The following is a 72,089-nucleotide window of genomic DNA, read 5'->3' as shown; positions in this document are numbered from 1 at the left end:
CCCTTAGGAGCATTTTCCAGTCCAGTCTGTTGGGGCACCACGCCCTGGCCCCAAAGTCCACTTTCAGCATTCCCTGGGGACCTTGCCACTCCATTCCCTTGCTGTTCTGCTGCACTCCCCCAGTGATTTGCCTCGGTGTGGTGAGATCAGTTCGGGCGCAATTCCCACACTGTGTCTCCAGTGCTGTCCCCTGTATCGCCCTTAGCCACTGAGGGGCATCATTTCTCATCGTGGGGCCAGCCATGCTGTTCTCTCTGTGGACTGGCTGCTCTACTCAGGAACATCATCCTCACGGCCTGGTGGGCCAGGCTTATTCATCATTTTTCATGGAGATAATTTAATCTCCCTTCTTAGGTTTTTCTACAAAAATATCAATTATTGTAAATAAATTAATGTTTTATCTGCCTTGTGCCCTTTTAAAGAGCTCTATCTGTGTGGAATGAAACTGACAACAGCCACTAGATAAATAAGCTAAGAGACAGGCCTCATTCAGAAAAGGAGAGTGAAAATGGTGACACATCTTGAAGACTGCCATCAGTGGCTCTGAAGCACACATGCACAAATTGTTCAGTTGTTGTATATTTTCAACCACAATTTAAAATTTTAATGTTTGAGGAGTTCTATTCCAAAGTAGTATTTTGAAATCTATTAATAAAAGTTCAAGATTCTGAATGGATGAATGTATGGGTTGTGATGAGTTGTATGAGCCCCCAATAAAATGATTTTTTTTTTAAGTTCAAGATTGTATACATTATTTTATATATCTGTATTGGTCATCTTACATGGGCTCATGTTCTTTGATGGCTGATACCTGATCCCTTCCACACCTCGTGATCCCACATGCTGGTGTGCTTCTTCATGTGGGCTTTGTTGCTTCTGAGTTAGATGGCCACTTGCTTACCCTGAAGCCTTTAAGACCCCAGATGCTATATCTTTTGATAGCCGGGCACCATCAGCTTTCTTCATCACATTTGCTTATGCACTCATTTGTCTTCAATGATCTTGTGGGGAAGGTGAGCATCATGGAATGATCTGGCTGTTTTTTTAAGGGGCCAACTTTGAGAATTATATGGGAAGCACTTTTAATTAATCATTATTTATTAAAATCTATTTATATTGTTGAATAATTAATTTAAGTAACTAAATATTACTTATATGAAATTATATCAATTTAATTAATATCCCGAGAGTTAAGTAATAAAACAGGAACTATAATCACTGAACCCTTTAAGACTTTAAGAAGAATATTTACACCTTTATTCAATTCACAATTTAAAATGTTTTAAAACTGTGCTGCATCATGATAGTTACTGCCCAACTTGGGTCCCAGACAAACTTTTGAAGACTGAAAATGGAGCAATTATTTCCTGCATTTTAGAAAAAGGTCTAATATTGGTGAAGAGGATACATGTAATGTATGAGAACTGTTTGGAAGATATGTTACCTTCTTCATTTGAAGCAAGAAGTGAAATTCAGAATATTTCACACTTAAATTCTACTCAGTGGTTAACATTTAAATGTTTTCTAATTAGTTGTTTACATTTTTATATGCACTGATAGATAAGATGCTAAATAATTTCTTGGTTATAAAAGTTTTAAAGCTATTAAGTAAATACTTTGCAGAATTACAGTAAAAGTAATATTCACTCACTCAACAAATAATTATAAAGCAATTATTCCCACTTTTTCCCTAGATGACCATTTAATATGGCTTTCTATTTTATTATTCTTTCAGTTTATTGTCTGCCAATTATCATTTACTTCTGGTAAACAGTGCCTGGAAATGCATGACACCTCATTTCTATGTTCAATGAATGAATAACTCAAAGATATATAAACACAATACACATATGCATCTTTAAGTCTGGAAATGAACAGAACCTGCTATGTGTGTGCAGCTTCACATTTCTGCTAACTATCACACTGTCTGGTCTGATCAGATTACCCTCTAAAAAAAGAAAAACTAACTAAAACACCTCATACACTGAAATCAAGAAATAGTTAACAATATAAGCTAAGGTTAGAGGGAGGGGAAAATGACCCTCATCTCCATCGTTCTGTAGGATGCATGTTGTTTTTATTTCTTACATTTGGTCAGAGAAAGGGAGGATTAGACCCATTTCAAATTGCTTGCTTTTCCCCGCTGGGCTAGCTCTTACTCCACACGTCCAGAAATGAATGTAGGAAGTTGGGTACTCTCACTGTGCCCACTCTGATTGTGCATTCAGGGACTGGGATTTACCAGTGGGTAAACCCAAAGGAACTACTGTGAACAGAGTCCATATTAGGAATCACTCTTTACTTGTCCTCCCCCCCCCCCCCCCACCACGATGTATCTCCAGGGCACGAGGAAAGAATTATTGTTTCATGCCATCGAATCCCCAGCTAACCAGGACCGCTCAGATCCTGTGTCCAGCAGTCCTTGAATTGCTTGGGCACCTGTCTTTCCTCAGGGCACAGCTATGCAATACACAGTCCTAGGCACTTCTGCAGAAGAGCCAGGCAAACAATCTTTCTCATAGGCCTTCCTCGTGGACTCAAAGGCCCACACAGCTTCTCCTTGAGGCTTGGAATTACAGATATGATAACCAGTTTAGGAAACTGGAAAAGAGGCCATGACATTTTCCTGGGGGCATCTGTCCTCTGCATTTTCACCACCCATCCTAATTTGATTGAGCAACACCTTTGCTGTTTGCCTATCTAGCTTGCCTGTGTGGGTGTTGTGTTCTGCTAGCCAGCTCCATACCTGAGGGCAGATCTAGTGACTGCAGACCTTGCTGCTCATTAGAGCGTGGCACCCACCTTGCTAACGGTGAGGGCCCCGGGGGTGTAGTGATCACGCCTTGGGCTGTGATCTGCAAGGCCAGCAGTTCTATACCGCAGGAGGAAGACGGGGCCTTCTACTCCTGTAAAGAGTTCCAGTCTCAGAAATCCACAGGTGCAGTTCTACCCTGTCCTACAAATTGCTATGTGTCGACATCAACTTGATAGCAATGAGTTTCGAGTTTGCCATGGCAACTGAGCGCTGCCTATCATCTCAATTCTGGGCTGCTAACCAAGAAGTGAGCGGTTCGAAACCACCATCTGCTCCACAGGAGAAAGACGATGGATGCTTTCTACTGCCAGAGTTACAGTCACAGACACCCACAGGGGAGGTTCTACCCTGCCCCATAGGGTCACTGTGAGTCAGAGTTGACTAGATGGCGGTGAGTTTGTTTGTCCGTTTATTATCTCAGGACCCACTGATATCAGTAAGTCCAGTTTTGTAGCAGCTGCCTTTTACATAAACGTTGGTCTTCACAGGACAGGAACCGAAGAGCTTCTTAATGAAAAAGAAAGAGAGGGGGAGTCAAGGAGGGAGGAAAGGAACACATATACACACACACACACACACACACACACACACACTAATCCACTGTCACCCAGTAGATTCTGACTCATAGTAACCCTATATGGGGTTCTAAGGTTTACAAATGTTTGTTGGGACAGATAGCCTCATCTTTCTCCCATGGAGCAACTGGTTGGTTTTGAACCACTGACCTTGTGGTTCGTGGCCTAACATTAACTGGACAGTGCCACCTTCCCAGCCCATCCCTTCTCACTTGGGTCTATGGAATTTCCCCTGGACTCTCCCACTGAAACAGTGCTGTCTGTTGGGTAGTCATGTTTGCACACTAGACCCAGACTAGCACACCCACCACTCTGGACCATTTGATTCCTTCCTTCCTTCCTTCCTTATTGGCCAGGACAGTGCTGACAGCTCCACCTCTGCATTGGAGCCATGCTTTGCAAGCTTCTAAGATAGTAGTTCCCCACCTTCCTCATGCCGCGAGCCTTTCATGCAGCTCCTCATGTGGTGGTGAACCCCCCCAACCATAAAACTGTTTTTGTTGCTACTTCATAACTGTAATTTTGCTACTGTTATGAATCATCATGTAAATATCTGATATGCAGGGTACATTTTCATTGTTACAAATTGAACATATTTAAAGCATAGTGATTAATTACAAAAACAATATGTAATCATATATTGTGAAATATTTATTTCTAATGACAAATAAATGAAATTTTATCTTGTAGCATGGGTAACAGTCTTCACAGTGGGTACTCATATGTGGGTGCATCTGCATGTGGGTGGACCCCCCTGGAGATGGATAGAGGAGTGGTGTCTTGGTTCTTAAGACCATTTGAAATATGTGTTTTCCAGTGGTCTTAGGCGACCCCTGTGAAAAGGTCGTTTGATCCCCAAAGGGGTCGAGAACCACAAGTTGAGAACTGCTGTTCTCGAAGACAACCACCCTTGCAGTGGATTAGCATCAAGGATGAGACAATTGCGCACCATTAAGTCAATTCAAGCTCATAGTGACCCTTAGAGACAGAACTGTCCCCTTGGACTTCCTCGGCTGTGATCCGTACGCATCAGATCACCAGAATCCTTCTCACTGATAATCTCAAGCAGTAGACATCTAAATCCAATATTACTGCTACCATTTCCCCTGCTGCTCTCAAACACCTGAAATGCCACAGCTGCCGATACCCTTCCATGCCCCAGCGCCCCAGCCCAGTTTACAAGCCGAGAGCGTACATACAACTGCACCGCAGCCATAAGATCGGGGTTATAATTTCGCCACTTGGTTAAAGGGTGCTCTGTACAGCCAGTCAAGTTCAGCAACAAAGTCCCATTTTCAGACAGCTCCTCCCCAGGCCCTCATCCAGGGCTAACTGCTGTAGGTAAGGCTCCCTGGGGACCCAATTCTGAGGTTCCTGGGCCCAGGTGAGTGGGGGCACTATGAGAAGGAGCCCCTGGGTGAGAAGATGTGGGGGGCTGGGCAGGGAGAACGCTGAACTGCATGCAGGCGCAGCGAGCCCTGGGGAGCTCTGGGGCTGTGGTGGAGTCTTCAGGGCCATCCCAAGCGGAGGCAGGACAGACACGTCTCTGTACCCCACACGAATCAGACACTGCGCATGCACTGTCTCCAGGGAGGGAGCCTAACCTCGGCAAAGTAGCTGTTCCTTGGCTGAGGACAGTGCCAGGAGAGCCCACAGGTGAGAGGCATGAGCTGATACCATCCTCCCCAACAAGAAGGAGCGCCTGAATACTGGGGGACAGGACACAGCACCCACAATGCTCCGAAGCAATGGACCCATCCCTGAAGTTTCTGAGATTATGAATTACTGACCCGTAAAATAAGGAAGAAGCGCTCGCTCACGGGATAGTCAAGTGAGCAAACGAAACCGCCAAGGCAAGCAACCTGTGGGAATGAAGCAGCGTTTTCTTTTCAGCCAGAATTCTGGAACCATCTTATCTAGTGTGGGTGGCAGACTCCCACTTGTCATCTCAAGAACAGTCGGTTCTTTTACTTTTCTGCCATGCCTCCCTAATCTTTCAAGTCAACATTATTGCTTCTTCAAAACGTTGCCATTACGGTGCTGAGACATTGCGAACTTACTGTCTCCCTCGGTTCGTTTTCATCATGCCGGGCTTTCCAAACACGTCAATAACCAACATCGCTGTTGAGTCGACTGCAACTTCCAGCCACCTCACGAGTCACAGCTGACCGGGCTACCTAGGGTTTTATTGCCTGTCCTAGTTATAAGCAGATGGCTAGACCTTTCTTCCACGGCCACAGAGGCAGTTCTCACGATCAGCTTTTAGGCTGGCATTCAAGGTTAACCCACTGGCACCACCCAGGGACCTCATTGCTAAAACAGCTCCTAGGCTAGAAACGCCAAACCCGTGCCCACGACTCCATCGAGAATGAAAGTCAAGGATCTCTGGTACTTAAAAGTGGACATCCATTGCCACCAGGTTCATTGTAGCTCACAGCGACGCTTGGCAGTCTCTGAGACTGTACATTCTTATGGGGAGGAAAATCTTGCTCCCAAAGAGCACCTAGCAGGTTTGAACTGCCCGTCCTTTGGTTAGTAGTCCAATGCCCTCACCCACAATGTCACAGTGTCTCCTTAAAAACGGAGAACTGGAGGGAAGGTGGGGTGGAAAGAGGGAACAGATTACATATAATCCCCTCCCTGGGGGATGGACAACAGAAAAGTGGGTGAGGGGAGGCGGTGGACACTGGAAGATATGACAAAATAATAATAATTTATAAATTATCAAGGGTTCATGAAAGAGAGAGGAGCAGGGAGGGAGGGGGAAAATGAGGCGCTGATACCAAGGGTTCAGGTAGAAAGTAAATGTTTTGAGAATGATGATGGCAACAAATGTACAAATGTGCTTGACACAATGGATGGATGGATGGATGGATGGATGGATGGATTGTGATGAGTTGTATGAGCCCCCAATAAAATGATTTAAAATTTTTTAATTAAAAAAAAACCAGAAAACTGTCTAGTCAATAAAAATTTATTTCTCAGTTCAAAGATTCGTATATAAATCCTGCAATTCTGAGCAATACTCACTAGAGGGAGTGAGTTGCAAATAAAAATGTTTTCCATGGAGCCTCAGGATAAGCAGCAAGTGGGTTTGGGGTTTGTAAGAATCAACAAGTGCAGGGAAGGGATGGGGGCGGGGGGATGAGGAGGTGATATTAAGGGCTTAAGTAGAAAGCGAATGCTTTGAAAATGACGATGGCGGCATATGCACAAATGTGCTTGACACAATGGATGGATGTATGGATGTGATAAGAGCTGGAAGAGCTCCCAATAAAAGTATTTAATAAAAAAGAATCAACAAGTGCATATTTATTCATCTGTACTTTAGCCCAAGAAAAGACTCCAAGCCTTTTCAATGCCGTAAAAGCTGCACGTGCAGTGCGTAAAGGGGATTGTGATGGAGAACTTGTTTTGAATAGGGGTTGGTGCGAGCCTTTCAAAGAGAGGGAAAAAGTACCTAACAGTAAAAGGCAAGAACAATTTGTTTGCAAGTGGGTCTGAGGATGGCAGGAGCAGAGGGCTTACCGTACTTTCAACGGAAGATATCAAATTAGACTTTTAAATTCTAGAACGAGCTAGAGGCTCTCCCTGCCTTCCCCCAAACATTCTGGAACATTCGAAAATGTTGTGCTAGGATTCTTCTTCTGCATTTACAGACACGATGTCACTGTTTCCTTAGAAAGAGTGAACCAAACTCAATGATTTATACGTTTCCCGCTAACCCTAAGGTTCCAGGGCCTACAAAATGGTCAGTTTGGGCATAGGGAATATGAAAGCATAATTAATATGAACTTTTATATCAACTAGAGATTTTTTAATTTCACGGGATTCCAGATTTCCTGGGGCCATGTGACTGGGTTAACACCTGACACTGCTTTGCTCTGGCAGACAGAATGGGGCCCGGGAGCTGGAACTGACCCAATGACAACTGGTCACAACATCTCTGCATGGTATAAATGGGTAGTACACTCAGTTATTAACTGGAAGGTTAGGGGTTCAAGTCCACCCTGAGGTGCCTCAGAATAAAGGTTTGCTCTTCTACTTCTGAAAAATGAACCACCAGAAATCCTGCAGTAGTGTTTCTACTCTGACACCCACTGGGTCAGAATCGACAAGATAGCGACTAGTTATAGCATTGTTAGCTATAGAAAGCCGTATTCTGTGTGTGCCTCCCCTTCCCCCAAATGGAACCATAGACAAGAGACACTATCATCTACTGCTTCATTTTCAATTTAAAAAATTGTTCCAGTCATAATTTTAAAACCTGTTCTTTCTCACTTTAATTTCTTGACTTGTGAAAGATGGGACAAAAGAGCCCTAGTGGTGTAGTGGGTTATACATTGAACTGTAGTGGGTATACATTGAACTGCTAACCGAAAAGTCAGCTGTTCGAATCTACCAGCCACTCTTGAGGAGAAAGATGAAGTTGCTTGTTCCCATAAGGATGTAGAGTCTCAGAACCTGAAAGGGCCATTCTATGCTGTCCCTTTAGGTGGATATGGGTCACTATGACTCAGAATCCACTTAGTGGTCAAATAAGAAATAGCAAGTGGGAAATAAGAACCAATTGCACTATAGGGTAAATTGGGAGTTTCTGCCTCTGAAAGCAGGTCAACCCGAATCTGAATCTCAGTTACACTAGTGATCAGCTATGCAATCTGAATAAATCCCATAACCAAAAGGCTTCAAAGGCTGGGAGGTGGGGGGGGGGGACAGCTGATAGCATTGACGACTGTATTACCCCACTCAATGGGATCAAACACAGAACTGGTGTGTGAATCGGTCAAGGTGGCGTCCAGAGAGAATCTCCCACCCGGCGCTCCTGCTGTTTGGCCAGAAAATTAAGAGGTCAGGAGGCCAATACTGGGAAGCTGGGTGCTAAAAATAGACTCAGAGTACTAGGGTCTTGTTCAGACCTCCCCCTTTGATTTTTACCCACAAAGTGATTCGCGAACTCTCTGAAATGCCCTAGGTTCACTGTGTCTGCCTGCGGGCTCCCCTAACCCCCCTCCAGATCCCGCAGGGCCGCGTCTGCCACCCCTTCCCGCACCACAGACCCACAGCAAGCAGTAATTTCCCCAGGCTGCTGTCTAAAAGAATTGTAAGTGAGTTGATAGGATTGTGGAAGATATGGCAAAAAAGGACTATTATGGGGGAACAAAAGAAGAGGGGTTCCTGGGGTGTATGGTGGGGAAGTAGGGGACAAAGAGGAGCTGGTATCAAGTTCAAGAAGAAAGAAAATGTCTAGAAACTGATTGTGGTAGCAATTGTAAGATACTGCTTATGTGACTGAATGGTAGAATGTTATGGTATCTGTAAGAGCTCCCAATAAAACAATTAAAAAGAAGCTTCAATGTTCTCTTCTGCAAAATAGAAACCGACACAGCGCCCACGACGTAAGGCCCCATAAGGCTTTGCTGCATGTAAGTGTGCAAGTGCTCGACCTCGTGCCTCACACGCAGAAAGCCGTCAATATATGTTGGCCATTATGCTAGTGAGCACAAGCGCCTGGTTGGTCCTTGACCACCAGCCTAAAGGCTGGAAACTAGAATCTACCCCACACAGGGGCACAAAGAAAGGGGGCCTGGTAATATACTTCCATGAAAGATTACAGCCAAGAAAATTCTCTGCGGCTCCACTCGGCTCTAACATGATGCTGCCATGAATGGAATCCACTCAGCAGAAGCAGGTCTTGTTCTTCTCTTTGTTGTGGTCGTTTGGCCTGCTGGTGCGTGAGATGGGAACACCAGAGCAGTAGGAATGGCGGCTCCCGGGCTGTGTGACTGGGCCCACCCAAACACCAGGCTCACAGCCATCAGGTCAATGCTGACTCACATCCACCCCAGGGGGTTTCCAACTCTGTAACTGTTTAACGGGAGAAGAAAGCCCGATGTTTCTCCCTCAGAGCTGCTGCTGGTTTTGAACCGCTGACCATGTGGATCGCAGCCCAATGCGTAACCACACCCATGAAAATAAAGCAAAGGAATCCTGATCAGGAAGGGCCCGCAGAGATTAGCACACCGGATTATTTATTTATTTTTGATGGTGGTACTGCAAGCAGAACTACGTAAACTTTCCAAAGTCCACGCCGTCTATTTCTCCTTGTCTAGTGCTAGGAGTTGAAGGCCTACAAACAGTTGCCCTGCAGCCAGCCCTCTCTGCCTCACGGTCATCTCCTGTGTGTCGCAGTAGAACTATCTTTTTTTTCCTTTCTTTTTTTAGTAGAACTATCTTTCACAAGGTGTTCAATGGCCAGGTTTCCCCCCAGAAAATAGATCAGCCTGTTGGGCCTCTCTCTCTCTCTGCATGGACTCAAACCTCCAACTTTTTGGTTCGTAGCCAAGCACCATCAAGGAGCTCCTCCAGTGCTCCACAAAACAGTACGATTGGAAGGTGGTCCTGTGAAGAAATCAGAAGTTCTCTTTAAGCAGAAAAGAGCAAAAAGAGATGCACTACTGAAATGCAAACGAAGAGTAAACTAGAGGTTGGCTTACTCAGGCCGCCTTCTTTTTTTTTTTTAATGAAATATTGAAACAGGCAGGGAAACAGAAATATATTATCAGGCTAAGAAATAATGAAAATGATTGCAAGACATAGAAAATTTAGTGGAGGGTATGCCGTATAGCCAAAGAATAACCAAAGCAAGCCCACTGCCATGAAGTTGGTTCTGACGCAGAACAGCCATATTGGACAGAGCGAAACTGTTCCCTGGGATTCCAGGGCTGTAATCTCTATGGGAGCAGAAGGTCTCGTCTTGATCCCATAATGGTAAATTCATAACCTGGAATGTTTTCCTTTAAAAATAACTAAGTAAGAATTTTTAAAAGACCCAAATATTCAGCTTATGAAACTAGAATAGATCAAACAAACCTAAGAAAAGAGAAAACATATATAAACTGAAAGAAAACAAAAATAGTTAACCTGGTAAAATCAATGGGGACAAAAAGATAAACAAAATAAATATCCTGTCAAATGCAATGCACATACAAAAAAGGAGAAAAAACATCAATAAAATAAGGAATGAGTAATAGGTTGGGAAATTTCATTCTAAAATAACAAACATCAGTACCTGAAAATAAAACAGAATTCTCTCCAATCAAATTAAAAAGTCAACATAAAGATTATAATGGCCAAAACTGACTGAAAATAAGTTCAAATCCTTAAACTTATGCCCAAGGAAGAAATTGTTAAAGTCATCAAATCAGTACCTACATATGGTTCTACAATTGAATTACTTTAAACTTTCCATAGCTTGACAAGAATATGAAACTATTCTGTTGGCCAAACATTAAGCAGCAGAACTCATTTATAGGCCTGAATTGGAATTGCACCATTACCTCTTTCTTCCATCTACTCACAGAAGTATGCAGCTCCTGCGCTTGACTGGGCTTTACATTGCTTTGGCTCTTAGAATGTGAAAATGTTTGTTCTGGCCAGCTATAGAGACCCACGATTCTTGATGAAATTTTGCTTTCTTTCATATTCCTACGTGAAAGGCCACCCAACTCTCAAGGCGTATTAAAATGGCATCAGATTGCATTCTGGAACCTTCTTGTGACTCTGGAAGACCATGAGGGCACACTTCTGAATGTCATTCTGCTAAGTAGCCATTCCAATTACTAACACAATATAAAACCAACGTATTTAAAACAGGAAATTGAGATAAGACGAGCTTTTGGAGAAATAAAAGAGGCACAAAGACACACTAGATGTTAACCCACAAGCTAATAAAACGTTAAAAAATTTTAAATAAAATAAATAAATGCCCCCCCCCTGCAAATAAAAAAAAAAAGAATGAGGCAAACTCTTCTGCTCACTGCATAGGCTTATTAAAGAAATTGGCCAGCTATTTGATGCCACATAAAATTTCTTTAAACCCAGATGAATGAAAGACAAAAACAAAACAAAAAACTATAACGTGAATATTTTTAAATAGGAAAGGACCTTCTAAGCTTCAGCTCACCAAAGATATCACAGTCCATTTAACAGCATAAAATTTTAAAACATGTCATTAAGCATAGAACTAAAAATAGCCAGTTGAATATAGATACAATGAACATGACAAATAATAATATCCTTGATATACCAAACAGCTCATACAAGTTGCTGAGAAAAACACTAAGACGCCAATTTATACATAAGACTGGACAATTCATACATGAAGAGGTTTCCCAAATGAAGAAAGTACTAATATGTCCTAAATCAAAGAAATTAAGTCACAAGCTGCCCCCTTTTTTCTGTGGAAACATCAAAGATTACACAAACGAACACTCAGAATTGGAGGGTATAATATTCTTTCATACTTTTAATGGAAGTTTACCAGATTCATTTCCTAGAGCTGCAATAACAAAGTGCTACAAACTGGGTGATTTGCCAAATAATAGAAATGGATTGTCTCACAGTTCTGGTGGCTGGAAGTCCAAACTGAAAGTGCCCTTAGGCCATGTCTCTCATATGTTCATTGGAGTTTAGAAAATGCTTTTGCTCTGAGATTACTATGACAAATAAAATTTGTTGATATTGTAATATTAGTTATTTATAACATGCTAGGGATTAAGAGCTTTATATGTCATTTCTGTTCAAATTATTTATTCCTCATCATGATCCTACAAAGTAGGTTATTAATATGCACCGTGTGGTTCAGTGAATTAGTTGACATGGTTCTTCTAGCCAGTCTTTGTTCCTCTTGCTAAATGACTGGGTAGAAGTGCACAAATATGAGGTACTTATGGTCCACTAAGATCCTGTTAATCATGTAAATGAGGCACCTGGCAACTGTGTGGAGTGGGATCCTGTAATAGGGCATGCATGGGCTCTAATGTGGGATTGGGGAGCTTCGCCATCCTACTAGGCTTAAGATGAACCTTCTTGGGGGAGGGAGGGGAAAAAAGAGGACCTGGTGCAAAGGGCTTAAGTGGAGAGCAAATACTTTGAAAATTATGAGGGCTAAGAATGTACAGATATTCTTTATACAATGGATGTATGTATGGACTGTGATAAGAGTTGTATGAGCCCCTAATAAAATGTGGGGGGGAAAAGGACCTTCTTGGAAGTGGAAATGGGGGCTCTCATTGTCATCAAGAATGAAAAGCCAGGAGGAGAAAATGTCCTTTGACCCCTTGACTCAGGAGACAGAGCTGTGACCCTAGAGAAGTAGTGCGAGAAGCAGCAGCTGAGGCAACAGAACCAAACGCAGGTGAGGGAGCCATTGGCTTTCAGCCCCAGGAAGGAACGAGCTCAGGGCCTTCTGGCAGGAGCTCATCTGTGCAGGTAGGGGGGCTGAGACTGTGATAGCTCAGTGCCTTTGAACTGGGGCCGCCAGGGAAGTGGGGTGCTTTTTGGACGTTTATCAGGATATAAAATTGTCTGAGCAAGTCAGTGGCCAAGGGGCCACGTGACTGAGAACCTGATGACCAGAGAGCGCTGTGCCCACAGGCAGGATTGAGAAGAGGGCAGAAGAATGGTATCCTGGGCATTTTGGACTCGGAACTGTAACTTGTGAATTTCTCTTACAAGCTCCTTAATCATGAGTCTCATTTATGAATTCTACGTAGCCACTGCAAGATTATCGAACCCCGCAGAGGAGTAGAACGTTTGGGGTGGGACAGTTAGCGTTAGAACTGGTAAGGAAGGTTGGAGCGTAGAGGCATGCCAGATTCCTAACTCACAGAAATCAGTTTAGGGTGGATGTTGTTTGATTCTCCCTTGCCTTTGTGATGTCAGAGGACACAAACCATAGTTCACTAGTGTGCTGTATTGCCTCTTACATGAGGGGGCTTCAAAAATTCATGAAAAATTTGAATTAAAATTAATGAAAAATTTCCATGACACTTTTGAAGCCTCCTCATATATCATATCATGTTATCATGTAATTATTAATGAATTTATGTATGCCTTCCTAATTTATCAACTATTTCATTTATCTAATATATTTTATTTATAACAACAGTAAAAAATCTATTATCTGACTATTTTGTATATTAATGACATACAGTAACAAATGCGAAGGTGTAAGATGAGAGAAATGTTGACTATGATGGTGAAGGTTATATGTCAACTTGCCTGGGCTGTGATTCTCTGTGGTTTAGCAGTCATAATTTTACATTTAGTAATGCTGTGGTCACGCTCCATTTTATGATATGATGCAATCATCCTTCACTTTTGCAATATGGCCAGTTTTTGCATAAAGACTCGGTCTTTGGAACCTAACTATGTCAATAAGTGAGGAACAGGTGTATTTATTTCTATATGTGTATGAGATATATTGAAAAAGGATGAGAAGAAAGCATACTAAAATATAAATGATAATATTATGAGTAATTAAAACAATTTTTTGATACTTTCCTCCATTTTCAATTCTTTTTCTGAAATCAGAAACAATCTTGGCCCGGGAAGCTCAAATACCATTGGAACAAAACGCTTAGATTCTAGTGACACGAAAGCAAGAGAAAAAAAACATTAAGAACTGGTCCTGGGAGAGTATTACCAGAATTATCTGATTTTCAGGTTAACACTTTGCAAAATTATTTGGTAGAAGGTAGAATACATTAGTGTGTATGTATGTGCCGTGTCTCATGTGAACAAGTACAAAAAATGACAGCAAGATTTTTAGTGTCTTATAGGGTTTACAAAGCATGTTCACATAATTATTCACTTGATAAACCAGTTAACACAATTCCCAGCTATTTATATCACTCTTTGGAAAAGATCACTATTCATTATATTCTTTCTCTAACAAGAGAAAACTGAGCAGAGCAACTTCTCCCAGAATTACAGCTGTCCAACCTTCACTGAGGAAAACCACCGATTTTACATGTACACACCCCGGGGCAGAATTTAGGAGAATTGCAATATGCTTGAGTTGAATCTTTTTGCTCGTTGGCTAGCGGTTATCATTTTAACCAGGTTCTTTTCAAAGCTTTATTGTGTAAGTAAGCCATTCTAACACTGAGCTTAAGCCTGCTGATGGGAAGCAAGTAATCTTCTCATTCTTTGAAGGTGCATTCACTCTTTCAGGTCAATGGGGTCACGTTGCAAGATCCTCAAAGTTAGTGCACAGTTGAATTAGCACCTTTACAATAGAATCTGCCTAGCTAAGTGTTTCAGCTACTCAGATTCACTCAGCGGAACTTTGTTTAAAGGTAAATTTTCATGATTTCTTGCCAGATTTTTTTTAAGCATGTCAAGTTGTGTTGATAAAATGAGATCATTCTTCCCTGGGAACTCTACCACCACTGCATATTTGTACTTTATTTAGGAAGGCATTAAATAGCATTTCCAGGGGAGTAGAATGCCTGTGTCTATACTCGAAGTGAACATTCTTCTTCTTTAAAAAAAAATCACATTATTGGGGGCTTGTACAACTCTTATCACAATCCATCCTTCCATCCATTGTGTCGAACACATTTGTACATTTGTTGCCACCATCATTCTCAAAACATTTTCTTTCTATTTGAGCCCTTGGTATCAGCTTCTCATTTCCCCCCTCCCTCCCCGCACCTCTTTCCCTCACAAACCCTTGGAAATTTATAAATTATTATTATTTTGTCATGTCTTACACTGTCCAATGCCTCCCTTCACCCACTTTTCTGTTGTCCATCCCCCAGGGAGGAGGTTATATGTAGATCCTTATAATTGGTTCCCCCTTTCTACTCCACCTTTCCTCCACCCTCCGGTATCACCATTCTCACCACTGGTCCTGAAGGGATCATCTGTCCTGGATTCCCTGTGTTTCCAGTTCCCATCTGTACCAGTGTACATCCTCTGTTCTAGCCAGACTTGCAAGGGAAAATTCAGATCATGATAGTGGGGGGGGGGAGGAAGCATTAAAGAGCTAGAGGAAAGTTGTATGTTTCATCATTGCTACACTGCACCTTGACTGGCTCGTCTCCTCCCTGTGATCCTTCTGTAAGGGGATGTCCAGTTGCCTACAGATGGGCTTTGGGGCCCCACTCCGCATGCCCCTCATTTATAATAATATTTTTTGTTCTTTGATGCCTGATACCTGATCCCACCAACAACTTGTGATCACACAGGCTGGTGTGTTTCTTCCATGGGGCTTTGTTTCTCAGCTAGATGGCCACTTGTTTACCTTCAAGCCTTTAAGACTCCAGACGCTATACCTTTTGATAACCGGACACCAGTGAAGACATTCTTTTAAAAAGTATAAAGTCCTCAAGAAAAAGGATATTTTTCTAAAGACTACAAGGATGGCTATGAGCATGAGGATGAAGGAGAGAATTCATATTTTCAGCAGCTGTAACGCCTACAAAACAAAGGGCACTGCGGACAGGAATCTGGCTGATGTTATGGGAAAAACAAAAATGTGGGTTTCAAAAGAGATTTTTAAAAATACACTTGCATTTGTTGATCTGCCTGATTGAACTCTACCACGGTAGTTAAAAAAGTCTTGCTACAAAATCAAAGAAAACTTTCTAAGACAAAAAATATTTAAAATGAGGCTATTGTTCCACAACCTATCTTCCATCTAGGTCTATTTCTGAAGGAGATGTTTCCATCTCTCTTACCCTTCCTGAGAGAGTCTGCTGTCTTGAACTTGCACCACGGCCAACAGCAGTCTTGGCACCCCAGAGGAATTCACAACATGTCCTTTGAAATGTTCTTTCCTTTTTTTTAAATTAAAAGATCATTTTATTGGGGGCTCTTACAACTCTTACAACAATCCGTGCATGAATTGTATCAACCATGTTTGTACCTATGTTGCCAGTCTTCTTTTCTAGACATTTATTTTCTATTGAGCCCTTGGGATCAGCTCCTCTTTTTTTTCCCTCCCGCTCCCCTAAATGAGTCTTTAGAACCAAAAGAAATAGGTGGGAGTAACACCAGGGCTGGAGGCCGAAGAAGAGCCCTTGCTGACCTTAGAAGACTGAGCTGTTTTCATGGCAGAAAATAAAATTGGGGGTGCAACTTTCTTGGAACATTTCTCACCAGTGCAATTCTCAATTTTCATAAAACCTCTTCCTACAAAGCCCTGTGAGTGCCCTGTGTCCTTCAAAATCAAACCTATTAAAATTACCCCCTTGGCATCCCAAAAAAGGCACCATCATCCTATGCATCGACCCTTCTGCTTCAAATTTAACTGGTCCAACAGATCTCTTCAGAAGTCAATGTTTGTATTGGGGCCTTTTTTTTTAAGGTGCCCTTATTACTATTTTCATATCTTACACCGTCCACTGTCTCCCTTCACCTAGGTTTCTGTTGTTCCCCTTTGGGGGAGGTGTTACACGTCAATCATGGCAATCGGTTTCCCTTTTCTCCCCCTTCTCCCCCCACCTTCTCCCACCCTCATGATATCCTTACTGCCATTATATTTCCTGAGTGGAAAACTTTTATTTAAAGAAAATTTTAACACACTTCTGCATAACAACAAAGTTTAAAAGAAGAGAAAACCACCACCATTGGTGGGGTGCAGAGAGGAGGGAACCCTCAAACACCGCTGGTGGGACTATGAAATGGTACAGCCATGGGGGTGGGGGGCAGTACAGCACTTCCTTAAAACACTGGAACTAGAAATGCCATGCGGCCCAGAAATGCCTCTCCTTAGTCGATATCCCTGAGACATCAGAGCTATGACACGAACACAATCACTCCCCCACTACTCAGAATAACACAGATGAAGACAACCTGCGTCAGTGGCAGAATGGATACATAAACGTTGATACTGACACACAACGGACTACTATACAGTGTTAAAGAAGAACAAGAGATGTACCAAACACCTGATAGCATCGATGAATGTCATAGCGGGCATCATACTAAATAAAATTAGTTTATCACAAAAGGACAAATAGAGTATGAGACCACTACTATAAAAAATCAGGAAAAGGGGGTAAAACATTCTTTGGTGGTTACCAGGGTGGGAGGGGACGGAGGGTACAACATTGGCTAGATACATGTTGAGTGAAAGGGAAGGTCAGAAATGAGGGGGCAGAGCCTGGGAAGAGTCTGAGAGTGAAAGGCAACGGAAGTAAATATTATTATCGAAGCGGTCCTGCAATAACTGCCGTCACAAGTCGCTAAAGCTAATAGGTTGTATGGGGTGGGGGGAGTGGGAGCAAGCCAATGAATAGAGACAGATGTGACAAGGGTACTTACCTTTGGTGTAAATATAACCATGGGTGTGGTAAACCAAATTGGGGTCAAAGGTATGAAAACTTATCAGACATAAATTGCTAGGCCTAGGAGCTCAGGAATATTGGTCAACATTAAAGTTAACTGGCCTAACAAAGAGAATTTACCACTTAAGTGGAGAGCAAATGTATTGAGAATGATGAGGACAATGAATGTACACATGTGCTTTACACAACTGATGTAGGTATGGATTGTGATAAGAGTTGTCTGAACCCCTAACTTAAAAAAATACACACACAAAAGAAAATGATGATGGCAGTATATATGCAACTGTCCTTGACACCCTGGATGAATGTGTGGATTGTGATAAGAGATGTAAGAGCCTCCAATAAAAGTATAAAAGTATTAAAAAAACACACACAAAAAAACAACAAAGGGAATTTACTTCCATAAAGAGTTACAGTCTCGGAAGACCACAGAGGCAGTACTACCCTGTCCTACAGTGTCGCTATGAATCAAATTGACTCAATGGCAGCATGTTTTTGGTACTTTGGTGAATAGAGATTGGGGTCTTAAAGGCTGCTGAGTGACTGGCCATCTAACGTGCAGCTGTTAGTTCCCCCTGTCCAGAGGAAAGAAGAGTGAAAAAAATTGAAGACAAGTGGAAATAGTTAATCCAATGGGCTAATGGACCACAAGAACATAATCAGTCTTCACAACACTGGGACCGAAAAACTAGATGATGCCCAGCTGCCACTACTAACTGCTCTGGAAAGGATCGAATTGGAATTGCGGTTCTCAACCTTGGGAGTTAAACAACCCTTTCACAGGGGTTGCCCGATTCATAACAGTAGCAAAATGACAGTTATGAAGTAGCAATGGAAATAATTGTATGGTTTGGTGAGTCACCACAACATGAGGAACTCTATTAAAGGGTTGTGGCATTGGGAAGGTTGAGAACCACTGACTTAGAAGGTCCTGCACCAAGTGGAGATCACATATGCAATAAGACTCAATGTAGACACCAGTCCACAACCAAATGGCTCCTAAGAAGCAATTGTGCAGATGAAGGGAATAAATTAAAAAGACAGGCAAACGGTTTAGGTGCTCACCTCTTCCCTGAACGAGAGAGAAAGAATGTATTCTTCAACAGGTATATATAGGCAATCACATGCATCACAAGTTGGGCAGGGCCTTACCCTAGATATCCCTGGGCTTATTGAGCGAGAAACCTTACACCAGGGGCAGTACGAGGGGCAGACAGCGGGAAGCTGATTGTCCCGAGTGGGAAGAACAATAGAAACATGTCTGCTCCTATACGTGCAGGCCTCCAGCTGTATAGCAATCAGCCATGTGCTTGTAGGTATCACGAAGGTAGCACTATGCTGGAAGGACATTGTGGGGATGGTCTTTAGACAGGAGAATGTCACTGGGACTCCTCTTCAACTCACACATTGAAGGCCTCCCTCCACCAGAATCCTGGCTGCCCAGGATTCTTCATCATGAGCATAGAGAATTTGTCTGAATAGAGCCTCTTCCAGGTCCTGTTTCCCACAACTCAAAATCTCAGAGAAGACCAAGCTTAGTAGTAGTTGCTTAGAGACTGGTGAAACTACTGAGTCCGCAGGCAGTAGTCACCCTCCAGTTTGGGAAATAGAGTCACCTGTCTCAGCTAGGTCTGTCAGGGGAACAGTAACAGAGAGGTAGGAACCGCTTGAGATCAAAAGGACATTCACCGGAGGACAAAGTTCAAAATAGTTAGGAAAGAAGAAACAATGAAAACAGGAAACACAAGGAGGACATAGTCTAAGTGATGGAGCATTGTGGGATTGCAATCAATGGCGTGAAACAAAAGGTGTATGAAGTGCTCGGTGGAAAACTGATCCACTCTGTAAACCTTTACCTAATTCACAATCAACAGTTAAAATATTTTTAAGAAGGCATATCTACAATTTTGTACTTATATACCAGTAACATGGCTGACAAAAACAAAGCTGGAAACCAAATCAGGAGTATCTTAATGAAGATATACCTATAACCAAAAATTAAAATTCATTTCAAAAAGCAATCACATAATGCTGGTAAGAGTAACAGTTATCTAGGACTTATCACATGCCAAACACTGCCTAGCATTTTCCCATGGTTTTGTGTCAGCAGTTAGAACCGATCAGCTGCCTCCCCAGGAGAACGGTCAGGCTTTCTGTTCACACAAGCTACAGTCTCTGCAATTCCGGGAGCAGTGCCACACTGTCCTGCAAGGTCACCATGAGCCAGGATCGTCGCCATGGCAGTGAGGTTAGGGAGAGCACACTTGGCTTACACAAATCTGAGAGTGTCCACTGGGTCCTCTGGAAAGCACACTGAATGGAAGCCGTTTACTGGATGAAGGAGGTTCAATGTGCAGGTATTTCAGGATCCAAAGGTCATGCTCCACTCCTGACTCTTCTCTCTGAGTGGTAGTGAAATCCCTTTGCAGCGCTGAGTTGGCTGCTTTTATGCCAGCAGGATGGCAATCACAATCAACCCTGTTAGCAATCACTCAGGTGGAACCATGTGATCCCCCACCTTCTTGCCCAGACCCATCAAGAAAACGAAGGTGGTTTGGTGGGAGTTAACAAAGGCTATGGATAGAAAAGCCATATTAAATAGTTCACTCACTGCAGAACGTGAACATCTTTTCTTTTCTAAGTTAAACACTGCAACGCAGGGAATATCCTTGAGCTAGATCCTTATAAAACCGTTCGCATCTACTTTGGATACATTCCTAGAAGTGAGCTTATAGTACTTCTGTTGTAAGCACAGGAAGTTAGATTTCTAATTCCATCATCAAACAAACTTAAAGAGGCAAGCATTCGCTTCCACATATGCACACACACACATTACTTTTCCTGGCAAGTAAAGGATTGAATCATCAACAAGATATTATGAGGTTGCTCCCTATCCCATTTGGCATGGCTATATGTGTCTCTGACCCCTATTAACTTGATTGCTTTTGTTTGGTGCCTTTCCGTGAAGGTTCGCCATAGACCTTCCGTGCCACATCAACCAGGGCCAGGAGTCTCTTCTTTCAAAGGATTCTGGCTGGAGGACTCCGGAGTACTTAAGGCTCTGAATGAACAGGAACTGGCAGAAATCACCTCTGGCTACTGTCCATCTAAGAAAATCCATTTTCTTTTTTATTACCCAAACTTTTTTTCCCCTAGCTATCAGATACACACCATTGGACTTCCCATCTCTTCTCCCTGCAGCCTTTCATTAATGATGATAAATGTAAGAAAAAAATATCTTGAATTTTCCGCATCTACAGACCCAAAGGGGTGAGAAAGCTAAAAGCAATTGCTGTGGAGTCAATTCTCATGGTGACCCCATGGGCATCGCATGGAATTGTGCTCCACAGCGTTGTCAGTGGCTGATTTCAGCAGCGTTTCTACTCAGGGGCCACTGGGTGGACTCAAACCTCTAACCTTCTGGTTAGTACCCAGGTGAATTAACTGTTGGCACCACCCAGGGACTCATAGAAGGCTGTTTTTGTACCAATGGCACACAAATCATGGCTGGAAAAGGGCAAGACCTAGGTACAGAGTAGAAGACAAAAGACAGGCTATCACAGGGTTGAGGGTGGAATGATTAATTCACGAGTTATTTTATGTATTAAAAATTGTTCTTAAAAGATATTGTTCTTGACATGCAATGGATGTATGTGTGGATTGTGATAAGAGTTGTATGAGCCCCCAAGAAAATGATTATTTAAAAAAATTGTTACATTAGCTTTACCATGAAGATATATAGACATTGAAATACATGAGTGAGGATTTGGCAGGATGTCTTGCTTTTTTGAGTCTCACAAGTTTTCTGCCTTTGACAGTGTGTGGTCTTATTATTTTTCCATTGTATCTATTAGTGGAAAATATTTCATATTCTGCCTGTGAGGTTTCTGCTTCTCATAGGCTCTGCCTTTCATGAGCTTTACTGTGTATGTACATATAGTTACCCTGGTAGGTAAGCACTTAAAAAGGTCGGTGCCCGATCCACCAGCCCCTCAATGGGAGAAAGAAGTGGCGGCTGACTTGCATAAAGGTTTACTGCCGTGGAAACCCTATGGAGTAGTCCCGCTCTGCACTACACAGTGGCAATAAACCCAACAGCACTCTATAGGAAGGAAAGTGTTCTCACTTTATGAATCGACATATGTGTGTCTAACTTTTTAAATCAATAAAAGAAGCCTATATCTAAGCCATGACTAAGTTCTCTCTCTGTGGAGAAAATGAAACTAAAATATGGGCCTTACGCATAGGTAAAGCCTAAAGCTCGCTCCCTCTTCTACACAGGTGAGTAGAGTCAAGCAGCTTGCTTCTCTGAGTTGTTCCAGCACCTTCACCGTGTGTGCTACCATACAGCCACCGTGGCAGTTTTCCTCTGTGGAAAACTGTTTTCCAAAGAGAACACTTTGCAGCCTCACTTTATATGGCGTAAAGCCCAAGCAATGCTGCTTTTCTTTCTCGGACTGTAAAGAGACCATTTCACATGACACTATTTTCTCTCTCCTTATTAAAGGCAAATGAGCTCTGGTGGTGCTGTTCAGTAAGTATTAGACTGCTAACTGCAAGGTCAGAGGTTCAAATGCACCAGCCATTCCTTAGGAGAAAGATGAGGCTATCTGCTTTGATAAAGATGTATAGTCTTTGAGACCCTATTACAGGGTCACTGTGAGTTGGAATTGACTCAATGACAGTGGGTTTAGTTGGTCTTTATTTTTATAAAAGGCATCCCTCCTTGTCCATTACATATAACATTCATTTAATGATAACGATTAACCATAATTTTTTTAAAATGCTAAGTAGGCCTGTATTACAATTAAGAACATTTATTCAAAAGACACTAGTGAGGGAGGGGAGAAAATAAGGCAGCCCACAAAGTGGAAGAAAATGTCAGCAACACATATATATCTTTCAAAGGACTCACATCCTGAATATATAGAGAACTCCTAGACGTCAGTAAGCAAAAGTCACCTCCAGACGAGCCAGTCAGGGTTCAGGGTAGCAACGACGAAAAATACAACTTTCCTCTAGTTCCTACATTCTTCCTGCCCCCCCACCCCCACACTATCATGATCCGAATTCTCCCTTGCAAGTCTGACTAGACCAGAGGATGTACACTCGTACAGACAGAAACTGGAAACACAGGGAATCCAGGATGGATGATCCCTTCAGGACCAGTGGCAAGAGTGGCGATACTGGGAGGGTGAGGTGAAAAGGGGGAACTTATTACAGGAATCTCCATATAACCTCCTCCCTGGAGGATGGAAAACAGAAAAGTGGGTGAAGGGAGACGTTGGACAGTGTAAAATATGACAAAATGATAATTTATATATTATCAAGGGCTCATGAGGAAGGGGAGAGTGGGGAGGGAGGGGAAAAATGAGGACCTGATTCCAGGGGCTTAAGTGGAGAGCAAATGTTTTAAGAATGATGAGGGTAATGAATGCACAAATGTGCTTTACACAATTGATGTATGTATGGATTGTGATAAGAGTTGTATGAGTCCCTAATAAAATGATTTAAAAAAAAAAAGAAATACAAAGTGACGGGAAAGCAACAGAAGCTCTCAGACACTACTAGTAGAATATAATCTTAACATGGTATGAGCACTTTGGAAATATCTCCTAAAGGCTAAACATATATATATGTGTATGTATGTATGTATGTATACACACACACTATAATACAATTCTACTCCGAAATATCTCAATAGCAATTCATTCATATGGCTACTAGAATATTCACTGACGTGCTGTACAAAACTACCCACCCAAAAACCTACCAAAAAATTACGGTTCATCCACATAATGAAATACTATATATACCGTATAATGAAATACTATATGCAACAATATGAATCTCACAAACATAAGGTAGAGTAAAACCAAAAGAAAAGTTATGCCCTATCCCATTTATAAAATGTTTAAAAACAGGCTAAACTAATCTGTATGATTAGAAGCCAGGCTAGTAGTGACTGGGAAGAAAGCAAGAGAGGCTTCCGGGAACTGACGTGTTCTAGTTCTTAAACTGGTGCAGCATGTGTACCCAGTTGTTAAAATTCACTGACCTGTGCACCTATGACAGTGCCCTTTTCTGCATGTGTTAGACTTTGAAAGAAAGTTTTACAATAACATACCCAAGAGACCTTGTATTTTCAGTGGCTAAATGCTTTCTTTTAGAGACCACTTTGGTGTCTCACCATCCAGAGAAAGAGTGAAGAAAAGAAAAAATGCACAGCAGCATTAGTCCAAAGGCCCAGGAGACCACCTGAACCTTAGCCTTCGCAGCAGTAAGACCAGAAGAACTAGATGGTGCCTGGCCACCACAGCCGCCCAACTGCTCTGAAAGGGATCACATTAGGAGGTTCCAGGTGGAGTGGGAGAGAAGTATGGAGCAAAACTCCCAACATAAAAGACTAGCTATACTGGCCAGAGAGACACTGGGGAGACCCTGACCTTCTGGCTCAATTTTCAGCCCAAACAATAGACCAGTCTGTAAGAGAAACAATATAACAATAGGGCGGTGGCCTTCCTTAGAGCAATCAACTTTACGAGATCAAAAGGGCAGTATTGGCCCAACACATAGTTCTGAAGGCAGGAAGGGACCGGAGCGGAGGAGGAAAGGAAATGGGATTGTAATCCATGACATGAAACAAACTGTGTTATGAATTGTTGAATGAAAAACTGATTTACTCTGCACATTTTCAACCAATCCACAGTAAAGTTTTTTAAGTTAATTTTTTTTCCTTTTTATCTAGAGAAGGTCTTTTGTCATTATATTTCAGTTTCTCAAATTTCCACTTAGCTTGCAGAATTTGGGGTGTTTCCATCAAGTCTGACTTTGGCTATTAAGACTGCTGTATTTTCATCCATAAAGAACAGCCGCAGAATTATGAAGTCATTTTTAAAAGCACTAGCACTGCATGGGGCATTCTTTTAAAGGTACGTTCTTTTAAAACTTTTAATGTACCTGGCATCGCACCAGACACAAGAGTAGCCTGAGACCTTGCCCTCGGGGTGATGGAGTGGGGTGGTCGAAGGTTTAGGCGCCCTTCTCATACCAGTGTTGAACGTACCCTGCCTAGCGTTTCTTACTTTTCCCTAGGAGCGTAAAGCTCTTGAAAGCGGGGACATTAACATACGGTCCACCATTGCAGTCCTAGGGCCTTGAGCCTAGTGCCACACATCTGGTGTGGAAGAGACCCAAACCACATTCACTGCCATCCGACTAATGCCGAATCATAGGACAGGGCAGAACTGCCCTCCGTGAGTTTCCACGAGTGTCACTCTTCACAGGAGTAGAAAGCCCAGTCTTTCGCCCTCGGAGAGGCAGGTGGTTTCAAACTGCTGGCTGTGCATTTAGCAGTCCAACTCGTAACCACTATGCCACCAGGGCTCCTTGGTGTGGAAGAATTCAATACTTATTAGGGAGCCGGCCGAATGAAAGAACTCCTAACCTTTAGCAAGCACTCGTACACATGTTAGCATGCTCATTTTCCCGGAAACAAGTTTTCTTGGCTTCTATCTACCATCCACTCATAATTACCCCAAAGTGTTCTGACTTGATTGGATTACAAGGGAACAGAATCCAAGTGAAACCCTTTCTACTATTTCCCTAAATTCTTTTTTTTTAATATATAGTACCTGTTATGGTAAGGCTGCTTTGGAGCTTTATTTTTTCAACCGTAAATCTAAAACGAAATAACTGCTTTTTTCCCTTCCTCTCTCTACAATTCTGTAAGAAGCCTTGCAGGTAACCTTAGCTGTTGTGGCCCATTTCATGGCCCTGAGTAGATATCATAGGAAGGAGTGGAGAGACGTATTTGGGTCGATCCTGTTTTCTCCAGGTTTTCGCTGTGACTGAAAAATAATCATTTGGCCCTGACAGTTGTGGGTCCCCAATTGGATCAGAGGCAAAAACGGGACACTAGACATTCTCAAGATTAAGTCGCAGGTTTGTTTGCTTTCTGTTCCAAGAATCAGAAGGCTTGTTCCATAGCATCACTCCCGAGGGAGGTGATCCCGCTCGGAAAGCTCTCGGGGCCAGGTGAGGAAGGCAGAGGGCAGGAAACACACTCTGGGAGCGGAAACCACGGTTTGATTAGCGCGCAATCTGAACGGTGCAGGCAACTGTTTCTCTTCTTCCTCAAGTCTCACAATAGTCCATAAACCCACTTTTTCTAATAATTCAACAAAAATGACCCATAATTCTTGAGAATGAATGGTACTCCCTCACAACCTTCCTATTTTCTCGAAGAAGGACCTCCCTATCCATAACCTTGACCAGAGTAACGGAGTACTCTCTTCCCAAACCTTCTTTCATTTTTCATCAAACCTTTTTGATCACTCCAATTAGTAGAGACAAATGTCAGCAGGTTCTCCAAACATATTTCTTTTTGAAGTTACATTCTTTATACATAAATAAATGAGGAGAAATGAACAGGCGTTCTCGTGTTTGCTTGTAAATCTTGGTCAGCTTTGCAAATCACGTTTCGAAGCTACCATAGCTCTAGAGATCGGGACAGCGTGCTGCACTGGCCACCAGACAACTGGGGACTCTGTCGGGGCGGTGGCCTCTTGTGGTCTCCATCTCCACAAATATATGGAGCGACAACCACGCTACCTGGGACTGTGGTTACAATACCTGTGCAAGCCAAGAGCACATCCTCAGACTCCTTTCTTACTCTGCAACAGTGGGCTTCTAGAGCCCGTGCATTCAGAGAAGGGAAAGACAAGTATGCTTCCTTTGTGAAAAGTAGAAATTCACTGCAGAACATGTAAGGGCCGGCTTTTAGTTCTTGTTCAAGGTTCAAAGCATTTGAGGCAAAAGGAAAGATTCTCGTACCATGTTAAACATGGTTCCTAGACCTACATTTAAACCGAAGTAATCATTTAGTTGTCTGTGGATGACGCATTGGATTAGCTCCAGTCCTTTCTCTTCCACTAATTGGGAGACGATGCAGTAAGTTGCTTCAGCTGTAAAATGAGGGCAACAGACTGTGTGGCCCCAAGTCCCCTGTCCTTTGGAGATACACTAGGACATTTTGGGAGAGAAAGACAGGACTTTCTACTGCCTTACAGCGTTGTAGTCTTGGAAACCCACAGAGGCAATTCTACTCTGTCTACTATAGAGTCACTGTGGGTGGGCATCAACTCCTTGGCAGTTGAATTTGGGGGGAGTTTGTTTTTGTTTTGTGGAACATTCTTAGAGTATTATGCATGGCTAGCACCACCTTGTGGACATGGACATATTTGAATAACAAAGGAAACCATGGTCACTACAGAAAAGTTGATTAAAATACCAACAACGGGCTTAGTTCTTGGCCATATTGTATGAAAACTATGAACAATGCAAAGCTTACTGGGTATACATGAAATGGCTTTATTTCTTCTGAAGAAAATGCCAATTATGATATGTAACCATATTAGGGCAGATTTCTTCCTTTTCCTTAAAAACATTTCTTGCTTTTGAAGATTGATATTGACACCCAAGGATACCCTAGAAATAATCATAACCTTCCTGCATGCCCCCATCACTAGCTTTCTTGTAAAAAGAAAGGAAAAATTAGGAGACCCTACATCTGTCTTATGGAGGGTTTAAGAAACACTCTCAAGCTGGGAGAGCCCAAAGCACCCCAACAAGTTGTGTGCCTCGGACCCTAATACAACCAGCTTTGCACATCCCACTGAATACCTGTTTTCAGTCAGTGACAACACGTTCCAGCGCATCACTCCACAGATCCGCCCATTTCTGTGGGATACACTGGGGACAGTGCTCCCTAGGCATTGTTCAAAGAGGTAAGGCTGGTCACAGTGGACAACTAGATTGGCTTCAACTACCTTTGTTGAAGGATTTTGTCCTTGAGCTAAGAGATGGTGTCTGATTTCAGCATGTTTTATGAATTGGTTCCCCAGTACTGCTAAAGCACAGCCAAGTTTTCGTCTTCAAAATCATCCTGAGAGCCTATCTTAGCCACCCCTTGAATTTCAGCACTTTTGTGTAGCTTAATTATGTCTGGCACTGCTTTACCCCCTCTATACAATTCCCCAATCCTGGAATTCGTGTGCTGCCAGAGCATAATCATCCTGTAGTGAACACATTTCTCCTAAAAGCACTGAAACCTAAGAAAGCTTTAGAGCTTTTTTTCCATCTGGATATGAAGTCTTTAAGGCCTTCCCTGGATTTTTCACCACAGCTATAGAGATGATAAGTATTCGTTCCTACTGCATTCACTCAGATCAGCGGTTCTCAACCTGTGGGTCCCAACCCCTCTCGGGTTGAACGACCCTTTCACAGGGGTTGCATGATTCATAACAGTAGCAAAGTAACAGTTATGAAACAACAATGAAAATAATTGTATGGTGCGGGGGGGTCACCACCACACGAGGAACTGTATGAAAGGGTCGCGGCATTAGGGAGGTTGAGAACCACTGCCTTAGACCTTCCTGCTAAACATTAGAATGACAAGTGGTAGAACAAATCTTTACTGTGGACCTACTTTTAATGGTCAGGCCTTTGTAATTATGCATGCTCTCATTTTAGTATTACTAAAATTCTGCCATTATTTTTTTCAGTCTACAAACGAGGGGTGAAATCCGGGAAAGTTCACAAGGTGTCACCGAGCAAAACCAAAATTTGAACTCATGTCTTCTGACTCCAGTTTCATTGCTTATTCAGCTATCCCATGATTTTATACTACCTAAATACCAAAAGCTTATATGCCCAACATAACCCTTGCCCGTCATCTTTTCTTATAAATGAGAGCCACAAAGAAATCAAGAAACCTAAAATTCTACACAATTAAGTGGCAACAATGAAGCATACTTTTAATAAGCTAGGGTTCTTAAATGAAAGAAATTTGAGGACTCTAGCCACAAGATTTACTACCGCCGATTTCAAGCAGCTTGAAACGCTTCGAAGAGAGGTGCTAGTGAAGAGTTGAGTCATCAGTCTCAAGGCATCACCTCACAAATCATTGAAATGTACTTTAAAATGAGGAGCTCTAGCAGCCACCACTTGCAATGAAGTGAAACAATCCCCTGCGATGGTCTTTCTATCCCTAGTGCAAATAAAGTGCAGGAGATTCTAACTTGGGCATTGGTCAGTTATGCCGTTCTGCTGGGTCTAAGTGAGCCAGCTCAGACGCTGGAGTGAGAATCCTGTGGCCGTCCTGGGCACACATGCAAGAGCCTACCTGAAGTGTTGGGCCAACAGAGGCAGTCAGTTTTGAAAATGTTAAAACAGGTAAGTTGCAGTACAATTGTATAATGTTCATCTAGAACCAAAAATTGTTAACAGGTTAGCAGCATGTACTGTGTGTCATCTCACCTGTTTTGCTGAATCATTCCTCTCTAAAACTTATTGTGAACTAGATGAAGATTTACAAAATCATTAGGTTCACATTCAATAATTCATTCATATTTTGCTTCTCTTCATTAATTGCAGACCCTATAATGTACCATCGCTTGTTCCATCTTGTTTCCATTCTTTCTTAACTCTTCTGAACTGTGTCCTTGGGTAAATGCTGCCTTTTTGATCTTAAGTGGCTGCTCAGTCTAAGGTACGCAATACCTCCCTAGTGTTATTGTTTCCCTTATAGTCCTGGTGAATCGTACTTACCTGTGGGTTGCTAACCGCAAGGCCAACAGTTCAAAATCAGCAGTTGCTCTGCAGGAGAAAGATAGTTTTCTACTGCCATGAAAAGTTAAGACTCAGAAACCCATAGGGCCAGTTCTACCCTCTCCTATACAGTTGCTGTCAGAATTGACTCTGTGGCAGTGAATTATAGAGTTGTTTATTGTTTGGCTGACAACTAAGCCACAGGGGATAAATTCAGTCCGACACGAAGGGAGACAAAGGGCCCCAGTCTTAGGAGGTACCACCAGTTTCTAGTTGATCAGCAAGCCTAATCGTTTATTGAGGAATCATTTTAAAGTATGACACTGTGACACGTCACATCTGAATATTGAAGTTCTTATCTTCTAGGAAAATGTACTCTCGAACATAGCACAACCCTGTAGCACATGGATGACTAATGATAATTCCCTATAGAGGTCTTGTACAATTTCTCTCCTATCCAGGATCGGGTCAAGTTTCAGGACTACATTGGGTTATGTCTCTTTTGACTCCTCACCCAATTCACAAAAAGTCTAAAGGCAATGAGTGGCTCAGCAAAGCAAGTTGCATGCTAGACAGTGCCCTGTGGAAGTGCGAACAGTGTGTGCTCTGGGTGAAGACTGAGAGCATTTTTCACATTCTGGAAATTCCTTTACCGGTTGTCCTAAATTCCAACTCTTCTGGGAACCTGCTTTCTGAAACATCCAAAGGTGCAGTCAGTCAGTTAACATTGACTTTGTTCTTACTTTATGGCATCAGAGGAATCTGGGTGGGGCACTGGGTTACCAGCTGCAACAGCAGAGTCAGCATTACGGAATCATCAGGGCCTCTGCAGGAGAAAGTTGAGACTGTCTGTCCCTGTACAAGTGGAAGTCTAGGAAATCCTTATGAGAAATTCTGAGTTGGAATCAACTTGATGGCAGTGGGCTATATAGCACCAACTACTGTGCTAAAAGGGGACATGATATAGTTCCTGCCTTAACGGGCCTTTTGTTTGTTAGGTGCCATCAAGTCAGGTACGACCCATAGCTACCCTATACAAAAAAGAAAGAAATTGCCGGGTCCTAACCCGATGGGACTTAGTTAGTATGTGACTGTGTGCAGGCTGTGTGTGCCTATGTTCAGAGGGCTTCCCTCGGTGGTGCCTAATTTGAAACCTGAAGAGCACTGACTAGCTACAGGTTCACTTGGAGTCCAAATAAGCAGCAGTTAGATGTCATCAGCTGTTCCGAGGGAGAGACGAGGCATTCTACTTCTGCAGAGTTAGTCTCCAAAACTCACAGCACAGAGGCAGTTCTACCCTGTACCAAGCAGGCAAAGGCTTGATGGCAGTGAGGGGTCAGAATTGACTTGATAGCAGTGGGTGCGTTGTAGTGAGGAACGCTAAGAAGCGTCAAGACGCTACATGAAAAGGAGCCAAGGTGACTGAACATAGCAGCCTAGTAGATTTTTAGGTAATGGTTTCAGCACTGAAGGCCAAGAGTCTTGTGATGTGGCTGAAGTGACTTATGAATAACATGATGGCATGTTAGCCCATATTGAAGCATGATCTTGGAGCTGATCATTCTTGGATCTGAAAGGCTATTAAACAATTAAGTAGGCATGTGACAGACATATCTATAGTCAATCTGGCTACCTATATTCATATGTAGAGCAAACAGGGTGTGGGGAAGTAACAGGCTACTGCTGCAGTCCAGATTCAACATCAAGGTTGTTCGACTCGTGGATGACAGTGGGGATTGAACCAAGTTGATAACTTTTAAGAGGAATTTTAGGGAATAGAACTCACAACTTTAAAAACTGAGTAGGTGACATAGAGATTAGGTAGATGACAGAGTAAAATGTCCCTAGGTTTCCGTGGAATTATGTTTAGCTGTCTCTGCTTCAGCTGTGAGGCACTGTGGACGTGGTTTCAGATAGGCACATTTGGTCCAGGAAAGGATGACACCTTCCTTTGCGCCAGATCCATTCTTAACACTGGGGAGGCTCATCTGAATGGACTATTATCAACAAGCTCCCTGGCATTCCCATTTCCAATTAGTTTCTGGAGAGTAAAATTGAGATATTGCTGTTGCTCCATTTACCACCCTTTATACATAACTCTGTCTCCCCCACCCACTCCCTCTACCCAACAGTTCAGACTTGGTTATTACTAGCTCCAATGTTATTCAAACCCTAGTGGTATAGTGGTTACTGGACTGACTGCTAAGCGCAAGGTCATTGGTTTGAAACCACCAGCTGCTCCTCAAAAGACTAGACTTCCTATTCCTGTAAAACGTTAAGTCTCAGAAACACACAGGGGCAGTTCCACCAGATCTTCTAGGGTCACTAAGCATCAGAATCAAGTCATGGCGATGTTTGTTTGGGTTTACTGTATATACTCGAATATAAGCTGACCCTAGTATAAGCCGAGGTATCTAATTATTACCTTGGAAACCAGAAAAACTGATTGACTCGAGTATAAGCCTAAGGTGGGAAATACAGGATGTGAATTAACACAGAGGTGCAAGACAGAAGCGCAGCCAGACACATCCTTACCAGTTCAGCTGCCGCGTAAGTGAATCACTAGGGGTGCTTCTGCGAACTGGAGCCATCCACGTCACAGCCCCTGCAGTTTCAGCGGGACTTTGAATGAACAGCGGAGGAACGGCACTCACCCCCAAGATGTTACACCTTGCTGGGGTACCACTGACCCGTGTATAAGCCAAAAAATGTGCTGAAAAACTCGGCTTATACAGGAGTATATATGGTAAATATCATTGGTACCAGGAACTGTACTCTCCCTTGGGGTTTCCCAGCACCATAGACACCTTTTAAAAATTTTGTCCAACTGTCCAATCTGAGTATGCCACTCATTTCCTGCCAGGGTTCTGATATCGAACTCCCATCTGAGCACATCAGAATGGAGAGGCTGAGAAGACCACCAAAGACAGAGCCTTCAGTGACCCTTGTGGAGGCAGTCAGCCCTGTAATAGGTTGTAACATAGCTGGAGGACACACATACATTTTTTTTTGCTATAAAAAAACCAAAATTTTTCAAACCAAACATCAACAATCCATGACACAATTGCTTGGGTTCCTATTTTAATTATCAATGACTTTTATGCCTTACTCAATATAAACGTGACTAAAAACAGGTACTCCTCCTTGCAGCTGCACAAGCCCAGTCACCACCTGGACAGCATGAAGCTATAGAAACTATGGAAGTGTAGAGAATGGAAGTCCCAAAATGAGAGTAAGTTACTTTTTACCGTTTCAGACACTGACAAAGGACAAGCTTTGACAAAATCTTTTCAGGTTCTCCGTAAGCTGATTAAGCTCTCTTGCACTGAAGCCTGCAAAAGAAGTCCAAGGCACACCCACCCCCACCACCACCACCCGGACTCAACATCCATAACAAGCAGTTTCTACCCAGGGTGTAAGCTATCTGATACCTACAGCATTCTCACAATCACAGAGTAACCAGACTCCAGAGCCTGAGAAATTGTCACGCAGACCCTCCTTTTCCTTTCTTTGAGAACAGGAGCCTGTGAAATTATCTATCTTTGATCCAATTTGGCTTTCTTCCTTCGCAGTTCACTGAACATCACACAAAACTGACTGCCAGGGCACTCCAATGCTAAATCGGAGGTGACAGAAAACGGTGCTGGGAATGTTGAAGAGGATCCCTGGATAGCTTAATGCTTCACCTCAGAACTAGCAGTTAGATTCTGACTTCCTGGAATTAATGGGTAGAGTATCGTTAACACTCTAAACCATTTTCTCACACGAACACTGCAGAGAAACTGGGGGTTGAAAGTTTTTGGTTTTTAAAAAATTAACATTCAGAGTAAGATCTTTGCAAGAGTCAATCTGGTCTCTCATTTTAAGTCTTCAGAAAGTACAGAGAGAGCCATCACCCCTCTGTCCATCTAGATAAAATAGGTAGGACAAACAATCCTGAAGGGAAAACAACAGGACTGACAGTCCCGGGGGAACATGGGAGAAGAGAGGGCGGGTGAATGGGTCGCCAACAAACTCCGGGATGAGGGAACAAGAGAGTTACAACTGATGGACAGAAGGCCTGGTAGGGTCCTGTCAAGTGCAATGCATCCAAGAGGAATGACTGAGAGTTGGTAGAGGGTGAGCATGGTAGTGAGACAGCAAGAAGGCAAAAGGAAATAGTGGAAACAAGTAGGAAGCAAAAGACATTTCTAGAGGTATCGCCAAAGGCATGTATATATGTAAATATATTAATTTATAATGAAAGGGATAGAGGCCAATGTACATATTTCATATGTTAAAGTATTTAGATAGCAGGACTTTGGGCCTCTACTCAATATCTCCTTGAACACAAGAACACTTTGTTCTAATAACCTGGCACTCTGATACTTATCTTCCCGACACTATCGCTGAAGACAAAACAGGTACATAAGTAAATGTGAAGAAAGCGGATGGTGTTGGCTATCAAAAGATATAGCGTCTGGGGTCTTAAAGGCTTGAAGTTAAACAAGCGGCCATCTAGCAGGGAAGCAACTAAGACCACATGGAAGAAGCACAGCAGCCTGTGATCATGAGGTATCAATGGGATCAGTTAACAGTTATCAAAAAGATCCAAAATAATTATATGAATGAGGAGTGGAATGGAGACCCAAAGCCGATCTGTAGACAATTGGACATCCCCCACAAAAGGGTTACAAGGAACAATTCCATCAGAGTGCAGTATAGCACTGATGAAACACACATAATTTCTCTAGTTCCTGAATGCTTCCCCACTCACCATGAACCAGTTCTACCTTACAAATCCGGCTAGACCGGAGAACACACATTGGTACAGATAAGAGCTCTTGATCCAGGGAATTCAGGACAGATAAACCCCTCAGGAACAGCAGTGGGAGTAGCGATGTCAGGAGGGTAGATGGATGATGAGGGTAGGGGGAACCCGTCACAAGGGAGACTAACAAATGTGGATGAAGGGAGACAACAGGACAGCATTAACACAAAAAATAACAATGTATAATTGAGCACTCACGAGGGTGGGATGGTGGGGAAAAAAAAGAGGAGCTGAAGTAGAAAGGGCTCAAGTAGAAAGAAAATGTTCTGGAAATGTTGATGGCAACAGATGTACAGGTGTGCTTAATAGAACTGAATGATGGATTATCATAAAATTGTTAAGCGATCAATAAAATAAAGAGCAAAGACTTTAGAGTCAGGTAAACATATGACTTAAATAATTTGCACTTCCAACTTATCTATGAGAAACTAGTGTAAAGGAATTTTTTGTAAGGAGGTAAGGGCTGCTTAATGTTCAAAGGCACTGAACAGTAAATGCATCATGAGAGAAGGTGGGAGTTTCTGGGTTTGCTTTATCACGTTATGCCAAACTTTTACATTGTAAAGAAGTGATCCAAGTGTAAAGGATTACTGTTAAAAATTTCTTTGCAATTTGTTCCAAAGGACGACATTGACTCTGCAGCTCCGGGAGATGGACATATCTGATCAGAGCACACGGGAGCAGATGAAGGGGCAGGAGGAGAGAGTGGAGCACAGCCTGGCCCACCAGGACGTGAGGATGATGTTCCTGAGTAGAGCAGCCAGTCCACAGAGAGAACAGCATGGCTGGCCCCACTATGAGACATGATGCTCCTCAGTGACTAAGGGCGACACAGGGGACAGCACCGGAGACACAGTGTGGGAATTGCACCAGACCTGATCCCACCACACCGAGGCAAATCACTGGGGGAGTGCAGCGGAACAGCAAGGGAATGGAGTGGCAAGGTCCCCAGGGAATGCTGAAAGTGGACTTTGGGGCCAGGGCGTGGTGCCCCAACAGACTGGACTGGAAAACGCTCCTAAGGGCCAGCAAACAATCCTTGAACGAACTACAAGCCTTTCTTTTGTGAAGTGTTTTGTTTTGTTCTTTGTCAGTGGTTTGTTTTGCTGTTTTGTTGTCTGGTTGTATACTGTTGCTTTGTTTTCCTCCGTCTTGTTTTCGTGCATGTTAGTGTCTCCACAGGTCTGTCTGAATAGGACAGGCTGGGTGAACTATCTGGAGGAAAAACGAGACAGACAGTTCCGGGTGGGGGAGGGGGAGAAGGGTAAGGAAGTGGTGTTAATAAACACAGGGACAAGGGAACAACATGGGACCCAAAATGGTAGTGAGGGGGGAGTGGCAGGCCTGATGGGGAACGATCAAGGGTAAGGTTGCGCAGAGAAGAGGTATAGCTGTAGCCCAGGTGGGGACAGAGCATGGTAGTGGGGCAGGAGGAAAGTCAAGGGAGAGGGAGGAAGGAGCTGGGAGTCAAGGGGCATTTATGGAGGTCTAGACAAAGACATGTACATGCAAATATATATAGGAGGATGGGGAAATAGATCTATGTGTCTATATTTATAGGTCAAGTATTAAGGTGGCGGAAGGACCTTGGGCCTCTACTCAAACACTCCCTCAATACATGAATACCTTCTTTTATTAAATTGGAACTCTATGATGCTCACTCTCCTGACACAACGGCTGGAGACAAAGTGGGTGAACAAGCAAATGTGAAGAAAGCTGATGGTGCCCGGCTATCAAGAGATAGTGTCTGGGGTCTTAAAGGCTTGAAGTTGAACAAGCGGCCATCTAGCTCAGAAGCAAAAAAGCCCACATGGAAGAAGCACACCAGCCAGTGCGATCACGAGGTGCCAAGGGACCAGGTATAAGGCATCATGCAAAAAAAAAACACAAAACGATATAAGTGTGTGTATGTATGTGTATATGTATATATATACCATATTAAATGAAGGGAGAAGTGCAGAGTGAAGACCCAAGGCCCAAGTGTCGGCCAATGGAGATCCCCTCATAGAGGGGTTTAGGAGAGGAGATGGGTTAATTAGGGTACGAGGTAGTACCGATGAAGAACACAGCTTTCCCCCAGATCCTGGATGCTTCCTCCCCCCAACTACCATGATCCGAATTCTACCTTGCAGGCCTGGATAGGACAGAGGCTGTACACTGGTACATATGAGGGCTGGAGGTACAGGGAATCCAGGGTGGATTATACCTTCAGGACCAAGGGTGTGAGGGACGATGCTGGGAGAGTGGAGGGTGAGTGGGTTGGAAAGGGGGAACTGATTACAAGGATCCACATGTGACTCTTCCCTGGGAGAGGGACAGCAGAGAAGGGGGGAAGGGAGACTCCGGATAGGGCAAGGTATGACAAAATAACGATGTATAAATTACTAAGGGCACAAGGGAGGGTGGAAAGGTGAGGGAGGGGAAAAAAAAAAGAGGACCTGATGCAAGCAGCTTAAGTGGAGAGCAAATGCCTTGAGAATGATTGGGGCAGGGAATGTATGGATGTGCTTTATACAATTGATGTATGTATATGTATGGATTGTGATGAGTTGTATGTGTCCCTAATAAAATGTAAAAAAAGAAAAGGAAAAAAAAGGAAATTACTAGGGCAAAGAATGTACAGATGTGCTTTATACAATTGATGTATGTATATGTATGGATTGTGATAAGAGTTGTATGAGCCCCTAATAAAACGTTTTAAAAAAAATTTCTTTACTATATCAGAATCCAAGGAGGTCCCCTACCTCTTTGTGATTCCTTACATAATCCTATGCCTTTATGTAATTTTCTCCATTCAAATGAGACTTTTAAAAATTAAGTTGTATTAGCCTTTTATCCACACCATACAACTCAATAATCCAATCACATCAAGAAGAGAAGATTCCATATTACTCACAAACTGGCTCGGGAAACTTTCCTTTTTTCTCCAAAATCATTTTATTGGGCGCTTATACAATTCTTATCACAATCCATACATACATCCATTGTGTCAAGAACATATGTACATTTGTTGCCATCATTCTCAAAATATTTGCCTTCTTCTTGAGTCCTTAATATCTGCTGCTCATTTCCCCCTCCCTCACCACTCCCCCTACTTCATAAACCCTTCATCATTCATAGATTGTTACACTGTCCAACATCTCCCCCTGCTTTCTTCTCTGCTGTCCATCCTCCAGAGGCGGCGGCTATACTTAGATTCTCCCTTTCTACCTCACATTCCCTCCACCCTCCAGCCATCACCACACTCACCACCGGTGCTGAAGGAGTCATCTGTCCTGGATTCCGTTTCCAGTTGCTATCTGTACCTATATACATCCTCTAGTCTAGCCAGATTTGTAAGGTAGAAGAATTGGGTTCATGATAGTGGGGGGTGAGGGGGACACATTTAAGAACTAGAGGAAAGTTATGTGTTTCATCGCTACCCAGCACCCTGACTGGCTAATCTCCTCCCCACAACCCTTCATTAAGGGGGTGTCCGGTTGGCTACTGATGGGCTTTGAGTCTACATTTACACTGATAAGATTTTTGTTCCTTGATGCTTGATAACTGATCCCTTCGACAGCTTGTGGTCACACAGGCTGGTGTGTTTCTTCAATGTGGGCTTTGTTGCTTCTGAACTAGACGGCCACTTTTCGAGCCTTTGAGACCCCAAACGCTCTATCTTTTGATAGTCGGGAACTATCAGCTTTCTTCACCTTTGCTTATGTACACGTTTGTCTTCATTGATCGTACCAGGGAGGTCGGTACCCATTAGATTTTTAGTTCTTTGATGTCTGATAACTGGTCCCTTCTGCACCTCATGGTCACAGGCTGGTGTGCTTCTTCCACGTGGGCTTTGATGCTTTTCAGCTAGATGGCCGCCTGTTTATCTTCAAGCCTTTAAGACCCCAGACGCGATATCTTTTGATAGCCAGGCACCGTCAGCTTTCTTCACATTTGCTTATGCACATTTTTCTTCAGCAGTCCTGTTGGGAAGGTGTGCATCCTGGAATGCCAATTTAATAGAACAAAGTGTTCTTTAATTGAGTGAATGCTTGAGTGGAGGCCCAATGTCCATCTGCTGCCTTAATACTAAATCTATAAATATATGCACATAGATCTGTTGATAAGTGGCCATGTTGGGAAAGCCCAGGTGGCAAGAAACGGAGAGAGGCCTCCAATAGGCAAGCAGCAGCTTACAATCATAATCCTACAGCAAAAAGGAAATAAATCTAGCCACAACCTGATAGCTTAGAATCAGTCTTTCCAAATCAAGTTTCCAAGGGAAGGTCACCCAAATGACACTTCCACCATAGCCTTGACGCCCTGGCCGAGGTCCCAGCTAAGATGTGCCCCAGCTTCACTGCCACAGAGACAGATAACGAACGTCTTGATTTGTTCTGCTCAAGAGGTACTACAAGTGCGGTGACTTTTACCCCATCCTGTGAACCTGGCAATTTTACAGCAGCTGGACTGAAAAATAAACACAAGTCACTGCCATCCAGTCAATTCAGTGACGCAACAGGACTTCTGAGGTTGTAACCCTTTAGGAGGAGCAGACAGCCCGTCCCATCTTTATCCCAACGAGCAGCTGGTGGGTTGGAAAAGCTGACCTTGCACTTAGCAACCTAACACTTAAAGTCTCATGGTTGCAAAATAAGACTTATCGCAAAGCAAGCGTAAGGCGCAACAATTAATACAAAAAGTTTGGCTCACACTATCTTCCTCAGGGTAAATAAATCAACCTGTTTTTCATGTCTCCTGACAGGGAATTTATACTTCGTTAGAGCAGAAAAGCCCCTCGAACAATGGGAGTAGCAATACCATTAGGGTAGGGGAACTAATAGCAAAGATCAACATATACACACCCCCACTCTAGGGTGACAACAGAAACATAGGTGAAGGGAGCTAGTGGATGGTATATGAAAGTATTTAATAATTTATCATGGGTTCGTGAGTATGGGAGGAGAGGGGAGCGAGGGAAATAAAGAGGAGCTGATACCATAGAAATGTTGTGAAAAGGATGATGGCAACATGTATAAATGTGCTTGACACAATGGATGTATGGATTGTTATAAGAACTGTTAAGAGCCCCCAATATAATGCCTCATTAATAGTAAAAAAAGTAGTGGGGATACTTTGTTCTTAAAGTCATCTTAATCAATAGGTTAACTGTATTGTGCACAACAGTTAAAAATGTCTCTCATTCTAAAATATTAATTACTTATCCCCTTATTATAATACTCTGGGGCTTTCATTGAGTAATGAGCTCATTTTCACTGATAACCCAGTGGTAGAATTCTTGCGTTCCATGAAGACATTGGGGCTGGATTTACAGCCAGTACATCTCATGGACCGCCACCACAGTCTTTCACCGAGCTGTCAGTCTCGAAGGACGTTTGTGATGCTGCTGATAAAGGGTGTGAGCAGTTTCCAAGCTGAGATGGAACAGGCCTGGTGATCTACTTCTGAAATCAGTGAATGAAAACTCTAAAAATCACAAAGGTTCAGGCAACATTTAGTTTCATTGTGCATGGGCCACCAAACACTGGATATCTGTGAAGGGCAAAATCATTAGTTCATCTTTACCAAAACAACCTTTCAAATAAAACCACAAAAAGCCTCTTTTATTTTCTAATAAGACTAAATTTATTCAATACCCTAGTAAAAGTTTTGATTATAAGTATCCAACAGTATAAAAAGTACAAAACAGATCTGTAGATTTCTAATATATTAATACAAAAAGTGCATGACTACATACAGTAATCCTACAGGCAGAGAGAGGTGGAAGGGGGAAAAGACGACTGTGGTTGAGGTCTAGCAATAAATAAATAAATACAGAAGTAGAGATGAGCCACATTATAGTATATTCTACCACCAATACTGCAGCCAAAATGTACAAAAAAGGAAAAGAAACCATTTCAAATAAAACTCGGAAGGAAGATGATAAGGCTGGGACTCTTGTAATACACCTCAAAGGCTGTGGGAGAGCTGCCTCAACTTACTGTGTAGTCTGTGCATATGGTTGCATGGAGCATGTAGGTTTTTCCCCAAAAAGAATATAGAATCTTACATTTAGATTAAGAACTATAAAACTATAGGATGCCCATAAAAAAGTGGCTCACTCCTTACTGATATTTATACTATCCAATTTTAAAAATCCAGTTTTAAAAATAAACATTAAGTATTGTTACTATAAGGTAGGCAAAATGTTCCTCCCTCGCTATGAAGTCTTAACTGATGATAATTTATTCCTGAACTTTTAGAAAAGAGGTCATGAGTACTTTGGTTTGGGTTCAGTGAGAGGCCTATGGTGAGGATTTTGGAAGTGAAGAGATCCACATTCAAAATTTACATACCTCCCAAAATCTGGATGATCAGAAAGCTTGGCTATAAGCAGCCAAACCCTCAAATCAACCCACTCAGCATTGACACACACCTCTTTTCTATGAGAATTCTAAATACAGAGTGAAGGAGAAACAACAAAACCCAAACAGGTTAAAACAAGTCAAACACCCACTCGACACAGATAAAACCTTCACAAAGGTCAACTGAAGTAATCCAGAGCTAAAACTGAATTGTGCAGATTTCAATGAAGTCACCAGTCATATAACAAAGAAAAGTCAATTATTTACACACTCGGCAAGCACACTAAGAAACGTGCTCCCAAAAAGCATTAGCCTTCGTTTTACACTGCCTTGAAGACTTGCACATTTTATTTTCCAGATAGTTTAATGTTTTCAATAGAATGTGTTCTCTATTATGTTAATACTTTGGTACCAATTTAGGATTGCTTATCCTGAAACCTGGCCCTTTCCCCAAGAGAAGCTTGGATGCTACGTTAGATGTTACGTATAAATTAAAGTCTTCATCAGATATTAACATGGAGCTGAAACTGGATGCCACAGCATGCAGTCCTATCACCGCTCTGTGTAATTAGTCAACTTCCTCCTTCAAGGTATTTGTACCTGAAAGTTTAAGTCTGTCCTGCTTAATATTTCAGTAGTATAGGTTCGAATCACCAGAACATCAGCAAGACCTAATATGTCAAAATTAACAAATACCTCTAAGGGCAAGTCCAAGTTACTGAATTATGACAAATTTATTATCATGAGGGAAAACAAGTATAGCCAGCCATCTTTTAAAATGCCCCAACCACTGCTTCTCAATCTCAATATAGAAAGACTAAAACTACATATGGTTTATCATACAACAAAACCCAATCTGTCCCCTGAAAACACCCCTTTTCATTCATACAAGGGGATTAAAAAGAAGGGGGGGGAGGCTTAAAGAGCACTTTACAGCAGCATTCAGCTTTCCTATGAAATACTCAGCATCTTAAATATTATGTACACAATTTTTGAACTAGACACTGGCTTCAAAGTCTGTGGAAGTGGGGAGAAAAATAACCCATTCAAACCATTCTACATGTCTTTTGGCAGAATAGCAAATATCCAAGTTAAAAATAGGACAATTACTTTGTTGTGTTTTCCCAAAATGTTAAGTCGTTTTCTGTTGCCCTTCTACATACACCTCAGTCACCACTCCTGAGTGGAAATGGGCAGAGGCTCTGGGCCGGGCTCCTCTGGCTTCTCAACAGCTGGCTTCTTATTGCTGCAGCAGGGCTTGAAGAGATGGGTGTCGATGAGAACTTCTCCAAATCGGCCTTTATAGATAATCCCACAACAGATCTTCTGTCTAAAAGAAAAAGGAAAAACAATACGTTAATAGGGCTGACAAACAGACATGTCAAAAGGGGAAATCCCTATGATTAGAACATGACGAGTAAGGGTCTACTTCCACAATCGCGTGGCATTTGAAACAAGCGGGTTCCTAACGGGACCCCAGTTACGTAATGGAAATCACCTAGGTCTCTTTGAGGTCACATTGGAATTTTATCAAATTACTAAAGGGGAAGATGACCTTCTGAGAGGCAGGAAAGACGTTCTGAAGAGCAATTACAGAGGGTACATTAAAAAATTAAATTACAAAAAACACCCATGAATTACAATCTCTAAAGAGAAAAAACCATTCCCATTTCCTATAAAGCCCCCTGTAATTAATGTCATTCAGTTTCACCCTACGCATTACATTCCCTGGTCTCTAAATTTCAAGTTTTCTTTATACAGCATAGTTTTATGTTATTTGCTTCTCTACACAAAGAGAACAAATACTGCTTAGTTATATATCAACACATACCTTTTCAAGTCTGTCGGCATCACGTCTCAATTAGTACATGATTTTATAGCTTAGGTATGCATCAGACATATAGGAGGGGGCTTCTATATGTCGTGGAAAATTCAGTGATTTTTAATTCAATATTTATATAAACATTTTAAAGCATTCTTTATATAGTATATATAAATGACGCTATATTCTGTGAATCCCGCCCCCACCCCCAGCACTGACTGTAAGCACAGAATGCTACATAAATATACTTACTCTGCTTTTCGATGGGCAGTTTTACTATATATATTCATCTATCAGTGCAGGTGTAGCCATTTGCATTCACGCCAATAGTAGCTCCAGATCCTAACATCGGGGACTTTATGACTATCTAGTCAGGATAGCATCTCATTTTTGATATTTTAATTTGCATTTTCTTTATTACCAGTTAACATGTTTTCATTTAGTGGGCTATAGGTTTCATTTTTATACGTCCATTTTTCTGTTGGGTTCTTTATAGTTTTTTATGAATTCTAGGTACTATCCCTTTGTTAAGAGTTGGACACATTTCATTCTCTTTATGACATCACTGATGAACTTAAAAGTTTCATTGTAATAGTCACACTTGGTCTTTATGTCTTTGTCCCCCAAATCATAACTCTATTCTCCTGTAATGACCTTGCATTGACTTGTGTGTATGTTGTCCAGCACACACACACTTTCTACCTGGATAACTTCTCAGCTTATAATAGCCTTAGAATACCCTATTATAATATGCTATAAACAGTCCATAGTTCTGTCATTCACTGATCTCTAACAACTTGTAGCACAGATCAACTTTCCAAGCATGCATGGGCTTGCTTCTTGGCTCTCAATGCCAGTCCACTGGCTTACTATTCTATTTCTATGGCCCAAACATGCCATATCATCTATTATGGTTTCATAGCATTATTGATTTCTTTGGGGACAGGTTTATATCCACATTTTTCCTATTGTTATTTTGGGTCCTTAGTATTTCTACACAAACTTCAAAACTGGTTCCGCACATCGGCTGAGATTTTTTATTTTGCCAAACTCATTTTCATAACTTGCCATTTTCAACATTCACAATTTACTTGTCTTTTAACATGATGTTGAGTAATATTATATAATTTTTCAATATTCTTTACAAAGGACTTATATTCTCTTTACAATGTACCCTCAGCAATTTCCTCTTTATACTAACTCCATATCTCAGATTGTCTCCCTGGACTGTTCATATGATTAACTATTACATATAAACATCTGAGTAATGTTTATGATGTATCAGGCTGTTCTACATGGAGCCTTGAAAAGAATGAATGAGGAATAAAGGAGCCCTGGTGGTGGCGGTGTGATAAGGTGTGGTGGACTGCTTGTTAACCAGAGTTAGTGACTCACAACCACCAGGAGCTCCCTGAGGAATTCAAAACCACTAGCAGCTCCTGGGGAAGAAACATGAGGTTTTGTACTCCCATGGAGAGTTTTCATCTTGGAAGCCCACAGGGGCAGTTCCACCTCGTCCTACAGGGTCCGTGTAAGCTGCAATGCACTCCACTGTAGAGAGTTTGGAATTTCTGGAGGCACTGTTCTGTTTCCCACCAGCATCACTTCAACCCCTATCCTATTGCATTGGCTGGGCTCTCCTGCATGACGCTCTTTAACAGTGAACACAATTTGTAACAAATACAATGCTAACTCAAACCACCACAAACAAACAAGTTCCAAGACGGTCAGTCTCTATGGGAGCAGAAAGCCTGTTTCCTCCCCAGGAGTGGCTAGCAGTTTTGAACTCCTCAGCTTCGTGTTAGCACGCACCCTGTGATCTCTTACTACTGTATGTACATACTCCAGTATAAGCCGACCCAAATATCAGCCAAGGAACCTAATTTTACCACAAAACTCCATTAAAAACGTGCTGAAAAACTTGGCTTATATACGCGTATAAACATTTTTTAATCTATCACCTATTATCTTGGAAAGAAAGTATCGCCTTCTATTTTTGTTTTAGATTTTCAAGGGAAAGTTTATCAAATATTTCCTCTGTACCACACCAAGATATAAGCCAATTTTCCTGGTGTCCAAAGGAACTCTTGATAGCACAGTGGCACAGTGCTAACCAACCACCCACACTTCCCAGGAGAAATATGCTGCAGCCAGCTTACATAAAGATCATTGCTCTGTTAAAGGGTCACAGGGAGGAGACTGAGTAGACAGGTCACACAAGTGCTAAACATGGTGAGGAGAAAGGCCCTGACTCCTAATATGGGTGAATCGGCACACGGCTGTGGCGAAGGGCAATACGGAGAGGTGTACAAGAATAAAGGCCAATCACAGTAACAACTAGCACAAGCACAATACTACAACATACGAATCACAAGCAGTAACTAGTAAGTAGAAACGCAGGTAAATGTGTATGCTAAACAGGTAAGGGAAGTTAAATGGGAGTATATTCACATACATATATAGGTATGGTTGTAGATATGTCTATAATTTATAAGTGCTGCATGAATACTCAAGAATAGAGCAGATAGAAAGCAGTTATAGAAACTGTACATTGGGACTGAGCTTTTAGACTTTAAGGTTAAAGGTCATAATTTCTGGGGACGTATTGCTGAACTGGCAAAATACAGTTTGTAAATATAATGTTCTAGACACAAGTCTGGTGAGTAGCACCTTTGTGCGTAACCTTCTAAGAAATAATTATTGGTCTCGCCCTGACTGGAGCACAGGGAAGGATAAAAAAACGAAAAAACTCAAGGAGACTATTAGTCAAGTGACTCATTAACTTACAGCCTTCTGTTGCTCCTAGTTCAGAAACAACAAAGACCACATGGAAGAAGCACACCAGTCTGTGAGATCATCACGAGATGTCGTAGGAATCAGGTATCAGGCATCAAAGAACAAAAAAATGATGTGATTGTGAATGAGGGGTAGTGCGGAATGGGGACCCAAGGCTCATCTGTAGGCAGCTGGACTTCCCCTTACGGAAGGGTCGCAGAGGAGATGAGTCAGTCCGAGTGCAGTGTAGCAACGATGGAACACACAACTTTCCTCTAGATCCTAAAAGCTTCTCCCCGCCATATCCCAATTCTACCTAACAAATCTGACTAGATCAGAAGACGTACACTGGTACAGACAGGAACTGGAAACACAGGGAATCCAGGGTGGATGATCCCTTTAGGACCTGTGGTGAGAGTGGCGACACTGGGAGGGTGGGGTGGAAAGGGGGAATGGACGACAGAAGAGTGGGAGACATCAGACAGTGTTAAGACATGACAAAATAATAATTATAAATTATCAAGAGTTCATGAGGGAGCGGGGAGCGTGGAGGGAGTAGATAAAAATGAAGGCCTGATGCCAAGGGCTTAAGTGGAGAGCAAATGTTTTGAGAATGATGAGGGCAATGAATGTACAGATGTGCTTTACACAATTGATGGATGAATGGATTGTGGTAAGAGTTGTATGAGGCCCCCAATAATTAAAACAAAAATTACAGTCTCCTCTAATCCAAGACTACTATTCATTGTTGTGTCTTTTTAAAAATCATTTTATAGGGGGCTTGCACAACTCTTATCACAAACAACAGAAGATTCTTGTAGACTAGGTGACCAGACATATTGTTCTAAAAAGACTAGAGGAACCCAAGAGTACTTCCCTTAGACAATCTTCTAAAACTTGAAAGTAAAGAGTGCTCCCGATGGCCAACATTCAGTCATTAATAAATGGGCCTATAAAATATTCAAGACCACCCATGAAAAAGGTACTATTTAGAATTAGCAATTATGTGAAACCCTATGTCCAAAACCAGATGACAAAGCAATAAAATAATAGGGGAAATGGAGGAAGGGAAATAAGAGAACCCAGGAAGGAAAGAGGGAGAGCACAAATACGTCTCAGGAATTGCAATCAGCCACTGAACAATTTAAGATTTACTGGTTGGAAAACTAATTTGCTTTATAAACTTTCATCTAAAACACAATAAAAATAATAATTAGTTATAAATTATCAAGGGCTCGAGGGGGGAGCCAGGAGAGAGGAGAAAATGAGGAGCTGATGCCAGGGGCTCAGTTGGAGAGTGGGTGTTTTGAGAATGATGACGGTAATATATGTACAAATGTGCTGGACACAAATGATGTATGTACGGATTGTAAAAAGAGTTGTATGAGTCCCTAATAAAATAATCTTAAAAATAAAATAAGTGGAGGCCAGTCTTGGCCAGTGAACTTCTGAGTGTCGGCAGTGTGCTACATCAACAGGCAGGATTTTCGCTAACACCAGTAGAGCTTGCCTCGATGACTGGAGTTTGATAGTACTCGCTGCCACATGTGCAAAAAAGAAAAAACAACACAAGAACATACCCCAAGGACATTAAAAAAATAAATAAATGCAATGTGGCCATGAAATCAAGTTTCACACCAATCACCTCTAGATCACTACTGATTTGTTTGCTTGATACTTCCGTGGTGTTGAAATTCTCCAACTATAGTAGCGTATTTGACAATTTCTCCATCATGCTGCCAGTTTAGGATTTTAAAGCCATTAATAAGGGCAAAAGTTTAAAACTTCCTTATCAATTGTTTTGTTTTTAATTTAAAATGTATTGTGTCCACTTATATTAAATCTTAATAAGCTTTTTGGGGGGGGTTGATAGGAATATATATTTTTTTCCCATCCCATGGTTTGTTTTAAATTTATACTCTGGTATAAAGTATATTTCTGGTAAATAGAATATCATTGGATTTGCTTTGATTATCCAACCTCTGACCTTTTAAATGTAGCCACTATTTATATTTACTGTGATAATAGATCTTTTAGAGTTTATTTCTAGCATGTTTTTATGTTGTTTGTTCATATCTTTTTTAAATCATTTTATTGGCGGCTCATACAACTCTTATCTTAATCCATCCATACATTAACTGTACAAAGCACATTTGGACATTCGTTACCCTCATCATTCTCAAAACATTTGCTTTCCACGTAAGCCCCTGGCATCAGCTCATTTTTTCCCCCTCCTCTCCCACTCGCCCCTCCCTCATGAACCCCTGATAATTTATAAGTTATTACTGTCATACCTTATACTTTCCAACAGCTCCCTTCACCCATGTTCATTCATATCTTTTCAATCCTTTACTGCAATCTTTTAATTGGGTATTTATTTTCACTCTATTCTAAAGACCATATACTTTTAGTGGTCACCCTAAAAATGTTAAAATAAGTTTATACCCAAGTCTAAAGCTATTAAAACACCATTCAAGTTGCACAGTTCTTGTGAATTTGTTTAAACTATTGAAATATTTGTTATGTGAATTATGTCACTCAATCTGTTAAAAAAATTTGAAAACTACTTAATAGGACATTACATTAAGACACTGACTCCTAATTTCTGTATCCCTTTTCAAGGTATATTTTTGCTGTTACTAATTCTTTTTCTTATACACACACCTGTTCTCATTTTAAACAGTTAATGTTCGTTTACGTTTACCAAAGTATTTACTGCTCAATTTTCATCTTCTCAGAATCCCTTTTGTTTTCCTATTAGTTTTCTTTATTGGGGGCAAAGAAGGGAGATCCTGCTTAGCAGTGAACTTTTTTTTTTTTAAATCAAAATGCCACCCCCCTCACCACCATCCAGTCGATTTCCAATCACATGACCTTACGGGACAGAGGAGAACTGCCTTTGTGAGTTTTCCTAGGCCGTACATCTCCATGAAAGCGTAAAGCTTCCTTCACCTCCCTCCCTCAGGGCTGCCCCAGTCTGAATTACTGAGTTTGCAGCAGTACGAATCCCACCTCTTAACCTACTACCCAGTGCTCTCCCAAATGTTTTACTACACACTTTTCTTCATTAAGTAATTTACTACATATATAATTTTACGTTGAGAGGGACTATCTCTTAGCCCAATGAAGGTATTAATCATCCCTCTGGCTTCATTGATCCTGAGTAAGTCTTTATACTCTCACTGCTTAACAAGCCTGTCTTCCATATTCCATAGTCTCACTATGATAAGTCTATCAAATCGAACCAAACCAAATATGCTGCCATAGTCAATGCAGTCCTGGTGGTGTACTGGGTTAGACTGCCAACCACAAGGTCAAAAAGTTCAAGACCACCACAAGGTAAAGATGAAACTTTATTTACAGTGTTCAAACCCACAGGGGCATTTCTACTCTCTCCTAGAAGTTCTTATAAGATATCTATAGAAAAGGTTTATATTTTTAAAAGTTCTATTAACTTGAAAATCCTTAAGCACTTCTCTGGAATAATTCTCCTCTTTCCTAGTGTGTGTGGACTTCCCAAATGCACTTAGACTTGGACTACTAAATATTTACCTTTTTATTTAAACATTTAAAATTGTACACACTATATATTTATAGCACTTGTACCTTTCTTTCAGTTCAACTCCATGAATCAATCTCAAGATATCCAGGGTCCCTGATGTGATTTTTATTTAAAATCATTTCTAATAGAAAGAACATACAAAAATTCCAACACACTGATCAATCCACCTCCAACCATATGTGTTACCAGCTGTTTGCCAAATGTCATCCAATTGTTAAGGAAGCAGGAAAACAGTTGCCTGTAATTAAAATGGTTTGCTGGTTAGAGAAAGATTTTCTGTGGCTTTTTACCTTTTCCAGTATGTAAGATCTAAAAAGGAAAAGACTGGTGTTCTGTTAGACCCAGAAGCCATCTCTGTATCTGAGCCATCATCTGACTGGTTACTGTAACAAGGAGACTGGGCTGGGGAGGCACTTGAAGTGGTACTGTGAGCATCAGAATCTGCAATAAAGAAAAAAGTTTCAATCTCATCATATGTAATTGCATCTAAACCCAAGCACAAACACTAGAACGTTTTTAAAGTACAGCATTTTCAATCCATAAAATGACATTTAAAGATATCCACAATTTAAAGGAAAATTGAGATCCTTATGCTTACAAGAGATATACTTTCTTTCCCTTATCTCTCCTGCTAAAAAAGTACGAACACTATAAACCAAACAACTTTAAGATGACTGTGAAAGGTGGAAGGAAGATCACAGATGGGCCAGGCATGCGAGAACCCAAGGAATGACAGGATGAGGAACTAGGTCATAAACTGAAGACACTGGCAACTCAAATGCCTAAGGGCACAGACAAATAATTAAATTGCCAACAAAAGATTATTCTCTAGCTACAGCACCAGGAAAGGGGCAGAAAACTTATCATTAGACAGTAACTGCTCGACTCCAACCTAACATCACAGCAGGGGGGAAAATCCCTGACCAAGCAAATGCACCACAGATTTCTAAGCTTGGGAGGTTTTTGATGAGGCACTCCAACATTCTGCTGAGGGTGATGGACTAATGCAGCGATTCTCAACCTGGAAGCCAAACGACCCTTTCACGGGGGTCTCCCGATTCCTAGCAGTAGCAAAATTACAGTTATGAAGTAGCAACGAAAATAATTTTATGGTTTTGGGGGGTCACCACAATATGAGGAACTGTATTAAAGGGTCACGGCATTAGGAAAGTTGAGAACCGCTGGGTCTAGTGGAAAGTCAGCACTTTCACCAACACCCAGGAATGAAGCCAATCCCATTGCGGTGTTGGGGGAAACCAGGTGGGGAGTCAGAATTCCCTCCCCTGCCCTGCAGCAGGGATACATTGGAGGTGCCATTCATTTTAACACCCAGCAATAGAAAGGTGACATGCTCCCTCCGCCTCCACTGACAGTGCCACACAAAAGACGCTAGTTGAAATTTAAGTATCACATTATGAAATAAGTAGGTTTTAATTTCATACAGTCTCATCGTACTACTGAATGAAAAAATGCAGAGATGCCAACATCAAGAGGACTGAGATATTGTAATTATCTGGCAAAACGTTTTTAATGTAGTCATGATTAAGTAGTTTCAATGAACAATTATCAACACACTTGAAACAAAAACATAAAATGCCTCAGCAGGTAAAATGGAATTCTCCAAAAATAAAAGACATAAAGACAAAATGGAATTTCAGGGAAAAAATTTAAATCTCGAAGAAAAGATCAGTAACCTGGAAATTATTCAAGGTGAGCGTTAAGAAAAATGAGCACAGCCTCCGACACCTTCGGGTTTTAACAAAAGATATAAGGCTCGTGCCACTGGAACCCAGGAAAGAGGAGAAGGCTGAGTGTCAGGAGTATCGCCGGAAACACTCAGTTTGTTCAGCAATGGAAACTGACAGATTTGAGAAGCTGAGCAAACTCCAAACAGAAGAAAACCAAGGAAATTCACAGCAAGACACACTGAAATTAAACCTGTGCTAACAAAGGAAAAAAATTTTAAAAGCAACCAAAGAAAACTGCCACTTTATACAGGAAAAATTTAATATGCACTCATATTTAAATATGGATACAGCTGCATTAGCTATTAAACATGACTTAGTATTTTGCCCTCAGAAAATGTCATATAAAGTTACAAGTCAGTCCATCTTTTGGCTCAGAAGACTAAGTCACTGCTGTTCCATAGTCATTGCAATCGCATCTCAAACAAGAGTGGAGCCGCGTACAGGCGTCAAACTCAGTTTTGCGTGCTGTATAAGAAAATGCCTAGAGAAAACTTTTTCAAAAGGAACTGGTAAGTTTTTAATTTACAAAAGCTAACATAAAATAATATGAAACTGGGCATATATAACAAAAACATCGGGTATCTAAAACAGTGTATCTAAGACATCGATATCCAAAACTTGATTGTTTTTAATATTATTTTCAAAACATAAATAGCACTTCACGTCATTAAAAATTGAAAAAAAACCTTCTAAAATAGCAAGCCATAAAGGTGTACTGCAATGCTTTTTTAAGATTCTCCAAATAATGAATAGTCATTAGAGCGATACTAACTGGGTAGGGAAGTTCATTATGCTAAGAGGGGTTTACCTTTGAATTATTTGAAACTGCAGCCATTTGACCATTTTTAACCTATAAAATTGGCAATTTTTTGGTATTTAAATATGGTTTTCTTTTTTCCCCCCTTGTCTTAAAAATAGTTACTTTTGTTTTTTCTTAAAAAAATTGGCAATTTTATGTTTTAATCTAATCCCTGGGAAACTGGATATATCAAATGAAAACAACTAAATATATACACAAAGACAGCAAAGAAATAGAAATCTAACAGGAGTGTAGGTCTGGAAATTCTCCAAAGTACAGAAATCTTAAAAGTCTTTTGGAAAGGCACTAAGGAATGATTCAATAGCCTGAAGGGACAATGAACAGTCATGTAACACCACGCACAACACTCTGCACATGTAGAGAACTGGCTCAGCCCAAATACACTTTGCCAGGGCTTTCCAAATACCTGAAGTCACTGTAGATTTGGGGAAGATGAGTGACCAATTCAACAGAAATTCATTTTGTTTTTAAAACCCTTTCTATCTCGATTCTCTATCTCCATTTCTGATACTAAATTATAGCTAATGAAGTGACTCTGGGATCAATCACAGATCCATAAGTAACAAAAACTATAGATCTTCAAGCTCTTACTAATCAAGTATCATTTTATTAAAGCGAAAAGCTAATGTATAAATCAATTCCCACAGCCTTCAACAAGTAGAAAAATTACTATTTCTCATATATTCACTAAAACAAATCATTTTTTTTAAACCCAGTGAAAATGGAGGATAGAGATAAAATGAACAGATTGTCTCATGCCCTCCTTGGTAGCAATTGCTTGGTTAAAAAGAATGTTTAATTAAAGCACACATACTTTCATGTTACTTAATCTTTCTATCAATATAATACTATAGCTAAAGATTAGATCTATAAGCAGAGTAATTCTGCATGGACTGACTGGCATCACCCACGCACGAGAGCAGAGTTAGCAGCAGACTTCTGACTCCTGGGGCAGTGGCCCCACTACATCCTGAGTGCCACGGTGCCGTTTGCAGAGGAAACGTTGGATTTTTATGTCTTTATTTCGGCCAAATCACATCACTTGTCCTAGAGTTGATTAACAACTCATGACCCATCCTATGTATTCGTATTTTTCTTTGATGCTCGCAAGTTCATTTTAACTCAGCAACCCATGTGACTTGGCCCAGGGAGTTCTCATCTAGAATCTTTCCTGAAGCAGATAGCCAGGTCTGTCTGCTGTGGAAACCCCGGAGGAGTTTAATCCGCCAACCTTTCAGTTAGCTGCCCAAAGCTTAACCATTTGCACCACCAGGAGAACTCTGAGCATACTATCATACTCAATTTACCTCCATGTGACCTAGGCCAGGGTTCAGTCAGCATTCTGTGCTTCCTGGTCTACGACTCTGGAAGTAGAGATGGGTTGTGTCTGTGAGATAACTGAGATCATTTTATGTCTACATGAAGTGCTTGGTTGTTGCTTAGTTACTATAGATAGACTTGGCAATATTTCAGAAGCATGTGGCTAAGGCCGTCTTCTGAGATCTCTCGAGGTTCCAACTACCAACCAGTAGTCAAATACTAATCCTTTGTAGCCAGACCACTCAGAAGATGATAGTGCTCCTTCCCTCCCCCACTCTACCCAATCATGGTCATCTCACTTTTTAAAAAATTCTACATTCTGAAATAAGCACAATTGCCTTAGCACACTCCTCCTAAGATAAGGAACTGGGTAAGGAAATCCCTCTCTCACCACAAGTAAAAGGTGTACATACTATGAAGAAATAAAATTGTCATTGTTTACAAATGATGGTTAATTATGTAGAAATCTCTAAAAGAAACCAACAGATAAACCCCAATCTGGCCTGACCTAAACTATAGAGGTAGCCAAACCTGGCTAGCCAGCCTATTTATAATCTTTTATTCCACTAATGTGACACTTCTGCATTTTTGCTAGAAAAACTGGTGTGTTTGATTCAACAGTGCTGCTTTACACACATTAATTGGGTTGATACTGAAGTTGTATAATCTACACTCTATATACTGTATTGCCCTTTCAAAATTTTAAATCCAAATCCTAAAATCCACACATCCCACCACCAGAAGAGTTCTGGATAGATCTTCCCTCAAATAGCAAGAGCAAAAAATGCCAGTTGACATCCTATCTTTTATGGTCAGGACTTGGTGTTGAACCCAAGTGTGTAAACCTGACACTGACTTGTCATACCTTTCCCCTTCCATTATTTCATACAACAAACTCCGTCCTACACATCTGAAAATCCATGAGCCTGGTCTTACTCCATTACATGATTTTTACAACACTTTCCAGAAAACCTGGGCTTTGATCTCAGATCATCTAATGATAAATGTTCCCTTACTACTGCACTTATGAACTTTAATTTCTTTATGCATAACAGGCAAACAAACTAGATAAATACACCTAAAAATTCAGGTGAAGTACTATTTGAAGTGGCAAAAATACTTTTAAAATAAGAGTTAATAAGTTTTAAAGTACAATAATGTATCTACCCTGTCTAGTCAACACTGCCTACCCACACACTTTGAAGAATAAATACACCAGAGAGAGATTAACACATACCATATGCCATCTCGAACATCAGCCAAAATCCAAAGTGAAAGAGTTATTCTAAGTAGTAATGTTTCAATTTCAAACTTACTATGACGTTTAAATTCCTTCTGTAGTTTACTGATCTGGTTGCTTTTTATCCTGTTTCCAGATAGAGTTTTCACTTTCTTTGGTTTCAGTGTAGTCTTTAGACTGGGCCCTGCCCTTGCATCTACCACCTGGAAGAAAATACTGAATATTTAATACCATTTTTAAATGACATCTGTGTATCCTTTTGGTTCCAACCCATGCCTACTTGATTGGAGTCAAGTCTGAGAACCAGTGTGGGCTAAGGGTATTGAAGGGTTCATGTGTTCTTTTGAATCATCACAATATTAAAGAATACTAGGTATCTTTTTCTTTCTGTGAAGTGGTTAATATTAAGAGTTTGCTGGACAAAAAATGCAAACAAATAGATTTATATACAGGATATTTGCTCGACATAATGATCCAACTAAGAAAATGAAGGGTAAAACCAATGGAGATTTCTACAGAATGGTGCTTTTTCACAGCTTATAAAAATTTCCATAAACCTTTGATTTCTACCTTTACCACAAAAATCAGTAAAATTTTTGCTACTCCAGTTTTAAGGTGCAGGAGAAAAAGTGAAGAGGAATTATGTATTTTGCGTTATTTCACTAACCTAGTAATTGGGTAAGGATAGCTGGGGTGGACGGGGGACAAGAGCCACAGGGAGGTCTTCCAAGCCTTGCTTCAGGGTCTCTGACTGAACACCTTTAATCCCTGAGGTCAGTGACATGGATGAGATTAGCTTGTGTCATGCAGTTTAGTCCCTGGTATGATGAGACCCTTCCCATTCACATCCACCACTTGCAGGATCTACTCATGTGTGAAAATGGTTACCACCATTTTCATACTTATAATTGGCATTTTCTCCAGATAAGGTGTTTATTATTATTATTTTAAACCTTGTTTTATTAAATTAACAGACTCAAAGAAACCCATAGTAGTCATGTAACACTATTCCCAAAGGATAGTGAGAAAGCTGCTGGAGAAAAAGGGAAGAGAAAAACACTTGCTTACTTAAAAAACATTTTGGGCTTTATAACTCCTCTGTAACTAGCACACATAAGAATTAATAAGTCAGGAAAAAAGAATTAATAAATCATAAAAGTGCTGTTTCATGTTACATGAAAAATTCTAATGACATGGGAAAAACAAAAGATAAACAGAACATAAGTTGCACATCAGTAAGCCCTCTACTAAACGTATAAATAGCAAAAGTAACAGTAGCTTCCATCTAACTGTGTGATTGCTGTGGGCTGTGCTTTACATGAAGGGGCTTCAAAAAATGTGTATAAAAAGAGAATTAAGATAAATCCATTTTTCCATGAACGACTTGAAACCCCATTGTCTAATGCCTTATTCAGTCTTCAAAATAGACCTAGAAACAGCTATTATGTTTGCATATTACAAATGTGATCTTCCCCAAATCTGGTTAATATGGGGTTATCAAAAGGGCAGGATTCAGATCCAGGTCTGGCTCCAAAGCCTCTGTGCCCTCAATAGCCTTAGGGAAGGCCATGCAAAAATTACTTCGCTTCTTACCATGCCAAATTGTTGAATGATTTTATCTGGCAACCACTAGCATTTTTCTTCACAGGCTTTTCTGCCCTAAGGATATATTATACTTCCTACGATGAGGGTGTGGAATAATGTTACTTTAAATATAAAAGTATCACTGACTGAAAAGGTGACCAGATTTTACCATTGGTAAAGCGGGACACCATTGACGGGGAGGGGAGGTGTTCTCGATTAAAAATTTGGTCTATATGGAGCAACAAAAACTTTCAAAGAACGCAAAAATAGTATTGTAATATATATATATTTTCAATTTCAACATAAGTACAATTTACAAATATAATACATTTTAAAAAGTATATATAGTATTATTCTACTCTTTGGCATATTTCTCATTTGAGTAACTTTTTTAAAAGTAGATTGCGGTCGTTGTTTAAAAGGTCATGAAAATTTTCACAAGAATTTTTTAAATTATATTTCACACATAAAAAAGGGCTTTCAAAAGTCTCAAACTTAATTATGATTTTTCTGGTGCCCACACTTTACTGTAGGAAAAAACGCCTTCAGTCACACCATTAGTTCCTCAGAAGGACAGCGCGTATTCCACAATTTTTAGTTCATTATTGTATGAAATGTGGTTTGTTTCCAAATAATGAAAATATTTCTACCCATTTGTTCTCTGTTGTGATTTTTGCTAATGCCCAAGATTTAACCTTTTCTTTATCTATATGTTTTTTTAATAATATCTCATTAAAAAGATCATTTTCAGAAATATTACTATACGGGAAATTTTGAGTAACATGATTGATTTTTGCACATCATTCTAATCAAGTTATTTTAATGTAACCCAATGAAAATGTTCAGTATCACTGTAATGTACCGTCCCCTCTTCTAAATAATCTATGCAATTACTATAGAATATTTTAACATGATTCATGGTATCTGCACGATTTATTGCACCTTGTTCTTCTAGTTGGCTTATACTCTTACGGATAGTTAACGGAAGAAAACTATTTTCTAACCGCTCTTGACACTGAGATTTTAAATTATTAACTTGATTTGCTACTTTTGATTACCAAAATTTTGTCACCTTCAATAAGTTTTATAGCATTTTGAAAAAGAGTTGCTAGATTGTGTACAAACTAGCCAAATTTTTAAAGATTCTTTTTCAAAACTCTTCTAAAAAACAAACAAACAAAAAAACTCTTCTAAAATTCTAGGACATTTATCCTGTGATAGAAAGTAGGATTTCAAAGGATCGTATATTTTCAAAATACTTTTGGCAGCTGGCAAAAGAGCTAACCAGCGCTGTACCCAAGTATTTTCTGATAATCGACTTCCGCAGCTTCACAAAATTTTTTAAGCATTTCAACGCACAGTGTGTATAAGAATAAGAATATATTTTAATAACAGTATTTTCCACATCTACGGGCAACAAATCAGCAGCTGTTATGTAATATTCCCTTCCCGTTCTCCTGCCGCTCCCTAGCTTGTCGTGAATTCTTTCCAAAAATTGGGACTTTTAAAAAACGCCATGGGATAAATTGTTAAAAATCAGGACTGTCCTGTCAAAAGCGGGACATCTGGTCACCTTATTGAAAAGCAGCTAACAACAAAATAGAAAAAGAAGACAAACTAACGTGATTCCAATTTTTCTTTGATCCTGCTGGCAGCTTCTTCCATCTTTTCACAAGCAGGACGCAGGCATTGCAGATGTCTCCTGAACGTGTCTCATGCAACCTGATAAGAAAATAGCACGCCTTTATTATTCTCCTGTACCTTAAAGAATTCCTGCAAGTACATTTCTTTTCAGAGAAATGATACACTTATAATTTATAGATGTAATTTCTAATCTTAGATCTAATTTGTGTTTCTATAATATTTACAAAATATAATTCATTTCTCGATCCAACAGGGTAGTTCTGCAAGGCTAGTTCTTCAATTTGATGTACTGCAAAAGGTCCTTTTTAAACAGGGAGATGCTTTTAAAATTGAGCAGTAAGCACCATGAGTTTTAAACTGCTACCTATCCTTGAAGTGTGCAGCTATTTCATAAACTAGATGTGCTATCTTTAGATAAAATGTCATTTTTTACAGTGTCATGATAGTTCATTTTCAAAACAATTATTGTAAAGTGACTATTTATTTGAGGAGGGTTTATTAGGAACTTTAACTTAAAAATATTAAAAGAAAAATGTGGTTTTCAAAGGCAAGCTCCAAATCAGAATTAACAAATGCTTTAACAAGAAAAACAATGTGATGAAACAAACTTCTAACAAGGAAATGAATCATTAAACATTTTATCCAAGTATTTGTTGCAAAGTAAATTCTATTTTACAAAGCAGAGGCCTGTTGCCAAAAAACCAAATGAATAAAATTGCAAAAGGAAAGCATCTTTACAGATTGCAGTAATTGTTAAAGCCTTGTTAATATCATCTTTATCAACAAGTTATGCTAAAACGCTCTCCATTGTTTAGAAAACAACACAAAGACAAATATTGGAGGAACATAAGAGAAAAAACGAAGGCAATATAAACAAAACCCTCTCTCTTCATACATCCTGAAGTTAAAAGGTTTTACTTAGCTGTAACTGTAAGGAGGCTTCAGTTTAATTTGGTAGTTCCCCAAGGGGGGAGGGGGGGTTGACACCAAGAAGGAAACAGGTTGTCAATATTGTTCGATTCCCTTTGAGAACATGCTATTCAAACAGCCTAGATTAGAGCACGTAATGGTTTTAATCAAGGTCTTACCACACTGCTCCTATCACCTTGCTTGAAAATGTTTCAATGTTTAAGAAAAGCTCCAAGCAAGGAGCAGTGCGCACACAAGTCACTCACACCAGATGATCTTACCCAAAACAGCTCTGGAAGTCCTTTTCATAGCGCTTGCTGTCGGTGAACCGAGAACTGGAGGACTTAGCTCTGCAAATGCAGCAGCCCTCTATACTTCGGTACATCTTTGGCTTGTGAAAACCAAACATCTTTTCTTCTGGGCAATTGTCTGTAAAGTCAAGGGAATTGACACAGCGTTGGTGAAGGCTATATATAACAAGAACCAACCCCACGCAACTTGGCATTTACAAGACCCAGCTAGGTGGCAGACCCTGTGAAGACCCCCCCCACCTCCCTTCTCCACACCCTGGTAGCAGAGCAGCTCAGTTATTTGACAAAGCCCAAATGCACTGTCATTAAGTTGATTGCGCAGAACTGCCCTCTGAAAGGTTTCTGAGATTATAAATGTTTAGGGTGACAGCCTCATCTTTCTTCCTCACACCAGTTGACGGGTTAGAACTACTGACCTTACAGTTAGCAGGGCAGCGCATAACCTACATTAACATTTATTCCGAAAATGGAGGAAGGGAATTTTTTAGAACAGTTTTATTACCACTTTATACATGTCCTACAATTCAGTAATTCAATCTTATACAGAAGAGTTGTACAGAGAATTTTAAAATAGTTTTTAAGCTGGAAATCTCAAAGCCTACCCTAATCCTGAAAAAAATTAATTCATACACAAAGGTAAACACTAAAATTTAAATAAAAGCACATGTTTTCATTTTGTACCTTTGTATTAACGTGATTCTCTCTAGGCAAGTTGAAACACTTAGTGACCACTATTGTAGATACCACGCATACAAATAGTTAAATTAATATCAAATGTACACTACTCTCTGCCTTACAGGATGAAAGAGGATTTCTTTCAGTGATAAACAGGAAATTCTACATTTAGGGTCCTAAACTACTGCTAAAAGAGGGCAAACTACCCAAAAATGCACTGTGACGGAGGGTGGAGGGAAGGTGAGGGAGGAAGAGTGAACAGATTACAAGGTCTACATATAACCTCCTCCCTGAGGGGCGGACAGCAGAGAAGAAGGTAAAGGGAGACTTCGGAAGGTGGAAGATATGACAAAATAATAATTTATAAATTATCAATGGTTCGTGGGGGAGGGGGGGAAGGAGGGGGGAAAATGAGGAGCTCATACCAAGATCTCAAGCAAATGTTTTGAGAATGATGAGGGAAACAAATGTACTAAAGTGCTCGACACAATAGATGTACGGATTGTGATAAGAGTTGTCCGAGCCTCCAATAAAATGATTTTCTTTAATGCAGTGTGAGAGGAGAACCGATCTTAGAGATCTATGTGTAACCTCCTCTCTGGGGGATGGGCAATGGGAAAGTGGGTGAGGGGAAACGCTGGGCAGTGTAAGATAGGATAAAATAATAATTTATAAACTATTAAGGGTTCAGGGGAGAGGGGGGTACAGGGAGGGGGGAGGGGAAAAGAGGAAAACGAGCTGATTCCAGGAACCCAAGTAGAAGGCGAATTTTGAGAAGGACGAGGGCAACAAATGTATGAGGGTGCTTTGCTCAATTGATACATGTATGGATTGTGATGAGAGTTGTATGAGCCCCAATAAAAAGATTTATTCAATTTAAAAAAAGAAAATGATGTCAACACGTACAAATATGCTTGATACAACTGATGTATGGAATGTTTTAAGAGCTGTAAGAGCCCCCAATAAAATTATTTTTAAATATTTAAAAACTGCAGTGAGAATTCATGGATTTTTAAGATCATTAAGGCAAATTAAGAATGAGTTCAAATTAACTACTGTTCTGCCACTCAAGAGTTTCACAGCCTTCTTTGGTTTTCTGTAGGTCCCTGAGGGCATCAAGAATCGTGGAGAGTAGATGCCCAAGAAACTGTTAAATGTTTGCAGTGACTCCAGGGAAAAAAAGAATGTTATTGTCACTAAAGGAAGAATCAATGGGAAGTTCAAATCAAGAGCAAATTCCACCTAAGCTATGAGAAGTTACAAAAAGGCAATGAACATAGAAATGGAACCCCCAAAGGACCAGCCCAATGGGTGAGTGGCTGCACTCATACATTCCCATAAATTTAAGAGTTATGACCACAGAGCAGCATTCTTTTAAATTTGTTTCACAAATAAATATGTATGTATGAGTGAAAGGAAAACTTTGGGTATCTCCTACCTGATATCTTATTCTTTTCCAATTCTAGTTTGTATTCCAAAGCAAGTTTATTCATGCAAATGATTCAAAAGCTAACTATCCAGGTGTTTTTTGTGTTTGGGTTTGTTTTTTGAGATGAGTTCTAAAATTTGAACAAAGGTTTTATCATTTTAAAATGTTTTTATTAGAAAATTATGAGCTAGGCAAACACTGAGGCTTTCCTTTTCAACAGTGTTACTATGTACTCACCTTCCAAGTTTTTGTTAGTGAGGGAGAGAGAGGAGCAGGTGGAGGGGAAGGAAGCAGGGCAGGTGGCCATTACAATTACATTTAACAGTTACCTCAGTTTAAGAAATGTTAAAATAAGAAAAAAAAAGACATTCTTAGTGTTAGCTCAATGAAATGAATGAGAATTAAGGAAAAAATGAGTAAGGAACCAATATATAATATTGATTTTTAAAATGTAGAGTGAAGTCTAACACTAACAAAATCCCATCGTACTAGAGAAAATGTCCTCCTAAAGTCAGGTGTCGCTTACGAAAAATACACAGCACTCTAGAAAATAGAGAAGGTAATGCTTTAATTTGTATATTCCCATCTTAAGGCAAAACTAATGTAACTTCTGTGCTCACACTCATTTTTTTGAGCTCCCCAGACTTCACCTAACCTTCCCGATTTCCTTCAAGAAAGTCAAAAGTCCAGCTCTCCTTACAGTTTCCAGATGTTAGCTTCCCTACCCAGCAAGGGCAAAAGGAAGCACAGCAAGTAAGCCTCGTTCATTGCACCGACACAGCGGTGCAGATCAAACTGTTGGGGCAGATAGAGTCATATCTTACCCCTACTCCCCAACTAATTTCCCCAAATAAACACTTAACATTCAGACCATGTCTAAGACACAAAAATACCTTCAATGCTCCTGATTTTGACTAGAACACCATGGTTTATGCCAGTCATCACCTTTTCCAACTGTTAAAGAACGTTCCCGCCAAAGCTAAACACAGGCTGTCCTTTTAATCACCTGTAAGACAAGCACTAGTCATTGTGATTTCTCGGCTTCATGGGGCCCTCCACAAAACTTACCAGCCCCTTAAGACATTCACTCTTCTGTTTCAAAACAGTCTCATGTCAGGGAAAACAGGACCAAATTTTATGATTCACGATCCTTCTACTTGTGACCTTATTTTTGATGTAGCAAAATTTTTCTGTTCAAAAATACCCAAAACTAAATCAACTCCCGCCACCCCAACTGCTAAAGAGCAGATTTCAACTCATGGGGGTCCTCTAGAACTGAACCCCATACGGTTTTCAAAGGCTGTAAATCCTTTTGGAAGCAAATTGCCACATCTTCCTCCCCACAGTGGCCAGTGGATTTGAACTGTTGACCTTTAGCCAACAGATGGGCAATTTAACCACTATTACCATCTGGCTCCTCTTAAAATTATCCACCGCCATTCAGTTGATCGGGACTCATAGTGGAGGGTTTCCGTGGCTGTCAGTCTTGAGGGAGCAGATGGCTTCATCTTTAAGAGCAAGGTTTTTTTGTTTTTAATCTAAACCAAGTTTGGAAACACCTATCTCTGTAATTAGCAGTCTAACGCTTCCCAACAGGGCTCTTTTATCTGAAACTACTCAAAACCAAAAACACTGCTTTTGATTTGACTCAGAGACCCTTTAACAGGGTAGAAATGCTCCTGTGAGTTTAGGGAGCCACCCTTTAAACCAACCACCACTACGCCAAAAACAAAGCCCCTGCCATCTAGCCAACGGTGAGTGAAAACAACCCAACAAGACAGGAAGAACTGCCCAGTGTGGATTTTTGAGACTGTAAACCTTAAAGAGAGTGAAAAGCCTCATCTTTTTCTGGAAGCGGTTGGTGGTTTCAAACTGCTGACCTTACAGTGAGCAGCCAAATGTATAACATTTTACATCACCAGGTCTACTCCATCTAAAATAAGTGGGACCTAAATCCCAAGGTTCACCTTCTTGTAGGCATTTCCCAGTGACAAACGCAGTGAAGTGGTAGGACACTTGTCATAAAGCAGCACAGTAAAGAATGAGTTTTTTAAAGGACTACTTAATAGACCTATTAAACCTTTTCTAAGTTTATCCCTGCACTTGAGAGGCACCTGGGAATCTGCAGCAAATACACAGGGGTTTCGTTTTGAGCTTTGTTTACAGCAACCCAGTTAAGCAGTGGTTAACCATTTTATGCTTTGAGGAGCACTCACTGAGATTAACTGAAAGCATTTTCACAAAATCTACAGCTCCATTCATGTAAAAACAAACAATAACAAGCACAAAACACATCCCTAATCTCTGGAGAAAAATCCTGGTCACAAAATGGCTTCTGAGACTAAATTACTTTAAGAATTGGTGGTAGGCGGGCACAACTGGATTTTAAAGCAAGGCTTGCTGATGTTTAACCTGATGGTGCTTTAGACTACATATTTCTTTGTTAAGTCTCACATTTTTGAAATATTAAGATTCTTCTGGATCAATCCACTTTACTTGTTCAAATGACACAGCCAGTTATTAAACTATTTGTGACTTTTATGCATTCTCGCAGGAGTCACCATAACTCAGCATTATGTTCTAAAACAGAAAAGGAAACAACAGACATCTGCCTCTAATTGATGACTAATTACAGACTGAGAGAAGACCCCAATCTCATCTTAAGTATGTGTTTGGGGAAATCAGAATAGTAAGCTTTGAAATAAAGCCAAAATTTAGGAAGAGCTTAAGATGCTGATTAAATCCCACCATTTATCTTCTAAAATTAAATAGTGGTGATATTTGCACAACTCTAAGAATACACACCATTGAACTAAGATAAAAGTGAATTTTATGGTGTGTGAGTTAGATCCTAATAAGCCTATTAAAAAGGACAGTGGGTTAAAGAATTGTGCTATAACTTCAGCATCTAGGAAGTGCCTGGCACAAAGTAGTCATTGAATAAATGTGCTGATTAAAGTACCTTACATTTTTATAAAGCAATTTCTCACTGACTGTTTAGCTGTCAACTAAGTACCCACAAAAACTTTATTCTTAAATGGTTAAAGACAAATCATCCACACTAGAATTGCAGTTCTGACTAAACGGAATCTCTCAAAGCTAACAGATAAATCAGCAAAAAGAAACCAGTAAGAGTATTTATTTCATTGTAATTACGAAGACAAAGCCTCTCTCATATACAAGACAAGAAAAGGGAATTTAAAAAGGAAACAGAATTTTAAAATAATGATTAATTCTAAACATTTCTTTTGGTTGATTTGCCAGGATTTCTTCCCCATGAAAGCTTTGAGTTTCATAAATAACTAATGAACTTACTAAAAAAACACAGGGCATATACTTTTAGCAGGTGACCACTGTCCATCGAAAAGCCAAAGGGTCGATTCTAACCTAAAGATTATGAAACCAACAATCTTTAACTTTAAATTCTACACATAGAATACATTCCTAAACATGAAATATAAATGTGAGGAACAATCTTCATAGCAAAAACTAATATTGATAAAAGGGATGCTATTTCAGAAACTCTCCTAAACATTAGGTATGATGTATGATAGATCACTTATAAATGTTACAAAGTACCAAGCACTTGCTAACCCACCAGGAACAGTAAGAATATTCTGATGCAAGTTGTAGATTTCAATACCTTTTATAATATGGAATTTGAAGCCATTAAAAAGGTAAAGAACTTTAATTCTGTAGAATGTTTTATTGTCTTTAAAATTTAATTGAACATCTTTTCAAATGGAGACGGTCCCTTTTAGGATACATTTAACACCTGTTAGGATGAGGATGTATAATTTGAGAGAAAAATTCCCCCAACTTCACTTTCTAAATCCTTCTCTTCTGAGTTTTTTTTTTTTTTTCAAATTCAAAGGTCCTTTCCAAAATCCAAAATGTCACTGGACAGACTAGACACAGAAACCAACTGAAAAACCTAACTATGCGCCTAGGAAAGCCATTTCAGCTTCTCCATGCCATCTTGGCAACGAAATTCTGATATGCACAAACTAAGAGAACATGTAACAAAATCTTTTATGTTAATCACCACTTTTTCTTTCTAAATTCAAGAAACCTTGACCTTTAAACCACTACCCATTTTTCAGTTTGTCATATTTCATGTTGACTATGATGCTAGAGAAGCTGTATTTCAAATACCAGCAGTCACCCACCATGGACAGGTTTCAGCAGAGCTTACACACACTAACTGGTAAGGTTAAGTCTAGAGATATACTTCCAAAACTTAGCATAGTAAAATCCTAGGGCAGTAGTTCTCAATCTATGGTCGCAGCCTCTTTGGAGGTCCAAGGGTCCTTTCATAGGGGTCGCCTGATTCAAAATAGTCGCAAAGTTACAGTGATGTAGTAGCAACGAAAACAATTCTATGGTTGGGGGTCACAACATGAGAAACTGTATGAAAGGGTCCTGGCATTAGGAAGATTGAGAAGTGCTGTCCTAGGGGGATCACAATAGTACGCTGTGTGACACAGTTCTGGAAGACGAACTCCCTAGGTTGGAAGGTACTCAAAATACAGTGACCACAACAGATAAGAGCAGAAGAATGATTCAGAAGGTTAATATTCCCTTCTCTTTGCACATGGGGTTGCCACGCATTGCAGTAAAGTTACCAACAATACAAAACTTTAAAAACTGCAACTGAAAGCAACCTGAGTGTTTATGGATTTCCAGGCTAGTTAAGTAGAATATTGCTTCAGCTCTTAAAAAGAATGCAGTTCCATCCACTAAATAAATGTGCAGAGGGAGCTAAACCCAAGATGTCTTGTTCCAAGCAACAGGCACATAATAGGCATGGCAATAATTTTACCACAGCATTTAAAAAATGTGACCTTTAAGTAAATGGACTTAAAAAATAGTTTAAAAGCTTACTTTCATTTTACTCCCCCTTCTGTACTGCTGCTTGAATTGTTTTAAACTAAGAGCATCACTCCCCCAGTAAGATTTTTAATCACATATCTTCACTTTAACCAAAGAGGAATCTGAAAAGTCCAAAGCACTTACACAGCTTCCTCAAAAATGGATGGATGTAAAGACAGTTATTAGGAAACACACTCCCCAAGAGACTACAGAATAGTAAAATGAGAACAGACAGAGCAGAATGGGAAAGAAACAGCCAAGACGAGACCAGCAAAAGATTTGTAAAAGTGGGAAGGAAGCAGTGAGCAAAAGGCAAAAGGAACTGAGCAACCAAGGGCCACTTTTGAAGGGAAGGAGCTGGATGGATTTCATTGGAGCTGCACTCTACTGACAGGATAATGGAAGAAAAAGAAAAACACACCAAGGGGATCCCCAGTTGCTGTAATGCCACTCCTTGACAGCATTCAAGTCAATGTGAGGCTCTCTAACCACATGATTTAGTAAACAGCAACAGTGTAACTGGAGCAACACTTCACAGAGCGTCAACAGGACAGCATACATGCTGCTAGGCCACTGGTTTCATCAACAACCAAGAGCAATTAAAGCCCATTATTTCCTCTGACAACTTCTAGGCATCCCCCCCCCCCCCCCCAAGCAACAGTTCTGAATTTACTATTTTTCTTTTAAGGGGCAATTTAAACTTGTCTGGAGTGAAACTGAGAAAGGGAAGGTGAACCCCAATTGTTTGCCAACAGATTCTCCAAACCTGCTAGGAAACTATACTAGTCGGGTGTGGTAAAGAACGGTGGCTAGCCTAAGGAATCCACACTTGGCAAAGCGCCTGGAGCTCACCTCCTAGAAAAGGAATAAAATCCATAAATAAATAAAATCCAGGCCCACCGGATGTTACCGACTTTTAAGGGAGAGTTATCAGTTAAGTAAATGTAACTTCAATGACTCAGTTGTTCTCAACCTTCCTAATGCTGTGACCCTTTAGTACAGTCCCTCATGTGGTGGTGACCCCCCAACTAGCTGAAAGATGCACTTTGAAATTAGTCAACTTGGAGGCTAGTTCTGCTTTTATCTTTACAACTAAATAGGAAGTCACTTCTAATTTTATTTGCCCTCTGTAATTCTAGGGTGCAATCTCACTTCTACTTTCCAAGGATGTGTTGAAGCAAGAATATGAAGATTAGTGTCTGTGTACCGTTTTTTCCCCTTAAATTTGGAAAAAAGTCAGATTCTCAGTGGACATAGAAGGGGACTGAAAAGTTCATAGGAAAATGCCATACTTTCCCACAAATCTTGAAGTCACCTTGTAGTTAACAAATTAAGGTAGAATCCTGTGATTTCTGAAGAATTTCTTTTAAACCCTAGTCTGTGGAACGAGGAGTTCATTTAGCCTTTTCAGGGAAATGTTAAGGTCACAAAACTGGGTTATTTCCTTTAAGACACAGTTCTCCCATATTCAAGCTCAACAAAATGCTAAGAAAAGGGAAATGGCATCTTTGAAGTATGGTAGTGCACAATCGGTCTGACCCTAACCTCAGCCAAGTTCTTCAGGCTCTCTAAATAAACCTGTTTTCTCATAAACTAGAGGCACCCTGGTGGTGCTGTGGGTTAAGTGTTGGACTGCTAGCCCCAAGGTTGGCAGCTCACAAGAGCCCACCAGCAGAGAAAGATGAGGCTATCTGCCCCCATAAAGATGTACAAACTTGGCAATCCTAGATAGATAGGGCTATTATGAGTTAGCTTCGACTCCATAGCGGTGGGTTTTGTTTCAGCTTTCCTCATAAAATTTTAATCCATCTGGAAAGCACATAACAAAGGCTGGCACAGGGTAGGCACTAAGCCCTGACAGTTACTTTTATGTACAAATCTTTCCGTTGTCTCCTCTCCCTCAGTTCAGCTATCCTTTTGATTTGTTTGGAGACAGTCAGCTCTGTGGGAAGTTAACAGTCATCGATAATTCTCCAATGTCCCTGTCCTGATCCATTGCCTCCCCTTTGTTCTTGATCAATATAGCCAATTGACCAGGAAACTATCTTACCCCTTAAACACAAAAGCCTGCTCATGTGGCCACCTATCCTGGTTACTATTCAGGCACTCAAAAATCTTCCCTCCACCTCTGTGACCCGCTCCACATTGTTTGGATATTTATCTAGAACCTTAGATAGTCTGCGTCTTCATTTGTCTGGCTCACATGCTCTTCTACTTCCCCTTCCCCACTCATCCTTTTTCGTGATCCTTAACTCTGGTCAGAACCTCCTAACTTCCCTGCTGCGCTCTTCAAAAAGGTGCTATCTTATAAAATGCAAACAATAATCATCCCTTCCAAGATAAGGATGGCTTTCCATCCAAGGAATTCAAAGCTTTTCAAGATCTGGTTCCATGAGAATGAGGACAATGAATGTACAAATGTGCTTTACACAATTGATGTATGTATGGATTGCGATAAGAGCTGTGAGCCCCTAATAAAATGATTTTTTTTTTTAAAAAAAGATCTGGTTCCTGCCTTACCAGCTGCACCCAACTTGGAATCCTGATATTCCAGGAGTGTCTAAGTGGCTTGACTAACCTAGCCACACCACTTCTACTCTAGTCAAGCTGTTTCTGAGACAGATTTCCCCTGCATTCTTTGACCAGGATGTTTGTCCCTCCCACTATTTCTTCTTTTAACAAAATCCTTTCTCTAACCAAACATCAAACACAAAGTTATTTCACATGCTTGTGTACCACAGAGTGTGCTCAAGAGCAAGTAAACTCTTTCAGGGCAGGAACAAAAGCCCTGAAAGTCACATAACCAGGTGCTGATTATAGTACATAGAAACTAAATGGAAATCGTTAACTACTTGAAGCATGGGGCAGCCACATGATGTGAATTGCTTTCATTAGAAGATTAATGCTAAGTAATTAAATGCTTTTATAACAACCTATATTTAAAATTTCTTCATTTCAATCATGAGGAACAGAAGAGTCTCAAAATGCGAGCAATGTAAGCTCCATAATTATTAACAGTAACCAAATTCAAAAAGCATTAAACCAAATCAAACTTATAATAGGTGGAAATAAAAACATCAAGCAAGAAATTAATTACTTTAGCTAATTGTCATTTGGTACTACGTAAATTAGCATATGTGTTGGTGCCTTCTGTTCCTGATGCAAAAAAAAAAAATCTTCACCTCAAAATCAAACGCCCTCTTGAACAAGTTGCATTTCCATGTTACTTCCATAACACAGAAAATCTTAGTTGCACACTCAATTAAAAAGAAACTCAATACTCAAAAGACAATAAAATTTTCTCTTATAGACAAAACATGATGATGATGCTGGACAATCTCTTGGACAAACAAATGAGGAAGTGACATTTCCTAGGTCTTCAAAGGTCTTATGCTATAAAGTGGTTGACTCTGAATTGGAAATACAAGCTAGAGTTCAAAGGGCAGTGTGTCAACCCAGTTGCCAAAGAGAGGGGGGAGCAAACACTAATTCTTTCCATTCAATGTTACCCGAATGCTTCCCTCAGAGAAGGTAAGGGTAAGTGAATCAGGCCTTAAGTTTTATCTTCCATAAAATAACTACTTCATAAAGTTCTAAGAATAACAACGGACATTATTAAGTTACTCGCCTATTTACAAGGCTGCAGGAGGCAAGTATATTGAGATGATCACAACTTTTTAACAAGAAATTTCTAACCTTGGAGAAGGCTGAACTAGCCTAGTGACTCAACGCATGTTTCCTTCTCAACCAGCAATTTATCCCCAGTAAGAGAATATTTCTGTCTTTCTATTTTTTTTTGAGCAACAATCTACTTGGCAAGGTAAATTAATTAATCCATCCTAACCACCTTATATAAACTTGATATAGGTTTCAAATAAGCTTTCCCCTGTTTTATATTGTTATCATGCTGCTTTTCTGCCACGCGGTCTGAGTTTGAATTTCCTAGATGATTTATACCCTGGAAGAAAAAACGCCCACCCAAGATCCAGATCTACATCAAGAAGAATATTGTACAATGAAAGCCACCTTGAGGCCTGCTGTCCACTGAGCCTCTAGAACACACATCTATTGAGCTACAAACTGCTGCAAAAGTAATGCACAGGAAGTCTGCAGAACTCATCTCTGGGACTTCCCCATCCTCAACTCTACTCACCTTATGAATGAAATCTCCATTTGTGTAGATCATCCAGCTATTAAAAGGCATTAAGCACTACATGTTTTATTTTCGATTTCCTAGAATATTCAAATTCTACCCCTACATAGGCTATAAAATACTAAGCAAGGAAAACATGCGAGTCTCAGTGTTTTTAAAAAACACCTCATAAGCACTTAAACCTGCAGTTCCCTGTGAAAGAACTGCTCAAAGCTTTACTGAATCCCGTTTCTCATTTTCTTGACATTCTTGCCTTCTATTCCCTTCGGAAACGTAGTATATATAGTACATATCAGTACAGATAGTACATAACTAATATCAGTTACCTTTCAGTTTTTTTGGTAACTTAAACAACCAAAATCTGTACAGTGTGTTTATGGATTAGCATAAAAACAAAATGGGTATCAACTTGTATGGATTGGTGAGTGGGACCGGTGCATTAAAGTAGTATTTTCCAGTAATGACCACGTGTAGATTGTAACCATTAAACTAACCATGATTCAAATACAAGGAAATCAGGAAAAGAGGCGATAGATACGGGTCTGCTAGAAAACGCCAAATACCGAACATGCATCCATGTGTCAAACGAGCATTAATTTTTTTAAAGCTATTCCTGGGGCTACTCAAAAGAAACAAAGAGCCGGAAAAGAAAATTGAAGAGGGATATCAACTCGTTTACTGGAGCCCGGAAGACGCGAGCAGGGGTAGCTAGACAATCTCCCTGGAGAAGCTTCCTGCTCACACCTCCCATAAAATCTCGAAGGAGCCCCATTCCTTCGGGGTTTGCTTCTGGAAGAGCACGCTAGCTATCACAGTGCATAATCAACACTGAGTCAGTCAGGCATACCTTTAGGTCAAAATAGATCCCGTCCTCCAATTACCTATATCTATATTTAAGTGTCACCAAAGCCAAACTGACTTTAATCTAGGTTGGAGCAACCTATGGCGCTCCGTTTTGCGGCTTGTATTAAAAGACTGGGTAAATCTGGCAAACTCCAGTTCAAAAAAACAGGTGCTTTATGTACTTCTAGCGACAAGGTTAAACTAAAAAAAAAATTTAAGGGGAAAGACGTTTTCTTAAGCTTCCTTCGAGCCACCATCAGGGGTGGGAAGGAACACACGGCTGGGGTAATCCTGTCCTGGACAGGGTCCATGTGGGGTTAGCCAGTCATTCCTAATGTCCCCAAAGCCCGTGGCCACGTGAGAAAACAACAACAAAGAAACGGGCCGGGGTCAGTTCCCAGACCGCTCGCCGCACCTCGCTCGCGACCAGCGCCGACGGCCGGCCCTGGCGGGGGCTCCCGTCCACGCGCGGCACAAAGGCGGCCGCGCACGCCGGGGCACGGTCCTCGGGGATGCTCGCGGGCCGGGCCGGGGGCGCCCTGAGGAGGCGGGCGGGTGCTCGCCGCGCGGACGCCCCGCGTCCTGGCCCCGGTGACGGCCGAGCCCCGGGGCCAGCGAACGGACGCGCTCGGCGGCCGACCGGCGCCTCCACCAGCGGGTCGGAAAGAAAGTTCCGGCGGGGCCGCGCCGCGCCCTCCCTCCGTCCCTCCGCCCCTCACCTGCGCCGGAACCGCGGGCCCCGCGCCCCCCGGCCGGCGCCTCCCGCAGGCCGCGCCCCCCGCCCGCCGCGCTGCCGGGGCTTGTTCCTCCTCATGGCTTTGCCCTGACGTAATTCAAACATGGCAACAGTCCGACTTCAAAGGCGAAGCCACAGACCTCCCAGACACTCACTCACTCGCGGGCTGCGCCTAACGGGCCGCGCTCCGCCGGGCCCCGGGCCGCCGCGGCAGCAGGCTCCGGGGCCGGGGTCCGCGTGGGCGCCCGCTCCCCGCGCCCACCCCGGCGGCGCAGCCCAAGTTTCCCCACGCGGAGCGGAAGGACAAAAGCCCCTCCCCCAGCTCGCCCCAAGTTCCGAGGGCGCCGACCCGGGCGGCCCCGGCCCAGCGGGGGCCCGGCGAGCGGCGGGGCCCGCGCGGCACACGCGGCTCTTTGTTTTCCGGCCGGCCGGGCGCTGCCTCCGTGCGGCACGGGGACGTGGGACGGCCGCTCGCGGGGGCCTCGCCGCCGCCGGCCCGCGACCCCCCAACGTCAGGAGCCCCGTCTCCCGGCCCTGCCCACGGGAACAGGCCCCGCGGAGGCAAAGTTTGGCCGTGTCCTTGCGGACGAACGCCCGAGCGCCCCGCGAGCCCAGAGTTGGCGACTTTCACTCTGCTTTTTAAACTGGCGAGACGCCATCATCCGCGCATCACATTGTCCCGGCGACCGCTCGCCCGGAGCCGGACCTGCACGCGGACGTCCGCCCAGCCCCGGGTCGCCTCCCGGAGCACGTGGTCTGTCATGTCTGGCACAAAAAGCGCTGCCCTCCGGAGTCGGCGCCCGCCCCGAGTCAACTTCGCCCCAACGGGCCCCCTTCAGCCGCCCCCGAAAGCCCTCGGCCCGGCGCCGGCGCCACGCCACAGGTGACGATTTAAAAGGGCGGCCGAACTTGCAGAGTCCGGCGAGAGCGGCCACCGCGGGCTGCATGGGCGCGGTCGGCGGCGAGCGGGCGTTGCTCGCCGGGCTGGCTCGCCCGCGGCCGCGTGCGCCTCATTGTCGCCGCCGCATCCTCCGGAGTGGAGCCCGGGGCGCCGCGCGGGCGCGGGCAGCTCCCCCTTTTAAACCCCCTCCTCGCGCCGCCAGCTCGGAAGCAGGCGACAACTTAGTTGTTTGCTTGTGTTCCGGCCAAGGCTGCTCATTGTCCCCCCCGCGCCCCAAGGCGCAGGGCAGCTGGATAAACTGCAGCACGCGGCGGAACAACGGCGCCCCGCCACTCCCGGGGCTCGCGCCCACGCCACCCGAGCCCGCCCGGCCCTCGCCACCGAGTCCTCCTCCCCGGCCTTCAGCCGTGAAACTCCTAAGGGTCGGAGACCAGTGCGGCCGAGGAG

At 41.5% G+C, this 72,089-nt stretch overlaps 1 protein-coding gene, 1 non-coding gene and 1 pseudogene across 3 annotated transcripts; 1 reads left to right on the top strand and 2 right to left on the bottom strand.

Moving 5' to 3' along the window:
• The window catches only part of LOC142451563 (ADP-ribosylation factor-like protein 6-interacting protein 1 pseudogene), a 6,722-nt pseudogene extending 1,213 nt beyond the window's left edge, over positions 1-5,509 (bottom strand).
• A 34,057-nt stretch (positions 5,510-39,566) lies between these two features.
• SINHCAF (SIN3-HDAC complex associated factor) lies at positions 39,567-71,719 on the bottom strand. 2 transcript variants are annotated; one of them, XM_075551913.1, is made up of 6 exons: positions 71,448-71,663; positions 58,004-58,151; positions 56,792-56,891; positions 53,662-53,788; positions 48,748-48,898; positions 39,567-41,628 (listed from the first exon to the last, which is right to left on the bottom strand). In XM_075551913.1, the coding sequence occupies exons 2-6, from the start codon at positions 58,129-58,131 to the stop codon at positions 41,469-41,471; spliced, it is 666 nt and encodes a 221-aa protein (XP_075408028.1). In that variant the 5' UTR covers positions 58,132-58,151; positions 71,448-71,663; the 3' UTR covers positions 39,567-41,468. The 2 variants fall into 2 exon arrangements, with proteins under 2 accessions (XP_075408028.1, XP_075408027.1); XM_075551912.1 differs by lacking the exon at positions 53,662-53,788 and having other exon boundaries at positions 41,495-41,628; positions 71,448-71,719.
• Positions 46,290-46,444, top strand: LOC142452116 (small nucleolar RNA SNORA62/SNORA6 family). The gene has a single exon (XR_012785166.1). It is a non-coding gene; the product is annotated as a small nucleolar RNA SNORA62/SNORA6 family (small nucleolar RNA).
• Positions 71,720-72,089: the final 370 nt, after the last annotated feature.

This window comes from Tenrec ecaudatus, chromosome 6 (assembly GCF_050624435.1).
Source record: "Tenrec ecaudatus isolate mTenEca1 chromosome 6, mTenEca1.hap1, whole genome shotgun sequence".
Taxonomy (NCBI): Eukaryota; Metazoa; Chordata; class Mammalia; order Afrosoricida; family Tenrecidae; genus Tenrec; species Tenrec ecaudatus.
Note: the sequence above shows the minus strand (reverse complement) of the source record. Positions and strands in the feature narration are given on the sequence as shown.

Bases quoted from the DNA above. Each gene is read 5' to 3' on its own strand.
- SINHCAF (XM_075551913.1), bottom strand. From the start codon at position 58,131: ATGTTTGGTTTTCACAAGCCAAAGATGTACCGAAGTATAGAGGGCTGC. The intron at 48,899-53,661 runs GTAAGTTTGAAA...TCTTTATTGCAG, and splicing joins GAAGGAATTTAAACGTCATA to ATTCTGATGCTCACAGTACC. The intron at 41,629-48,747 runs GTAAAAAGCCAC...TTTTTCTTTTAG, and splicing joins GATCTTACATACTGGAAAAG to ACAGAAGATCTGTTGTGGGA.